This window comes from Perca flavescens, chromosome 4 (assembly GCF_004354835.1).
Source record: "Perca flavescens isolate YP-PL-M2 chromosome 4, PFLA_1.0, whole genome shotgun sequence".
Classification (NCBI taxonomy): Eukaryota; Metazoa; Chordata; class Actinopteri; order Perciformes; family Percidae; genus Perca; species Perca flavescens.
Window position 1 is genome coordinate 1,033,987 of NC_041334.1, and position 72,089 is coordinate 1,106,075.

Here is a 72,089-nt window from a genome sequence, read left to right on the forward strand (position 1 = left end):
AGACACAAAAACTGCTTTGTTAAGTTAAGGAAAAGATCGTGCTTTGAGTTAAAATCAGACATTGCTTCACTTCCTGTTACAAATGTGACCTATAACGGGACGCAGCACTGTTTGTTCTGTATCTGATGAAAGGGGAGTAAGAACGGGTTAGGTAGTTTGGCCGGGTCGATATCGGATTACATCCCCCCAAAAAACCAAACCAAAGCCTACCAGGGGGCACCAGGGTTCGATTCAACTGAAACGAAAAAGGCATGTGTGAAAAGGCCATGACTGGTTTGTGACCAGCACACCTCCAACATGTCAACTATGTGTATGTGTCAACCGTAAACTACGGAACTGTATGGCTCAGTGGAAAAGCACTCGTTTCCAAGCCCCTAAACTGGAGACATTTGGAAACACTTCTGACCCGTTCTGGTTCTGAATCTGCGGGGTTGTGTTTCAAACGGAGACCTTTGGCAACAGCGACACTGACGCCAACGTTCTCCTCCTGATTGGGTCTTATCAGTCACGACGTCTCGTTCTCTGAGACCATGGTAACTACCAGCACTGGGAGTCAGCCCAGAATACCAGGATGTTGATGAGATATGAGGTTTAAACAGAGATTAGTTCTTCTACTGGAGATAAAAACACTTGGAGCACAGAGATCACTTAAAAACAAAATGTAGCGCTGGAGATGGAGCCTTAGAGCCCCATTTTAATATCACTCTTTCGCGCTTTCATTTTCTCATTCTCCTCCTTTTTGTCTCATTTCCTTATTGCTAGCTTTTACCTTGCACCTTCTTCACTCATTTTTAAATCTTTATCTCTTCTCTTTGGTCTCCTGCTGTCTCTATTTCCTCTTCTGTTTTTGCTCCAGTATCTTCTTTCTTGCCTCTGTATTTCTCAGCAGCAGCTTAAATAAAAGATGAGGGCCTTTGGAGAGGCAATTGGTCCCATCTCAGTCTCCATCTCACCATTTTCCTTCTACTCTCTTTAGTGGACCCTCTGTCTCTCTCCCAGTCTGCCACTTGATTACTTTCTGTCATTATTTCTGCTCATCCCACTCTATGTAAACTAATCCCTGATTAATGTTGATAGCTCGTGGGTCTGTGGCTCGTCTGCAGCATTAGCAGCAGCTAGTTTGTGTTCCCATGTTTCAGTTACCTAACCATAGACTGTAAAAATAATGAAGGTAGCATCAGTGATGTCACCCATTGGTTTGTGGACTGCTGGTTTGAAGCCTCGAGTTAGCATTTAGTTTTTTTGTAGCCAGAAGTGACCATATTTAGTAGGGGTGGGAATCTCCAGAGGCCTCACGATACGATATCATCACGATACGATACAATATTATTGCAATTTTAAAGATATTGCAATATTCTGCAATATATTGCAATTTATAAGCATTTTTCCAACTTCAAATGTCTCCCAATTTCAAATTATGTCCCCAAATCGAAACTTTGTCAACATCTGTTTTATTTCTCTGTTTGTTCATCTCACTTCAATTGTATTGCTGCAACATCTTTGCAGCAATAAGCAGACAAACACATATATAATAAAAGATCGATACTTGGCGTCTGTGTCTCGAAACAGTATTGCCACGGAAAATATTGCGATACTATGCTATATCAATTTTTGGAAAATATTTCGACAAAAGGGTGGAGCTGGGGAGGATGACTCATCTAAGCCAGTGTCTCTATGGTTTTAATGGCGCTAAGCTAATCGCTAAAGAGGGAAAGTTGCAACCCTCAACCCTTCTGAAGTGAGTCATCCAGCAGAGATTTACCGCCGGGTTAGTCAATCTTTGCCAGACCTTCCTCCACAGCGCTGCGGAGGAGGGTCTGGCTAGTCCACACAGCACTCCTGGATGGGAGAAAAATGTGCTCTGGTTTATTGGCATTTCTTTAAACCAATCACAATCATCTTGGGCGGTGCTAAGCTCCGGACGGAGCCACGGTGCCTCTGCTAAATAGTCTCAGGAAGGAACTTGTTTTGGTGGAACATGTGTATGTTCAAAAGTAGTTTTGGTCTTGCAACAGAAAACTCTGATTGGACAGTCTAGCTAGCTGTCTGGATTTACCCTGCAGAGATCTGAGGAGCAGTTAACCATAGTCCTCACAAATCCACCGGAGGTTAGAACCCCAAGACAGAGACAGAGGAAGGGGACGCACATACATGCATCTGGTGGAATTTTCGGCGGCACCGGAGCAATCCTGGAAGTTGTGGACGTAGACTATGAAAATGTTTATTCAGGTAATAAATGAAGTGAGAAGTAGGCTCATTTTCTCAACTTTTTTTGGAGTCAGTGCAGTCGCCCCTGCTGGAAGTTACAGAGGAGGCAGCTTGAAAGAGCTTCAGCTTTGGCTTCACTTTTCAGACTCGGAAGTAGCTGCTTGTACCCGATGTATATTTGGGAGCTGCCCTCCACATAAGAGGATCCTGTTTACTGTTCAAGGGCTCCATCATTTTGTAAATACTCGTTGCAAACTTTCCCATTAAAATTCCCTCTAACACTTGAGCCTGCTGCTCCCCTGCCGCGGACAGAACAATCTGAGATCCATTACTGTGTGTACACATCAACACGTCCAAAATCCCCCGATGGATACACCGCAGGCACGACCCTCTGAAGCTATTCAAATCATTACCCAGGCAACAATGAGATTCACCTTAACCCACGTTGCTATGGCTACAGTCGAGAATGGCTCCGGTGAGCTCTGCTTCTGTTCAGAGTTTTATTCCTGCAGTCGGTCTGTAAGCTTATTCCCACACAAACACAGAGGAATGTAAAGCTTTAATGCATTACAAACACTCATGAAATATAGATACACACAACCACACACTTTTACAAGCACACATCCATGCTTACAGTATTGTATAGTATAGGAGGCCTAGTATTAGTGAGTCCGGAAGGTTTAAAGACACTCCAGAGGAGGACAGGCTTTGTTATTATGTGAGCTGGCTGAAATTGAGAATGAGGTTGAAACTGTTTTTGCATTGGTGGGAAAGACTGTAAACTTGAGCCTGACACATTTCTGATTAATTTCTGTAGCAAACACTGCACGGCAGTTGCAGTGAAGATGTGATGAATTCTGGGGTTTATGCGGAATAAAATAAAAAAACTATAAAAGCTACTTTGAAGATAACGGTGATACATATTGTAATGCTCCCGGTTGTTAGTGTTTTTTTAGGTCACTGCGTTCTGAGAGACAAAGTTTTCTTGTTGGGAGACAAATGTTCAAGTGTGGTACAAGAGCTGAGAGATGATTCATACACACTCTCCGAAAGTAAATGTTACATATTCAAGGTCTGAAAGGTGCTTAACAAAAATAAATGCACAACACAACTAACTAATTAACTGACTAACTTCCTAACCTTAAACAACAGTAACAAATTGATTTCCAAAGACTCCCACTAATACAAACACAACCATTCTATTTACTGCTGCACAGTGGCAGGTTTATTTGGGGGATATTTTAGGCCTTTATTTTACAGGACAATGGAAGTCCTGGAAGGGGAGATGGATGGGGAATGACATGCAGCAAAGGGCCACAGGTCGGGCTCGAACCTGGAGCTGCTGCATCAAAGACTAAACCTCTAGAGATGGGCACGCGCTCTACCAGGTGTGCTACCCAGGAGCCCTCAGTGGCATTTTTATGCAAAGTAAATACTTAGGGTTAGCAAAACATTGTGGATTAGCTTAAAATGAGTCACATAAAACTACTCAAATTAAAAGTATGACAATTACCATAAATATAATTGAAATTAACTGATGTTTTACGGACCTTAATTTGTACGCAGCTACGTCATGTTACAGCCTTAAAGCTTTAAAACTTTTTTATAGTAGTGAACGTCCGTTAAATTCAAGCAATACTTAATGTGTTGATACAAAGATTATTAAGACTATCAGCTCCACAAAACTCGTGTTTAGAAAATGTTGTTGTCCAGCGACATCTACGCGCAGAAGCTCGAGCGAAGAAAATTTTAGTTTGCGCACGATATTTACTACGGCCACTAGAGCTTGGCGCCTAACAACAAACGTAAATAGGCGTTGCACAATCTATCTGTACGGTTGTTTTTTGGGTGAGGACGGGCTAGTTTTGGGAGCAATTTTTTAAGGCTAAACATTGCACTTTTAAAGTGTGTTTAAGTGTTTAAAGGTCCCATGACATGTTGCTCTTTGGATGCTTTAATATAGGCCTTAATGGTCCCCTAATATTGTATCTGAAGTCTCTTTTATATAGACCTTAGTGGTCCCCTAATACTGTATCTGAAGTCTCTTTTATATAGTCCTTAGTGGTCCCCTAATACTGTATCTGAAGTCTCTTTTATATAGACCTTAGTGGTCCCCTAATACTGTATCTGAAGTCTCTTTTATATAGACCTTAGTGGTCCCCTAATACTGTATCTGAAGTCTCTTTTATATAGACCTTAGTGGTCCCCTAATACTGTATCTGAAGTTTCTTTTATATAGACCTTAGTGGTCCCCTAATACTGTATCTGAAGTCTCTTTTATATAGTCCTTAGTGGTCCCCTAATACTGTATCTGAAGTCTCTTTTATATAGACCTTAGTGGTCCCCTAATACTGTATCTGAAGTCTCTTTTATATAGACCTTAGTGGTCCCCTAATACTGTATCTGAAGTCTCTTTTATATAGACCTTAGTGGTCCCCTAATACTGTATCTGAAGTCTCTTTTATATAGACCTTAGTGGTCCCCTAATACTGTATCTGAAGTCTCTTTTATATAGACTTTAGTGGTCCCCTAATACTGTATCTGAAGTCTCTTTCCCGAAATTCAGCCTTGGTGCAGAATTACAGCCACTAGAGCCAGTCCCACAATGAGCTTTCCATAGGATGTGCCATTTCTGTCTGTAGCTATTGAGGAGGAGAGAGAGGGGGGTGGCAAGGTGGAGGGTGGGGGTGTGGCCTTGACCAACTGCCACTTTGCTCGTTTGAAAGCCATGATGTCTCTCTCTCATGGGAGGGCCAAATTCTCTGGGCGGGCAAAGCAGAGAAAGGGGAGGTAACCTTGCTCCTTATAGTTATATGATCCTTATAATAAACAGTAGATTTAGATTTTATACAGCACATGAACCCCGGTCTCCTGGTCTCTTATGCTTAGTCATCTCACTTCTTTGTTTGTTCTCGCAATAATTACTATGATCACGAGAGGTCGCCGCCTAACAAGAACCGTAAAGATGAGTTGTTAAAAGCTGCTGCACAATCAACCTATATGGTCATTTTCTGTGTGAGGACGGGTTGTGAATGCAGTGGGATTCAGACAAACACACACACTCACACTCACACACCACTATCTCCAATGTGTACACAGTGGGAGCAAGATCGATCTCAACACACTTTTGACACCGTAGTTTGCAGTCATGGATTTCCCAGCAGGAGCCATTTGGAGATGCAATTCAATCTAATATTCTGGAAAAACGTTACCTTGCTATTCAAAAGTCTTCAGGGTTTTATAATCAACCCACTGAAAATCCACCTGGGAGCAATTTGGATCAACTGAGCCCCCAAACAGACAGGAGTATTAAACCTCCTGCAACACTCATCTTTCACTGTCTCTCTGTCTCCTCTCTCCCATCTTTCGGACTCTGTAGGGTTGTTTCTTCGCCTCTTCCTCTTCTCTTTTACTTCTCATCTGAGTACCATTGTTTCTTCCCCTCTCTCACTTCCCCCCACACTGTCTCTGACTCTCATTTCCAAACAGCAAGTTACAAAATTCTTATTACAGTGCTTCTTAACAACCCACCCAGGACTGCGATCAGGATTCGGTCTTTAAGATTGTCCTTAATGATGAACGTGACCCTCTTAAGGTGGAGTATGTCCATCATCTCCATAACTTCAGGCTATATTTACACCGCTATGTTTTGGTTTTTAAGCATTTGAGTTTTGGTCCAAAAGTGATCTCTGTGCTCCAAGTGTTTTTTATCTCCAGTAGAAGAACTAATCTCTGTTTAAACTAACACACCCAAACCTCATATCTCATCATCATTCTGGTATACTGGAAATAAACAGGAGGCGCGTGGAGACTCCGCCCACTGCTGGTAGTTACCATGGTAACGTTAGTAGCTTTAGTCTCAGTGAATGAGACGTCGTGACCGATAAGACCCAATCAGGAGGAGAAACGTCAGTGTCGGTGTTGTCAAAGGTCTCCGTTTGAAACACAACCCCCCAGATTCAGAACCAGAATGGGTCAGAAGTCTTTCCTAATGTCTCTGGTTTAGGGGCTCAGAAACACCAGAGCAGGGGGAATGAGAGGGGGAAACACCAGAGCAGGGGGAATGAGAGGGGGAAACACCAGAGCGAGGGGAATGAGAGGGGGAAACACCAGAGCAGGGGGAATGAGAGGGGGAAACACCAGAGCAGTGGGAATGAGAGGGGGAAACACCAGAGCAGGTGGAATGAGAGGGGGAAACACCAGAGCAGGTGGAATGAGAGGAGGAAACGTAGCAGAAGATATTCCTTTTTACATCCAAACGTAGCAGTGTTAAAGTAGCCTCAGTGTTGGGACTTTATTCTTTTTTCAGATAAAGAAGATTGACTTTTTTGCAGTGAGATTTCCATACGCCAAGAAGCACCGTTGAGCCAGTGTCAGTTTCTTTGCTTCTTTGGATATCCCTGAAATTACTAAAACTGGATCTGGGACAATTCAAATATTTAATACCTTAGACATAAAACTAAAGATTTCCCTCCAGTAACCTTGTATCTTGCAACAAAGAACATAACTATGAAGTAAATTACCATCATGTGTGTTACATCTTTCACACAGAGAAGAGATCCCCGGAAAGATTTTATGTAGTTTTTCTTTGGAATAATCCCCCCTCTAATACGACCCACAGGAGTTTTCCATCCAAACCAGAGAAGGTAACGGTGGCACTTTGGTTAGGTTTAGGTACCAAAACTACATTAGACATTTTCGGAGCTAAAAGGAATATTAAGCATTAGAGAAAAATTAGTTTTGTTACGCCGTTCAGGAACATTAGCTGACATTAGCTTCTCACTGTTGCCAGATCTCACAAGAGTTTGTTTCTGAGACAGAAACCGGTATGGAACAAAGTTCATTTTCTCCTGATGTTTCCATCTGAAAAATGCCATTTTAGTGTCTGAATGTTCTGGAGATATGTGGCTTGTGAAAAATGGGTCCAGTATTTCCTTTGGTGACTATGGGGTGACCTATTTCTCCTTCTCTTTTGCACTCATCCCTGTGATTTGTAGCAGAGGAAATAAGCAATAAACATTGACTTCTCACGCAGCTCTCTAACTATGTCTTGTCTTGTGGGATTCCCTATCTCACTGATAAAACAAATAGATGCCACTTACATCTTTATCTCCACCCTAAATCTAATTTTTACCAGCAGATGCCAATATGCATGCTCACATTGCAAATGTATTTGTAATTATGCATGTATGAAATGCTGCGAAATGAGCCATGATTGAAAACACCAGCATGCATACACCCCCTGCAGTGCACACCGACAGCAGCAAACGTGACAAAACAACTCTATCGTGTTCCAGATCTAAAGAATCTGTGGATCCGAGAGCTCAACAAGAAGAAAATGAAGAGGAGCACATCTGCTCGACTCATTCTGCCACACACAACTTCAGCCAGGTTCCCTGCATTAATAAACACATGAATATGGAATATTAAACGTGGGATGGGAGCTTCAGGATTCTCATGCAGCTGTTGTCTTATTACTTCATTAACTTTTATGTTTCATAAAAAACACAAGCAGAGACAAGCTACACACACACACATGAAGAGTGCGAGTTTAAGCAAAATAACAGGGGAGGGTGTGATTTAACGTCGTGATTGTCACGACAGTGATGTGGCCAGGACCGAGTCAAGTCCTAAGTCCCCATGTGGTGTCATCATTTCCACCTGGCCCTCAGCGATACAACTTCACTTCTTCGTGTTTCTCTCCGGTCTGTCTTAGACTTAGACTTGGAAAACTTTAATTTGTTGTACAGTACAGGCATATTGACACATAATCCACAACACAAACACTGAACCAGAAATCTACAGCATTATTTATCTAACACATAAGATACACACATCAATAAATAGAATGCAGTAAAAAGGAGTATGTTGCACGTCCCTAAAATGCCTAATGTCATAAATAAATGAAACTACTGCACAGTACTTCACATATATTCTTCCCCCAGTCATACCCCTCCCCACATCTTATTTAATTTGGTTATTGCTAACCTGTCTGTCAGATTGGGCTAAAGTGGATCTGGGAAATGATGTGTGTTTATGGGTTAGGGTTCCACTTGCTTGGAATTAATAGCGTTAGTTTATTCAGGAAATTAAGGGAAATTAATTCATTTTTAAAGACCTATTCGCATGGGATTAGTATCATGTGGGGGATCTCGTGTGATTTAGAATTACCCCCCCCCATCTGAGTTTTGTTTGGCGCATTCGTACCAGACAAGTGAAGTCCATTTTTTCTCAGATTTACTGAAATATCTGTACCCCAAGAGTTGGATACCCAGGGGCACGCGGAGGACGGCCAGGGCGAGGCCGCCGCAACTCACTCAGGTTGGGGTTGTGTATCTTTTTGGGCCAGGCCCAGTAGAGGTTACCAGAGGTGCACACCCTATCCCCGCCGCGGCAGCAGCCACACAGCATCACCGTCAGCCCTCAGACAAAGCCGCGGGGAGCGCGTCGACTCGGGGACGGAGGTCTCCGGTCGGGCAGCGGTCCAGACTAGGTTGGCCATGAAAGGCGCCGTCCGCATATCCCATATCATTTGTCATCTGGTGAAATGAGTCACATGCCTATTTTCACAAATAAGAGGAAAGTTTTATTCTGAGTTGCAGCTTTACAGCTTTTTCAACGTAACATAAAGCCAGACTAGAGCGCTGCTTACTGGGCTCCAAGGCTGCACCACAACAAGTGCCTGGCCGCTACGGAAACCTAAACTTGTGCATATTAAATTGGGAAGCGATGATCGGATTTGAAACCAAATCCTCTAAACGATTCTAATAAAGAAACGTTTCTTCTGGAATCATAATTCCAAGTAGGAATTGGTTCACGATGCCCAGTCCTACCCATATCCATCTTCTCGAGAGGGATAAAATTAGCACAGGACCTCGTTTTTGGTGAAATATGGTAGGTCATTTGCGTGGGAATTTTTACTTCACAAATTACAGACTGACCCAGGTAATACTAATCCCATGCAAATAGGGCTTAAAACACATTTTAAATAACAACACTTTTTAATCCTTGAGTTTGGGGAAAGGTATCAAGTCCTTTCAAGTCAAAAGGCTCACGTCCAAGTCAAGTCAAGTCACAAGTGATTGGTGTTAAAGTCCAAGTTGTTGCATTTGCATTCTTTTCTGATTTTCTCAAGTAGAATCTAAAGTCATCAAAGTCCAAGTCATGTGACTCGAGGCCACACCTTTAGTAAATGCCCTAATTATTCTTTGTAAATCCTTAAAATCATTCCACGAAATAACCAAGCAGGCCTCCCTTGTTGCACCATCCAAATTTTCGAGTTTGAAAAATGCAACACACAGGTAGCGGACGGTGAGGCATTTATTCTGAAAAAAAAAAAACGTTCCATGTACACCTTCAGCATGTGTCAGACCTAGTTACATTTGCTAAGCTGATGATTGGACAACTAATGTTTGGGGGGAGGGGTTTACCAAAACGTTTAATCAGATAGACAACAAAAACAACAGGGGATTCATGTACAATCCAAAAACAGACACTGACTCATCCTTCACTCCTCTACAGCTTTCAGATTTACTTTATTTAAGAGAAGCAGGCACACACACACACACACACACACACACACACTGACTCATCCTTGTCCTCTTGAAGTACAGAAATAAAAAAATTCAATTAAAATGCCAGGAGTGCCGAGTGTCGTGGAATCGCATCCATTCATTACTGCCACAGTCTGTCAGCCAAGGACGTGGCGGAGGGGAAGGGGGGGTTCTCTCTTTCTCTCTCCCTCTCCGTCCATCTTTCCCACCACCGCTCTGAGCTGATAATAGCTGAAAGAGAGAGGGAAGGAGGGAAGGCGGCTGGGAGAGAGATGTAGAGAGAGGGGGAGAAATTAAGAGGCCAAAGTCATAACGGTGATAATGGAGCCTTTGATTGTGATGATAATTCAGATGTAATTATAGGAGACAATTTGCTGTGAAGTGAGCGATGGGATAACGATAAAGGAGTGAAACATAAAAAGGCAGTGACAGAGTGAGAGAAGACAAAACAAAGATTAAGAGCAGAGTGCAGAGAGAAAGGGTTGATTGTTCATTAAAGGAAAAGTTCACTTTTTTTCAACTCTGTCTTTAAGTTACATGGCAGCTAATACAGAATCAGAAGATTTATTGTCATTGTGCAAAATGAACGACATTTTTAGCAGCAGTTCACCCAGTATTATAAATCTAAATGACAAGAAATAAAAAGAACAAATTAGAAAGAAATATACAAAATGTATATATGCACAGAATTTGGAAGGAATATCCACGCTAAAAGTACTGGTTATTGGTTATTGCACATGGTCCATATGTAAAGGTGTGAGTGTGTGTGCGTGCATGCAGGGGGGATGCTAGTGAGTGTGTGTTCAGTGTGGTGATGGCTTGTGGAGAAAAACTGTTCCTGAGTCTGTGTGTCCTGGTCTTGATTGACCTGTAGCACCTGCCAGAGGGCAGCAGGTCAAACAGGGGGTAAGCCGGAGCAGTCTGTAATAATTGCCTTAGCTCTGCTGAGGCAGCGGGATGAATGGATGTCCTTCAGGGAGGGGAGGGGGCAGCCGATGATCCTCTCTGCGGTGTTGACCACTCTCTGGAGCTTCTTCCGTTCTGCCTCGGTGCAGTGGGAGAACCATAGCGTGATGTGGGGCGGTAGAAGGTCACTAGCAGCTCCTTGTTCTTCCTGAGCACTCTGCAGGCGTTGCTGTGCCTTTTTAATGACAGCTGTGGTGTTTGCCGTTCCAGGAGAGGTCGGCAGAGATCATGGTGCCCAGGAAGGTGAAGGCGAGGACCCTCTCTACGACCTCGTCTCTGTAGGCCGACTCGTCTCCCTCAGAGATCATGTTGGGGTGGGGTCTCAAAGTGTGCAAAGGAGGTGTTCAGCTCTTCCACCAGTGCGATGCTTGAGTCCACAGCTGCGATGGCGTGTCCAGTTGGTGATCTGCTGGATGCCCTGCCATACCTGCCGAGGGTTGTTATTGGAGAGGTGGCTTTTTTATTTTTCTTCTGTAGTCGGCCTCGGCTTTCCTGATTCCTCTCTTCAAGTCAGCTCTGGCAGCGCTGTATAGTACTTTGTTTCCTGAACTGAAGGCGGTATTGCGATTTTTGAGTAGTGACTTAAATTTGTTGGTCATCCAGGGCTTCTGATTGGGGAATACCCAGATGCGTTTGTCCACTGTGACATTCCCTGTGCAGTACTTGATGTACGATGATACAGCCTCTGTGTATACCGCCAGGTCCTGATGTTCAAAAACACTCCAATCGGTGTGTACGAAGGTGTGAGGAAGTATATCCTCTGGTCAGGTGGTGATCGTCTTTGTCAGTGGGGTTGTGCTTCTTATGAGAGGTTTGTATGCGGGGTGAGGAGCAGAGAGAGGTGGTCTGAGGGTGGAAGCTGTTTGGATTTGTATGCATGTTTAATGTTTGTGTACACATGGTCTAAAGTGTTTTCCCCTCTGGTCAGACACTTTACAAGCTGGTAAAAGTTACGCAGGATAGACTTGCCTGATTAAAATCACCCGCAATAATGTGTACGCCTTCGGGGAGAGACTTCTGCAGTTTGTTAATACTGTTTTACAACAGCGAGAGAGCTGTGCTAACATTAGCATCGGGCGTTATGTACACAGTCGTGATTAGCACAACTGTTAGCTCTCTGGGCCAGAAAAATGGGCGGCATTTAACAGAAATGGACTCGAGGTCCGGTGAACAGTGTTCATGCGGAGCTCCGTCACGTTCTGGGTCACGTGGTAACCTTCAGGAAGTGAAGTCACGTCTGATTTGAACCCAAACCTCCATCTTTTTATCAAGTTAACTCAGGAGTTTTGGTGTCTAAACCTAACCAAACTGGGACCGTTCCACAACATTAACCACGTGTTTAAAACGGCCACCGTTACCTTCTCTGGTTTAGATATTTAGATACTGCTAGGGGGGTGTTGATTTATGAAACACTCCTGTGGGTTGTATTAGAGGGGAGGAATACAAGATCTATATTGTTGTTGTTTGGAGGAATTGTTGGGTCATTGAAATAGTTACTGCAAGAACTGTTCCTGTGACAGCTTTGTGCAAAAATGCATTCATAAAGTTCAGAGAAGCTTACATGAGGCAAAGAAGTCACATTTACACTGATTAAGTTAAGTTTTATTCCATACTTTTGGCTATTTGCTGCTTAAAAGTCTAGAAACTAAGCTGATAAAACTTGTACCTCTAGTGTTTGTCTCGGAAAATTGTCCAAAATGTCCCATTTCTTTCTGCCTTTGGCCTGGTTATCTAACCAACAGTGACACACTGAGCAGACGTGGGTTCCTTCTCCACCATTAAGTCAGCTCGGCTGGTCCTCCCCCGTCTCCGTGACTTCGTGACATTACCTTGGTTCAGATGTTTCTGCTGACTCACACACCTGCTCTCCCCACATTGCCAGTCTGTTCCCCCCCCCACACAGACAAAGGACGGAAGAAAGGATTTATAAAATACTCTGCTGTGTTTGCGTCACAGAGACTTGTCACCGACGTGGAAGCAGTCGCCTAAAGGACTAATGCTACGTATACACTCATACAGTTCTTGAAGCACTAAAATGTACATTTGAGTCACTTGTTACTCATGACATCTGGCACTTTATCATTTCTTCACACTTTACAATATGTTATTGTGGGAAAAAAAGGTTTATTCTGTAGCTGACATACTGACACTGCATGTGGCTGCATATAGACTACATCTACAAATATTAACCTAATTTTAAAGCTGCACTTCCATCCACACACACACACACACACACACAGACAGACAGACAGACAGAAACACACACACACACACACACACACACACACACACACACACACAGACAGACAGACACACACACACACACACACACACACACACACACACACACACACACACACACAGACAGACAGACAGACAGACAGACAGAAACACACACACATATATATATTTCCCTCTGGTGGAGACCAAAATAAGCAGAATGCACAAATGAAATCAACAAGACAGAAAGCAGTAAAACCAATGAGAAAAATATAAAATGTGCAGCATATAAAACACAAGATGCTAAACATAAAATACCTAAAAATTATTTTTAAGCTAATCCAATAAAAAATAATTTTCAGAAGTGATTTAAAAGAAGATAGAAGGGTAGGACCTGAAAAGCATTTTGCTTCCTCCTACTCCCTTTTGGAGTATTTATTTTTTCCTTTTTCTTTTACTTTTCAAAATAAAAGCTTGTGTCTGGTCCGCTATGTCTTCATACTTTGGTGTTTTGGGTGTTTCAGTATGTAATAATATGTTTTAAATATGCAAGCATTTCCATTTATTTTCTAGGGGCTACTGCACACTAGTTGTATGGCGTGGCGTGAGCGTGGCGTTTCTGTTGCGTGTCAGCTGCGTGATGTTTTCTATGTCTTTACACCCCAGAAAGGTGTCTGACGCGTTGCTGCTGCTGCTAGCCTTGTCTCTACACATTTATGTTTCCCATAAACATAAACATAAATATATACTGATTTGATTACAGCAAAGACAACGTCGGAAGTATTGACGGCAAACTAGGCTCCAGAATATTTGGTTCTGTAGTGACAGTTGCTATATTTGAAAATCAAGAATTATTTATTATAATTTTTTTTTAAATTATATTTATATCAGCATTTATGTCAAAACCTCGAAAATATAAACGGACATGCCACGCAGGCAGTGTGCAGGAGGCCTAAGATGGTGCCATGGTAGTTTATTTGAAGGTTTTATGAATTTCTCCAGTGTTTGTATTATTTAACTATGAAAGTCTGTAAGTGCACGTCATGCTGCTGCTGCCATAATCTCAAAGAGTCTGGTTTTTGCAATTATAAAATTGGGCCGGTAAGGGACGGAATTGCCAGTCCGCCCCTGAGAGCACCCACTGGTTGTTGACATTGTTCACATGATTTAACTTCACTACCAAGACTTCAAACTTAGGATCATATCAAACACCAGTCCATCAATAATATCAAAGTGTTTCAGAAAGTAGTTGGGGGTTTTATAAGTGAAAAAACCTGCAGACTGAAATGAAGACTGATTGGTTGGTTTGGTAAATATACATCTGGTTAATCGCCTCACCTCCATAGAAGAGCAAAACAGTTCCTCAAATAATCCCGCAAAGCATAATGTTTATCTCTGATTACCTGATAAATGATGATAAATTTAAACCCATGCTTTTTTTTTTACCCTATTTCTATTTCAGACGAAGGTGTCCAGTATTTTTCACACACACACACACACACACACACACACACACACACACACACACACACACACACACACACAGTATTTCAGACGAAGGTGTCCAGACACAAAATATGTCCTGAAACCTTTTGGGATGCAGCAGCATTGTTTTATAAGAAAGCCAATGATTGGATGTCCTCCTGAATGTCCCCTGAGTGTTAACTGACATTGATTCTGGTGCTTCAGAAAAAGATTGCAGAGATGATTTGTTTCTACTGTTTGATGCTTATTTCTGAAGCTTTCACAGACCACTTCCTTCAACACAGAAATATTTCAAAAAATAAGAAAGGTCCAAAGCACTCTCTGGCAAAAAGTTAAAGATCCTTAAGACCCTTTATTTAGATTGCTATTTCATGTTGAAATTGTAAGTACATGTTAAAATAGAGATGCATAGTCTATATTTTGTATTTATTCATTTTATTTGTTAGGGACCATGTAACATTTTTTACATAAATGTTGCCATTTGATGCATTGTACCAGAGTTAGCATTAGGCTAATTTACATCTGCAGTCCCCAGGCAGGGCACAGTTTAAATCCAACAGTAAAAACATGACAACATCTAACAAACACAAGACAGATCACAAATCCTACATCAATATAATGCAAATTGTGACACACACACACACACACACACACACACACACACACACACACACACACACACACACACACACACACACACACACACACACACACACACACACACACACACACACACACACACACACCTGTTCAGCAACATGTTGAAAAGAAAAAATAGTAAAAGTAAAAAAATTTTAACTTATGTTTTAATTGAAATTTGAAGCTTCTGATTGAACTACAGGTCTTTATGTTGTCTGGAATAGCATTCCATTGAGTGATGGCAATCATCATTTACCGGCTAGTTCCGGTGCGCACGATCTGATATCACCAAGTAATTAACAGTCCAGAATCAATGACAAAGTTGTTTGCCCTGGATTAACATTACAACCAACCGGTGCCACCCAAAGTTTCACTTCTCGCATTCTTTGAGTTAACTTTTAAGTCTGTTTGCATCGAGCAACGTTACACTCTGAAAAAGGTTTTAAGGAAGATTTGGACGGTGCAACAAGTCAGACATGCTTGGTCCTTTCAGGGAATGATTGTAAAGATTTACTAAGAATATGTTGAGGTCATTTCCTCTCTAACTGGGACATTTTGGGACTGATTGGTGGGATTGCTGTGGATGAAGTACACACAGAGATACACTGGTAAGAGCCAATGAGGTTTAACCATGTATCAGCTCATTTAAATAGCTCACGGTACTGGATTGTGTCAACAGTTAACTTCATTTAATATTGGAGCTTAGCGCCGCCCAAGACCATTGGGATTGGTTTAGAGAAATGTAAACAACCCCTGACCGTTTATTCCCCTATCCCAGAACAATATGTAAACTAGCCAGACCTTCCTCCACAGCACTAAACCTTCTTTAGAGTGTAGTCCTCAGCACACAGTTTCACCTTTTGTAGACATAAGATGATTGCAAACACCTGAGCAAGGAGCCAATAAACTCACAGATAACAAATACAAAGTATGTCCACTAGATGGCTCTACAGAATATATAGACCGAATCACCGCTAACACAACAATCACTTCCACGTAGACAACGGCAGTTGATGTGAATTGACCGTTCGCAAAAGCCACGCCCCCTAGTTATTGTTACTACGCCTGTCAAACAATTGAGAACCAGACACATAGCCATGGCTGGGCTGAGCTCCATACCTGTTGGTATAAGTGATTGGTTTTGGAGTAATGCAGCAGACATATCCTCCAGGGCACGACAGAAAGGGCTGCAATATGCAGTGGAGGGATGTGTTCAATGACTAAATTATCTGTGAAGATAGCAACATGTGCTTGACAGGCCTGAATTTCCTACGGAATAATAAAGTATCTAATGTTCTAACTTTACTACTTTTGATAATAATGCTATATAGAACCACAACTGTTAACTTAAGTCTAGTTTTAAAGATTGTAACTGTTATGTACTTAGCTACTTAAGCTACTTATTGATAATTGATATAAGTTAGCTCGCTAGCTTTATTTACCTTGGAGCAGACATATGTAGCTATGCTTATTAATCTTCGAGGCATTTAGCTGTGAGTGAGGTCTCCCACGCTGCTTAATCCATTGTTTTCACCGTAACTATTAACGTGTAAAGACATGAAGCTAAACACGGCGGTCCGACCTTTCTGTGGTCTCTGCTGTGTTTATTTTCTGTCCTGTTGCTTTGCTAGCGTCTTTGATAAACCAAATCTAGCATTAGTCTGAGGCCTCCTGCACTCTGGCTGTGTGGCGTGCCCGTTTTTATTTCGGCTCCCATGTTAACAGGTTAGAGCTTACACACTGCCTGTTTAACACGCACGTACATGCTAGAAATACCAACGCCTATTTTTCACGAGACAAGCAAGCGTGTTGGAAGCGTTTCCAGGCAAAATAGAATAGGAAAAGATGTTCATATGTCATTTAGACACAAATACATTCAATAAATGACATTTTGATGTTTGAAAGTCTCGAGGTTTTGACATAAATGCAGATATAAATGTAATTTAAAATAAATAAATAATTATTGATTTTCTAATATTGCACCTGTCAATACTGCTGACATCTTTGCTGTAATCAAATCAGTATATATTTATGTTTATGGGAAACATCCATACGTCCAGACAAGGCTAGCAGCAGCAGCGCCGCATCAGACACCTTTCTGGGGTATAAAGAGATAGAAAACATCACGCAGCTGAACACAGAAACGCCACGCTCACGCCACGCTCACGCCACGCTCACGCCACGCTCACGCCACGCTCACGCCACGCAGCCAGTGTGCAGGAGGCCTAATGAACAGCAACATGTCACCGCCGGTCAGGTCTCGCACTGCCAGACCTTCCTCCACAGCGCTGCGGAGGAGGTGTCTGGTGAGTTTAGCACGCCAACACAAAGAAAGACGAAGGAAACCTAAATGAGTGAAATCCAACGGAATTTCCATTGGCAACGGAGCAATCCTGGAAGTGGACTACCACCGGTCGGACTGACTGCTATTTTGTGTGGTGTCATTTTCGTTAGTCTGCGGCGCAACAGGTACATTAGCTCTCCAAGGTAACGTTAGTCAAAGTGTTGACACGTGAAAATATCAAACATGCATTTTAGATGAAGGAGATGACAGTATATCCAGTTGTTACCTGTTTGCTCAGAGACATTAAAATGTAAGTACTGGATGCAGGAGGTTTCTACCTGGAAGATATTGGATACAAACATGAAATGAATCAAGATCATAAAAAATAAAATACATGGTAATACATGGCTGTGCACACAGAAAAAAGTAAAGTAATTTATAATAATTTTTCAGCATTTTGGCATCACTTCAGGTTGAATGAATTACCACAGTTCACCTTGCCCTTTAAGAATAATGAATCTCAGGTCTCATATCATGGAAAACTACTTTCATTGAACTTTACTTCCCCGATGTGTGGGTGCTTCCTCCGTCAGTTGTAGGTGATTATATCTCCAACTGTCAGAAATTCACTTCATTATTCTGTCAAGGAGAGAAAAAGGGAGGAACATTAAAGAAGATTGCACACTGATTTGCACATATCTACACTCCTATCAAGACTACATCTGTGCTTCAATTTGGAAGCACTCCAGTGGTTTCTGGTGACAAGCTTTTACAAAACTGTGACAAGTCCCAGAAAACCCCGTCCAGTTTCTAAATCATCAGAGGCTGATGATCATCATCAAGCAGCCGCCAGATGGACGCAGCGTTTGAAATTGACTGAATCAGTCTAAAAATACGGTGAATCTCTGGGGCCCTCGCAGCATCGCTTAGCATTTGTGTAGAGAAATGTGAAAAGGGAGTGCGAGTGCAGTTTGTATTTCCTGTGTTTGCCACCATCTTTGAATCCTGCTCCGTAGGGAGATAGATCAGATAAGAAATCACCCAGATGGTATGGCAACAAAAGAAGGAAACACAGGGAGGAACAGCAGCTCTGACATATTGAACATTTCACAGATGTTTTCAGTCTCTTCTAGACTGGGTAACCCCAGCCCAGTCTGCCGGGGGTTTGATTCCTCCCTGCAGCTCAGGCTGGAAACCTGTACATTTATCTATCCTGCTTCCGTTACAATTTTGCTGGGACCAATCACAAACTGGCTTATCCACCTGGCGCGCTATTGGCGGGTTTAACACAATGATGATAGAGAAGCACCAAGCAGCTTCTTGTTTAAATCATCATTGTTAAAAGTCATCTCAGCACCCCTGAAAAATAAAGTCCATATCGCTGTGATTTTGTGAAATGGATGGAAAAGGATGAATAACGACAGGCTCAGTTCAGTTGTAGCCTAAAGTCTCTCTCTCTCTCTCTCTCTCTCTCTCTCTTTTCTCTCTCTCTCTCTCTCTCTCTCTCTCTCTCTCTATATATATATATATATATATATATATATATATATATATATATATATATATATATTTATTGAGTAGGACTACTGTGTTTTGTTTCCCTTTTATTTGAAGATTATTTTCTAGTTGATTACAAAATGTTTTGTATGTGATTGTTTTGTGGCTCATCATTAAAGTTGGTTTTCTCAGATTTATTGATGTCTTACTTATCATATAATGTTGTATTAGAGTAAATGCTTTTATTATCAGGCCCAGGTTCTTAAGAAAATTAGATGTTGGATTTTCCCCAGTTCAAGGTATGTGCAGGGGCGTAGCTCAAAATTCTGGGCCCTGTAGAAAGGCATTTTCCATGGGCCCCTCCCTGCATCCACAGCTATTCATTCTAGCATCTTTTTGGGCCCTCCTCACATGAGGGCCCTGGGTACTCAGTCCCCTTTCCCCCCCCAGTCCGACGCCCCTGGTTATGTGTGCTGCAATAATCATGCTTTGTAGTTGCCATCTTTTTTTCACAGCAGATGCCTTGAATCTGTTGATAGTTTGTCATAATTGCATGTCTCAATCTGCATATTCCTTTCCCCAAAACTCACCAGAAATCATGATTTAAGGGTTTTAAAAAAAAAAAGTCCTACGGGGGACCCCTCTACCTTAACTGCTATCAACTTTTCATTAGGGGCTGAGCCCCCCCAATGGTCAGATCCTAGAATCGCCCCTGGCAGCCACTGAAGCGCAGCAACCCGTTGATGCCGAAGGACTATCCAGTTGCGTACAGACTCATTTGAACTATGTCCGTTGATCACACCTCTTTTGTGCAGAGAAAATCCAGAGCAGACTCCCCAGACTAATGTTCAATCTTAAAAGATTGAGCTCGGTCTGGTGATAACCAGACTAAGTCTGTTCAGCTCTGGTGTGAGCCCGAGCGAGAACAATCTTTGCTGAGCTGTGTTGGTGGCCATGATGTCGTGGCCCTCCTCCCCACAGGGTTCGGGAACAGTTTGATTTTCCAGCTCGCTCCGTTAGTGATGAAGGAGTTGGCTAAGGCTAATGCTAGCAATGCTAAGCCGACGTCATGACCAAACGTTAGCGATTGGTTATGGCAGATCCAGAGTGGCTCTGGGCAGATCCAATAGTTTTAGACTTCAACAGAGTACCCGCCTTCAAGGAAGTTAACACTTGTCAATGGAGAGAGGTCAGACTCTCTGGACAAATGAAATGGACCAGAGTCTGGGAGGACCAGGCGAGTGTACCAGAGTCTGGTAGGACCAGCCTAATGTACCAGAGTCTGGTAGGACCAGCCTAATGTACCAGAGTCTGGTAGGACCAGGCTAGTGGACCAGAGTCTGGTAGGACCAGGCTAGTGGACCAGAGTCTGGTAGGACCAGGCTAATGTACCAGAGTCTGGTAGGACCAGGCTAGTGTACCAGAGTCTGGTAGGACCAGGCTAATGTACCAGAGTCTGGTAGGACCAGCCTAATGTACCAGAGTCTGGTAGGACCAGGCTAGGAACACAGGACATGAGGATACATAACCAGGGTTTTTCCTTTTTTGGGGTGGGGGGTGACTACGCACAACAGTTAGCAGATCAGTCCGCGTACAGTAAAGGCAAAGAGTCCGTGTTACCTTATTTGACAGAAGTCTATGCGTTTTCCTGGAATATCTGACAATTTTATAAACAAACATGTATATTATGCTTGAGTAAATAAAACCCAATTAACAAAACTGGTTAAAAAGATAATATTAATATTTAAGTAAATCCCCGGGAGAGTCCGGTACTCTGGAGAAAAAAACTTGGATTGGCTCTTATATTCAAGTTTATGTTCTGCTAGTTTAACATTTTTTTGGTAAATTGCTCTTAAACACATTTAGAGAGGATTTGAATTGCTATTTTTATTCTCAAATTCTATCATTTTAGTGCTGGTGATTTTCCTTTGAGGCTGGCTAAAACCCTGAAGACTGGCAGTAAACAAAGAGCAAAGGAGTGTAAATGTATATATATATATATATATATACAGTATATATATATATATAGACATACACACACATGAGGGAGAGGGGACACAATTAGACACAGTTGCAGGACATTAGGGCAGGCAGGTGATAAAACAAGAGCTGTGTCTGAAACCTTTCCCTCACTATTTCCTACCTATATTTCACTATTTAATAAACACTATGTAGGGAATAGTGAGGGAGGGAATGAGTGAATGGTTTACATCACAGCACCTAGTATGTTTTTTAATTGTTCTGCCCAAAGATGTTTAGATGTTTGTAGTAAAAGAGACACTAAATTGACCGCTTAAATATGCCTTTATTGTTAAGTATACAAAGTAGTGTTGAGCTTTTATTCTGAAACGGAAATCTAGAGAGGAAACAGGAAACAGGAAGTAGAATTAAGAGACCTGTCAACAATGGGAGTGGCATGGCTGTATTTGCTTAATGATTGAAGTAGAATCCTGAGCAATCCTCCACGTTTATCCTTCAGAAAGCAATGGCTGTAAGCATTTATTTCCCTTTACATGTTTAACAGACTATATTGATGTTTCTTTTATAGAAATGTATCAGAGTTTGTACGATTTAAATGCTATGATGTTCTGAAGCCTGCAAAGTTAATGTTCGTGTAATACACAGTATAGTGCTTACCTTACTATATGCTGAACATACTTACCTGTTATTTGGCTGGACATGTGTTTAGTTATCCTTTTTTATCTTCCTTTTTTCTAGTTTTACACCGATTCAACTGTGCCATCTTGTTGTACAGAAGTCAATAAAGGAGCAAGAATGCTCACTTCCTGGCTCTTTTGAAAAGGAGTTTGGCTGGCTGTTTATTTATGTTAACGCTTGGAAGCAAACACATAAAGAGAACAGTACAGTAAAAAGCCATACTATCAGAAGGATTCATTCACACAACTATGGAGGCCAATGCAGAAGAAAAAGAGGAAAACATGTCGTCAGTGTCCGGTTCAAACAACACTTCTTCCTCCAAATCTTCAGTAGCCAGCGCTGCTGCAAAAGCCCGGGCTAAGGCTGAAGCTGCCCGCACCAGGGCTACTTTCATTCAAAAACAGCTTGGATTAAAGAAACATAAGGCCAAATTGGACCTGGAAAAGGCAACTGTAGAAGCGGACCTAGAAGCATTAGAACTTGAAAAGGCAGCTGCTGCTGCTAACGCTGAGGCTGAAGTTTTAGAAGCTGCTGCCGGAGCAGAAATTGAGGGTGTGTCCAGCATCAGGAGCAGTGTCTCACCACAGACTATCAAACAGCGAACAGAGGCATACCTGGAAAATCAGGCTCAGGTCAGTTCCACACCTATCCAATCACTCTTAGCCAAACCATCCGCTCTCTCTGTTGTAAAGACAAAACAGGAAGACTCAAGCTTAGCCTTCCATCATGATGTCTCACCCACAATGCCAAGTAATACACAGCAGGGTGAGCATGTACCTGTCTCAAAGCAGCTGCCACACCTGCCTGAGCACCCTACCTCACACCATCACCCCACACATAAGGCCAAGCAGGAGCAGGGCAACATTCCATTCAGACGTGCCAGCGACCTAGATTGTTTTCCTAGGAATACCAATCAGGATGCCACAATTACTCCAGCCGCCCACATGATAGACTTTGCTAAGTATCTGGCGCGAAGAGAATTGGTGAACACAGGGCTTTGTAAATTTGATGATCAGCCCGAAAGCTACAGAGCATGGCAGTCCTCCTTCTCAAATGCCGTTAAAGGCATAGAGCTGACAGCCAGTGAAGAGTTAGATTTATTAGTAAAATGGTTAGGGAACCCGTGAACCATCACCTTATCGTGGTGGAGAGGTTTGTGTGTCTCTGTGAACCTGAGGGCTGTGTTGTCTGGAGCTTTGTGCTCCTGGTAGGGTCTCCCAAGGCAAAGTGGTCTCAGGTGAGGGGCCAGACAAAGAATGGTTCAAAAACCCCAATGAAAAAGCTAAGCAGAGATGGAGTGACCCTGCCCGGAGGAAGCCGGGGCCCCGTCTGGAGCCAGGCCCAGACGGGGGCTCGTCGGCGAAGCGCCTGGTGGCCGGGTTTGCCACGGAGCCCGGCCGGGCACAGCCCGAACAAGCTACGTGGCAACTCCCTCTCCATCCCATGGGCCCACCACCTGTGGGAGGAACCGTTGGGGTCGGGTGCGATGCCACATGGGTGGCAGTGAAGGTCAGGGGCCTCGACGGACCAGACCCGGGTGGCAGACGCTGGCTCTGGGGACGTGGAACGTCACCTCTCTGTGGGGAAGGAGCCGGAACTGGTGCGGGAGGTGGGCGCTACCGGTTAGATCTGGTGGGGCTTACCTCTACGCACAGTCTTGGTTCTGGAACCATACTCCTGGATAGGGGTTGGACTCTTTTCTTCTCCGGAGTTGCCCAGGGTGTGAGGCGCCGGGCGGGTGAGGGATACTCACAAGCCCCGGCTGAGCGCCGCTGTGTTGAGGTTTACCCCGTGGACGAGAGGGTCGCCTCCCGCCTGCAGGTTGTGGGGGGAAAACTCTGACTGTTGTTTGTGCATATGCACCAAACAGGAGTTCGGAGTATTCGGCCTTCTTGGAGACCTTGACTGAGTCCTGCATGGGGCTCCAGTGGGGGACTCCATTGTTCTGCTGGGGGACTTCAACGCACACGTGGGCAATGATGGAGACACCTGGAGAGGCGTGATTGGGAGGAACGACCTCCCTGATCTAAACCAGAGTGGTTGTTTGTTGTTGGACTTCTGTGCTAGTCATGGATTGTCTATAACGAACACCATGTTCGAACATAGGGATGCTCATAAGTGTACCTGGTACCAGAGCACCCTAGGCCAAGGTCAATGATCGATTTCATAATCGTTTCATCTGATCTGAGGCCGTATGTTTTGGACACTCGGGTGAAGAGAGGGGCAGAGCTGTCAACCGATCACCATCTGGTGGTGAGTTGGGTCAGAGGGTGGGGGAAGACTCTGGACAGACCTGGTAAGCCCAAACGTGTAGTGCGGGTAAATTGGGAACGTCTGGAGGAGGCCCCTGTCCAACAGACTTTCAACTCACACCTCCGGGCGGAGCTTTTCGTGCATCCCTGTGGAGGCTGGGGGCATTGAACCCGAGTGGACAATGTTCAAAGTTTCCATTGCTGAAGCTGCGGCGAGGAGCTGTGGTCTTAGGGTCTTAGGTGCCTCAAGGGGCGGTAACCCACGAACACCGTGGTGGACACCGGTGGTCAGGGAAGCCGTCCTTCCGGGATATGTTATCCCGGAGGACTCCGGAGGCAGTTGCAGGGTACCGAAGGGGCCCGGCGGGGCTGCAGCCTCTGCCGTGAAAGAGGCAAAGCAGCGGGTGTGGGAGAAGTTTGGAGAAGACATGGAGAAGGACTTTCGGTCGGCACCAAAGTGCTTCTGGAAAACTGTTCGCCACCTCAGGAGGGGGAAGCGGGGAACCATCCAAGCTGTGTACAGTAAGGATGGGACACTGTTGACCTCAACTGAGGAGGTAATAGGGCGGTGGAAGGAGCACTTTGAGGAACTCCTGAATCCGACTAATACGCCCTCTATGTTAGAGGCAGAGCTGGAGGATAATGGGGGATTGTCGTCGATTTCCCAGGCGGAAGTCACTGATGTAGTCAAACAACTACACAGTGGCAAAGCCCCGGGATTGATGAGATCCGTCCAGAAATGCTCAAGGCTCTGGGTGTGGAGGGGCTGTCCTGGTTGACACGCCTTTTCAACATTGCGTGGAAGTCTGGGACGGTGCCAAAGGAGTGGCAGACTGGGGTGGTGGTTCCCCTTTTTAAAAGGGGGACCAGAGGGTGTGTGCCAATTATAGGGGTATCACACTTCTCAGCCTCCTGGTAAAGTCTACTCCAAGGTGCTGGAAAGGAGGGTTCGGCCGATAGTCGAACCTCGGGTTGAGGAGGAACAATGCGGATTCCGTCCTGGTCGTGGAACAACGGACCAGCTCTTCACTCTCGCAAGGATCCTGGAGGGAGCCTGGGAGTATGCCCAACCGGTCTACATGTGTTTTGTGGATTTGGAGAAGGCGTATGACCGGGTCCCCGGGAGATACTGTGGGAGGTGCTGCGGGAGTATGGGGTGAGGGGTCTCTTCTCAGGGCCATCCAATCTCTGTACAACCAAAGCGAGAGCTGTGTCCGGGTTCTCGGTAGTAAGTCGGACTCGTTTCAGGTGAGGGTTGGCCTCCGCCAGGGCTGCGCTTTGTCACCAATCCTGTTTGTAGTATTTATGGACAGGATATCGAGGCGTAGTCGGGGTGGGGAGGGGTTGCAGTTTGGTGGGCTGGGGATCTCATCGCTGCTCTTTGCAGATGATGTGGTCCTGATGGCATCATCGGCCTGCGACCTTCAGCACTCACTGGATCGGTTCGCGACCGAGTGTGAAGCGGTTGGGATGAGGATCAGCACCTCTAAATCTGAGGCCATGGTTCTCAGCAGGAAACCGATGGAATGCCTTCTCCAGGTAGGGAATGAGTCCTTACATCTAGTGAAGGAGTTCAAGTACCTTGGGGTTGTGTTCGCGAGTGAGGGGACAATGGAGCGGGAGATTGGTCGGAGAATCGGCGCAGCGGGTGCGGTATTGCATTCAATCTATTGCACCGTTGTGACGAAAAGAGAGCTTAGCCAGAAGGCAAAGCTCTCGATCTACCGGTCAGTTTTCGTTCCTACCCTCACCTATGGTCATGAAGGCTGGCTCATGACCGAAAGAACGAGATCCAGGGTACAAGCGGCTGAAATGGGTTTCCTCAGGAGGGTCGCTGGTGTCTCCCTTAGAGATAGGGTGAGAAGCTCAGTCATCCGTGAGGAGCTCGGAGTAGAGCCGCTGCTCCTTTGCGTCGAAAGGAGCCAGTTGAGGTGGTTCGGGCATCTGGTAAGGATGCCCCTGGGCGCCCCCCCTAGGAGGTGTTCCAGGCACGCCCAGCTGGGAGGAGGCCTCGGGGAAGACCCAGGACTAGGTGGAGGGATTATATCTCCAACCTGGCCTGGGAACGCCGATCCCCAGTCGGAGCTGGTTAATGTTGCTCGGGAAAGGGAAGTTTGGGGTCCCCTGCTGGAGCTGCTCCCCCCGCGACCCGACACCGGATAAGCGGACGAAGATAGATGGATGGATGGATGGATGGTTAGGGAAGGAATCAGCTGAACATGTTAGAAGAATTAGAGCTGTCCATGTCACTGACCCTCAAGCCGCACTTCAGTTATCCTGGAGAAGACTCCAAGAGTGCTACGCCAACCCTGAAGTTATAGAGAGTGCTCTCTTCAAGCGACTGGACAACTTTCCTTATCTCACTATCAAGGAAAACGTCAAACTAAGAAAGCTTGGGGATCTACTCATGGAATTACTTGCAGCTAAGGAGGATGGGTACTTACCTGGGCTTACATACCTTGATACACCACGGGGCATTAATCCCATTGTTGAGAAGTTGCCACCAAACCTGCAAGAGAAGTGGCTCACCTTTGGTTCGAACTATAAAGAACACTACCAGGTTAGTTTTCCCCCATTCTCTTACTTTGTTGATTTTGTCTGCTGTCAGGCAAAGGCAAGAAACGATCCTAGTTTTGCCTTGACACACAGCAACCGCACTCATCACCGCAATGAAAGGCCCACGGCAAGGCATGACGGTGTCAAAACCGCTATATCTGTCCACAAGACGGACGTGTCAGCAACAGTAGATTCAAGTGGAACACACAGAGAAGGGATGGTCAAGAGAAATAGCAATGATCTAGCCAAACGTTGTCCACTTCATAACAAACCTCATCCTTTGGAGAAATGTAGAGGCTTCAGGATGAAGCCATTGACAGAACGCAAGAACCTGCTGAAAGAATACAAACGTTGTTTCAGGTGTTGCTCTGCTACTCACATGGCTAGAAATTGTCCAGTGGAGCTTAAGTGCAACAAGTGTGAGAGTGATCGGCACTGCACAGTCATGCATCCAGAGGCAGCCATCTCACCAGCAATGTCTCCCACACCCGATTCATTCATGGAGCAGCAAAACAGCTCTCCTCCAGAGGTAACTTCAAGGTGCACCGAGGTCTGCGGAGAAGGTTTCCCGGCACGATCTTGTGCAAAAATATGCTTGGTGAAAGTTTACCCACAAGGACAAAGAGAACGCTCTGTCAAGATGTACGCAATCCTTGACGATCAGAGCAATCGCTCACTAGTCAAATCTGAGTTCTTCCATCTTTTTGGCATCCAAGGTACCCTTTCACCTTACCTTATGAAGACCTGTTCTGGTACCACTGAAATGACTGGAAGGAAGGCTACGGGTTTCCAAATAGAAGCGCTGAATGGTAAAGTGTATTTGGACTTACCCCCACTTATTGAATGTAACGAGATCACAAGCAACAGAGAAGAGATCCCATCACCAGAAGTTGCTCTTTCCCATGCTCATTTGAAACCTATTGCACCGTACATCCCAGCGATTGATCCTGAAGCGCAGATTCTCATCTTGCTTGGAAGAGACCTAATTCGCGTTCACAAGGTGAGACAGCAAATCAATGGGCCCCACAACGCACCTTTCGCCCAGCATTTAGATTTAGGATGGGTGATAGTGGGGGAGGTCTGCATTGAGAGTGCCCACAAGCCTAATGTCCTGCAGAACGGACGTCCTTCTTTTCTAACACCATGTCACAATCACATCTCCGTTAAAGACAAAGCAAGCTACGGCGGGGAGAACAGGCATGATATCTCCACTTATTTACTTAGCAATCTTGATGTCAGCGTACCTGCAGAGGAGAAAATTGGACAAGGTGTGTTTATTACAAGAGACAATGACAACACACCTGCTTTGTCTTTTGAGGATGAGACATTTCTGGACATCATGCAGAAGGAGTTCAAGCAAGATGAGCACAACAGCTGGATTGCTCCACTACCATTCAGGTCCCCTAGACCAGTGCTTCCAAACAACCGTGCTCAGGCCCTCTCCCGCCAATTCTGAAATGAAGGAACAGTTTGTTGAGTTCATGGAGAAGCTCTTTGAGAACAGGCATGCAGAGGAAGCTCCTCCCCTGCAGGACAATGAAGAATGTTGGTACTTACCCATCTTTGGGGTGTACCATCCCCAGAAGCCGGGTCAAATACGTGTTGTGTTCGACTCAAGTGCAAAAGAAGGTGGTCTCTCGCTTAACAGTGTCTTGCTCTCTGGCCCTGACTTGAATAGTTCACTGCTTGGAGTTCTGCTAAGGTTCAGAAAAGAACTTGTGGCAGTAACAGCGGACATCCAACAAATGTTCTATGGGTTTTTTGTGAGAGAAGACCACAGAAACTATTTAAGATTCCTCTAGTACAAAGATAATGACCTGACAAAAGAGATAACAGAGTACCGAATGCGAGTGCATGTGTTTGGGAACAGCCCTTCACCTGCAGTGGCCATATATGGCCTTCGAAGAGCAGCCCAAGAAGGCGAACGGAAGTACGGATCTGACTCGCGTCGCTTTGTTGATCGGCACTTTTATGTGGATGACGGTCTCCTCTCTCTCCCGACTGAAGCCGAGGCCATTGATCTGCTCAAGCGCACTCAAGCATCACTGGCAGAATCAAATCTCAAACTGCACAAGATTGCCTCAAATAGTGTCAAAGTGATGCAAGCTTTCAAACCTGGAGATCTGGCTGCAGGGCTAAAAGACCTGAGCCTTGGTGATGAAGCTCTACCTGTGCAGAGAAGTCTTGGGTTGTGCTGGGACATTGACTCTGATACTTTTACATTCAGAGTGGCAGTCAGCAACAAGCCGTTTACCAGACGTGGAGTGCTTTCTACCATCAATAGCCTCTTTGACCCGTTAGGCTTAGTTGCACCAGTGACCATTCAGGGGCGAGCACTGCTGAGAGAACTTTCTGTCGATGTTCCAGAATGGGATACAGAACTCCCTGCAGACAAGTTCAAAAGGTGGGAAACATGGGAAAAATCCCTACAGGATCTGAGTCACCTTCATCTTCACCGCTCATACATCCAGCAGTCCCTTTCCAGTGCCACATACACAGAGCCTGTTTTCTGATGCCTCGAACTGGGCCATAGGAGCAGTGGCTTACCTGAGGGTCATCTTAACAGATGGACAGTGTAGAGTCGGCTTTGTGCTTGGAAAGGCAAAGCTAGCTCCTCAACCAGAGCCTACTATCCCTCGACTTGAACTTTGCGGTGCTGTGCTGGCAGTTGAGATGGCGGAACTAATCCTTGCTGAACTTGACCACAAGCCGTGAAGTTTTACTTTGACAGTAGAGTGGTCCTTGGATATATACACAATGACAATAAGCGTTTCTTTGTATACGTTCATAATCGTGTTCATCGTATACGCCGGACAACTTCTCCTCAACAGTGGCACTACGTGCCTACAGATCAAAATCCAGCTGATTTAGCTACCAGGTCTGTCTCTGCATCTAAGCTCACGGACACCATGTGGTTTACAGTTCCAGAGTTCCTTTACAAAATCCATCAATCCGAAGCAGACAAGTCATTTGAGCTGGTGGATCCTGAAACAGATGTAGATGTGAGACCTCAGCTGACCACCTTTGCCACTCACATAAGTGAAGTTCAGCTTACCCCAGAATGGTTCCAGCGCTTTTCCACCTGGGAATCTTTGCTGAGAGCAATTTCTTATTTGGTCCACCAAAGTCGTTCATACAGGGCAGATTCATCGGGCATCTGTAAAGGATGGCATCGGTGTAATAAACTTCGTACCCCAGAAGAGCTGTCTGTAGCGAAGTTGGCCATATTAAAATCTGTCCAAAGGGATGCCTTTCCTGAAGAGTATTCTGCACTAAAAGGAAACAGACCAATTTCAAAATCAAGTGCAATCTCGGATCTTGACCCTTTCATGTGTGATGGTCTCCTGCGGATTGGGGGCCGTCTAAGACATGCATCAATCAACTCTGAGGAAAAAAACCCAATCATTCTACCAAAACAAAGCCATGTTACAAAACTACTGGTGAGCCATTACCACACAAAGGTGGAACACCAAGGGCGACAATTCACAGAGGGCGCAATCAGGGCTGCTGGGCTGTGGATAGTTGCTGGCAAAAGATTGATAAGTTCAGTCTTACATCATTGTGTTACCTGCCGCAGGCTTAGAGGGAAGCTTGAGACCCAGAAAATGTCCGACCTCCCTCCAGAACGCCTCAGCTCTTCCCCACCATTCACATATGTGGGATTAGATGTTTTTGGTCCCTGGAATGTGATCACCCGACGCACCCGGGGCGGTGTGGCTCAAAGTAAGCAGTGGGCTATTCTTTTTACATGCATGAGCACTCGAGCTGTGCATATAGAAGTTATAGAATCCCTGGACACAGCAAGTTGCATCAATGCCCTGCAGAGGTTTTTTGCTGTTAGAGGACCAGCGAAGCAGCTAAGAACGGAACAAGGTACAAACTTTGTCGGAGCAAGTTCGGAACTGGGTATGGGACGAGACAATCCAAGCCAAGTGAACATCGGAAAGTACCTTCATGACAAAGGTTGTACATGGAAGTTCATGTTAAGTATACAAAGTAGTGTTGAGCTTTTATTCTGAAACGGAAATCTAGAGAGGAAACAGGAAACAGGAAGTAGAATTAAGAGACCTGTCAACAATGGGAGTGGCATGGCTGCATTTGCTTAATGCTTGAAGTAGAATCCTGAGCAATCCTCCACGTTTATCCTTCAGAAAGCAATGGCTGTAAGCATTTATTTCCCTTTACATGTTTAATAGACTATATTGATGTTTCTTTTATAGAAATGTATCAGAGTTTGTACGATTTAAATGCTATGATGTTCTGAAGCCTGCAAAGTTAATGTTCGTGTAATACACAGTATAGTGCTTACCTTACTTTATGCTGAACATACTTACCTGTTATTTGGCTGGACATGTGTTTAGTTATCCTTTTTTATCTTCCTTTTTTCTAGTTTTACACCGATTCGACTGTGCCATCTTGTTGTACAGAAGTCAATAAAGGAGCAAGAACGCTCACTTCCTGGCTCTTTTGAAAAGGAGTTTGGCTGGCTGTTTATTTATGTTAACGCTTGGAAGCAAACACATAAAGAGAACAGTACATTAATAAAAAGGACAGATTTGTGTATCAAACATGACATTTTATAATTCTTGTCTGTTGTTTTATTCCTTTCTGTTCTAAATGTGTTCCAGCCAAAGGAACGAATATTATTCCTGAGGTCCACACTTTTTCATTTGTCACTGTCATGTCATGTTCGTCTCCGTCTTCCTCTCTGCAGTGTTGCCTTTACATCTCTCTCTCTTCCTCTCTTTCTCTCTCTCTCCGTTTCTCTCTCTCTTTCTGAGTGAATGGCGGATTGAGTGTGGAGAGTGTGGACTGTGCTGATTTGTTTCAGCGTGTTTCAGTTTATCTGACTCTGTTTTAGTGTGTATGTGTTTATTTCTTTTTATTAGTTAGTGGTGTGTTTAGAGTTTTGGTGTGTTGGGGGAGACTGGCGGCGTGCTTTGTTTGGCACAATGCCGGCGGCCGTGGCGCGGTACCGGTGGTTGCTGAAGATGTGCTGGCGGGTCTGCAGGCCCCAATGGCAGCGGTTTCGCCGGTGCACTTCCAAGGCCTGTCCGAGACAAAGGGATCCAGCTCCACCTGGCTCGGCTCCTGAGGGGGGCTGCAGCGGCGGGGTTCTTAGCAGCCCAGACTGCGGCACCTAGCGGCCGGGACCCAGTGCTGTCCCCGACCCGGAACATGGAGTGAGTATGAATGAAGTGCACGGTGTGGGTGATATTGGTCAGGGAAGTGAGGGAGAAATGGTGGGAATTGAGGTGGGAAAAGAAAAGGTAAAAGAAAAAAAAACAATGGTGTGTGTGAAAAACATATATACAAAACCAGTGAGGACATTGAAAAACAGGAGGGTAAGTCAGGTGAGGTGAAAGGCGCAGGTAAGGGAGGTGAAACACAAGCAGAAGAAACCGATGGGGAAAATAGTACATGGGGGGAGCAGGTGGAAGAGGCTTAGATGGAGGAGGAGGTAGTTAAGCCAAAATCAACAAAACGCAGACGAAAAACGCTAAACAGTGAGGCAAAAAATAGTAAAGTTGAAGAGGACGGCCAGACAGTGAAGATGCAGGGACAGACTGATGTGAGTGAAAGTGAAGACTGCGTGTCTGACAGCAGTGATATTTTCAGTTTTTAAAATAAGTAGCAGCCAACAGAAAAAGCTGAAAAGATAAAAAAAAAATTTAATACAAACAAGGAATGCAAAAGGTGTGAAAATTGAACATTTTGTCTCTGATATGACTTTGTTTTACGGCCACGTGACTCCACGTGAGCCGGAAAACTTGTGCTTAAAGCCAAAAGACAAATTAACAATGACGAAAAAACCTTCAATGTGTGTTTTAATATAATTTATTTTTGTTTTGAATTTCTCACTCATCATGGATACTTTTAGAGTGGGAAGTTTAAATGTGAATGGAGCCAGAGAAGCAAAAGAAAAGTGTTTTGGAATTAACAAAATGTAAACACATCGATGTTATGTTTTTACAAGAAACGCAGGCAGACTGGAGGAGAGAGTGGGAAGGGGAAGTCATTTTTAAGCCACAGCACATCCCTCAGGGGAGGAGTGGGCTTCCTCTTCTCCAAGTCTTTCACTCCAGTCTCACTGGAGGTCCAGCATATAATCGAGGGGAGGCTGCTTTCAATTAAAGCACAGTGAAGACTCCTTCCATTCCATTTCCTTTCCATTCCATTTTCGCTCTTTCAATTCGCTTCGGGAATGAATGTGTTGAATCTGCCACTCGGAAACAGAAGGATACTTTTACCACCTGCCACCTGACCACGCCCACCTCACCTTTTGACTATGAATTGTTTTGCATCCAGCTTCCCAGCATGCTCTGGGGCAACTGGTCTCCACCCACGGCCTGGTGGATGTATGGAGGAGGATGCATGCAGACTGCCGACAGTACACATGGTCCCACCTCAGAGAGAGTAGGATCTCCTCAGCCAGAGTAGACCGTATTTATTGTTTTAAACATCACTTTAATATTTTTTTTAAGTGTGTAAAATCATTTTTATGTCATGTTTTTATAAGAAATGTAATGTGTCTTAACATTTGATAAACATTTTAGAGAGGTCCTTATTTATTTCTGGGATGGTTTTAGACAGGGGAAGGGAGATTTTAGCAGTCTTAGGCAGTGGTGGGACCATGGTAAGACAGAAATTAAACTTCTTTGTCAGCACCACACCCTCGACGTTACAAGGGACATCACCAGATCTATACAGGACCTGGAGACTGATATAGTGGAACGAGAGAGATTAAGCGAGTCCACAGGAGATCGAGGACATATTGAAATTGTCAAAATCAAAAAGCTAGCTTTATTTATTTATTTATTTGATCAGGGACAATGCACAAAAAACATTAGTCTAAAAAAGAAGAGAAGTCATGTGTCAGGTTATAGCAAAAAATGCTAATTTCCACGCGCAGTCCCTGGACAGGTTGATGTTATACTTACAAAAGTTCATAAAATATATACATAATACATGAAAGCATTACTTCACTCAAATCATAAAAACACTCTCCACTTCAGGAATATATCACTCACAGTTTACATAATTCATATCACATATTCAGTGCGTACAGGTTTGCTTTAGCCGACCTGCTGGACGTTAAAGTACAGGGTGCATTGGTCAGGTCCTGATTCCAGACCATCTCAGAGATGGATGCTCCCTCTATAGCTTCTTCTTCGGCCTGGAGAAGAAGAGTGGACAGAGGTGGGTAATCCACTCAAGAACCAAGCCAGATGAGAAGATGAGCTGTGGAGTTTTAGAAGCTTCTGTCCAAAGTCTTTGCCTCCAGGCTGGGGAGAGCTACGGAGCAGGTCATCCATCGGGACCAGACCTACTGTGTGCCCGGCAAGTCCACGGTGGACAATGTCCACCTCATTCGTGATGTTTTGGACATCTCCAGCTCATTGGGTTTTACCACTGGTCTGATTTCTCTAGACCAGGGAAAGGCTTTTGACCGTGTTGAACACAGCTTCCTCTGGAAAGTAATGGGGAAGTTTGGATTCAGCACTGGTTTCATAGCCAAGATCAAGTGTGCTGAAGTTTAACGGTGGGCTGTGTGCTCCTTTTAGAGTGTGTAGAGGTGTCCGGCAGGGCTCTGCTCTGCCCAGGATGCTCTACACACTCTCCCTGGAACCCCTCTTCAACAAATTACGTGCCAACATTGAAGGTCTGATTTTACCTGGTTTTAATGAGAACATGGTTTTATCTGCTTATGCTGATGATGTCATTGTTTTTATTAAGAGCCAGCATGAGTTAGACATTTTAGAAAACATTGTTTCTAGTTTTAATATTTTATCTGCAGTGAGGGTGAACTGGGGGAGAAGCGAAGCCCTCGCTGTTGGTGGATGGCATGACGGTCTCCCAGTTCTCCCCCAGAGCCTGGCCTGGAAAAAAAGACGGCAAAAAAATGGGTAAATGGAAGTGGTTGCTCCCTCAAAATGTCTTATCGAGGCAGAGTTTTAGTTTTAAACAATCTTGTTGCATCCCTTTTGTGGCACCGTTTGTCTTGTGTGGACCCCCCGTCAGGTCTACTGGCCCTGAAAAATTATTGATATCTTTTGGGGGGAGGTCTGCACTGGGTGCCACATGGGGTGCTGTTTTTATCAAGAGAGAAGGGGGGACAGGGCCTTCTCCACTTGGCCAGCAGAATGGCCACCTTCAGAATTCAGTTCATACAGACGTTTGTGACTTGGTGTGGAGGAACGTGACCAGCTGTATCCTCAGACATGGGAGTAAACTGGGGCTGGATGCTGCTCTGTTTTTAACTGATCCTAATTTTTTAAAGTTAAGTGGGTTTCCTTTTTATCAGGGCATTTTTAAGTCTTGGGCCCTTTTCAACTGTAAATTGTGTGATAGGTCTGACTCTCTGCACTGGTTGTTGAAGGAGCCGCTGATCAACAGGAGCAGACTGGATATCTGCAGCGGGGCGCTCGGACTGCTGGCAGCCCTAAACCAATCCGGGACTCTAAGCCTGCAGCAGCTGGTAGAGGCAGCAGGGCCTGGACAACCTTTTTTGCAAGATGGCGCCTGTATTCGGCTTTGCTTCTGCCACCTCTTCAATAACTCGGACACTAGTGCTTTGCCTAGTGGTATATTATGCCATATTAAGCCAGTCAACTAAATGCTGTGTCTCTGCTGTTATTCAAGCTGCTATTTCATATCAAGGAGCAAATGAAAGACGTGTGTTACCTGGGACAGGTATAAGGATTATGTCCCTCCACTTTTTGAATGCGCCACATCATCACCGGAGTACCTGCTGCTGAGAGGATCGAGGGCTGGTGTGCAGTCCAGGCAGAGAAAGCAGGGAGGTCAAGCGGAGCCGAGCGGTGCCTTCGTCTGGTTCCAGTCAGTGACTGGACATGGGAGTCGAGCTGTGCGCCTCCGGCCTCAGCCTCTCTACGTCCCTCCGATCGGATCTTTCCAACCCGGCTGACTCGGATCTTCGCTCTGCGTGAGCATGTCCTGCGAGCCATCACGATAGATAGTGCTCTGGCTATGCCAAGGAGCTCCGCTGATCAGCGCGCACCTCCCGGCCATTGCGCACGGCAAATGCGGTTTGCTTTACTGAATTCCCGCTACATATCAAACAAGGCACTTGATCTTGGAAACTTGTTCATAAACGGAAATCTTGATTTCATGGCCCTCACTGAGACGTGGCAGCGGGAACAGGAATACTGTCATTTAAATGAACTGTGTCCTCCGGACTGCTCCGTGTTTGGAACTCCACGGGTTGCGCGGAGAGGAGGCGACCTCGCACTCATCCGCAGAAATTGTTTTTGCTGTAGGCTTACAAATCCGGAGCCTTTCAACTCATTTGAGCTTCAAATGACAAAGGTTGGAAATACTGACTTCTTTTATTGTATTTTAATTTACAGACCTCCTGGTTCTGCACGAAAGTTCCTAGACGAGTTTTCAGATTTTTTATCTACTATTATTAAATTAGATAAAGTTTTAATTCTTGGTGATTTTAATTACCACATTGACGATCCCTCTTGTAATGTAGCGTCTGAGTTTTTAACACTTACAGACTTTCAATTTAAAGCAGCATGTTTCTGGTCCTACACACAAAAAAGGCCACACTTTAGATCTTGTTTTCTCCTTTGGCCTAGACATAAATTGCCTGAATGTTATGGATGTTCATGTGACTGACCATTGCTATGTATACTTTAATGTGTCTTGTAATGTGGTCAGTGATGCTCTTACAGTGGTGCCCAAAAGGCGTATTATAAATCAAAATGTTATTGAAAAATGTTATTATTTCAACCAAAATTTATTGAGGATTGTACTGATGCAGAAGTCCTTGCTAATCACTTTAATGACCATTGCCAGTCTGTTCAGGACATAGTGGCCCCTGGAAAGCACAAAACGACCTCTCCTAAAAATCCTTGTCCTTTGTTAAATGAGGAGATTGCTTCCTTTAAGAGAATATGCCGCAAGGTAGAGTGCTTGTGGAAATCCACTAATTTGGAAGTGCACAGACTGCATTTAAAGGAGCTTATTGTCTTGCTAAACGAAATGATGAAGCAGGCCAGATCTAAGTATTTTTTTGATCTTGTAAATCAGAATAAGAGAAATCCAAAAGCTGTATCAGATATTATTCAGAATATTGTTTCACCCTCTACTCCTTTGGTGCCTGTTTTCACCACTGAGGACTGCAACAACTTCTTAAAATATTTTGTTAATAAGGTGAAGGAAATCAAAATTAGTGTAAAAACATCTGATTAGAGCCCAATTGTGGTAGCTACCCCAAATTGCTCCCGGGCTAACTTTTCTCATTAGATGATGTCATGGTCTTACTTAAAACGATGAAACCATCCTCATGCCCATTGGATATATTACCAACATCCTTGTTTTTTAAAGTGATAGATCTTGTTGCTCCTTTTGTTGTTAAAATTATTAACATTTCACTTTCCACTGGGATCGTCCCAAACTATTATAAACAGGCAGTGATAAGCCCCATTTTAAAAAAGCCCAATTTGGATCCAGCGGAGCTTTTTAATTATAGGCCAATATCAAAACTGCCTTTTCTTTCAAAAGTCTTGGAGAAAGTAGTATTTGTGCATCTAACAGCTTTTCTAACTAACAATGAACTCCTCGATAAGTATCAATCAGGTTTCAGAAAGATGCACTCGACGGAGACTGCTCTCCTCAGAGTGTCAAATGATGTTCAGATGGCTACAGACTCGGAAAGATACTCAGTATTGGTTTTATTGGATTTATCAGCAGCTTTCGATACAGTGGACCACAAAATACTGTTACATAGATTGGAAAAAGAGTTTGGTGTGGTTGGGCCCGTTTTAAAATGGTTTTCCTCCTACTTGAGTGATAGAACCTTTTCTGTATATGTAAATGATATACTGTCTGAAACCACTCCATTCTTAAATGGTGTTCCTCAGGGCTCTGTCCTAGGTCCACTTTTATTCTTACTGTACATTACCCCTCTTGGAAAAATTTTGAACAACGTTAACAATGTGTCATACCATTTTTATGCGGATGACATACAGTTGTATTGCTCGTTCAATGACTCTGAGTTACACAAACTAACGGATTTATTGGACTGTATTTCCTGTGTAAAATCGTGGCTTGCTAGTAACTGCCTCCAATTAAACGCGAAAAAGACTGAAACCCTGATTGTAGCCCCAGACAACAAAATTCCATCCATCATCCAACATCTTGGTTCTCTGAGCTCCACTGTCCAGTCGAGCATCAGAAATCTTGGTGTCTGGTTTGACCACTCAATGTCTTTGGACTGCCATTCGAGACTTCTGGTCAGAAATTGTTTTTATCATCCAAGAAATATTGCAAAATTGAGGACAATTTTAACAGACTCTGACCTTGCTATTCATGCTTTTATCTCTTCACGTTTAGATTATTGTACCTCTCTTTTTATGTTTCGTAACAAATCTGCTGTAAATCGTCTTCAAATGGTTCAAAATGCTGCGGCAAGGCTTTTAACAGGATCTGGCAGAAGGACACACATCAATCCCATTTTGTCCTCCCTACATTGGTTACCTATTACATTTCGTATTGAATTTAAAATATTGGTTTTTTTTAAATGGTCAGGCCCCAGAATACATTGCTGACTTGTTAAGTTTATACTCCGCAGGCCGTGCCCTTCGATCAGCAGGCCAAAGTCTCTTAATGGTCCCAGATACTCGCTATAAAACCCGGGGAGACCTGTCCTTCGAGGCTGTAGCCCCCAGACTCTGGAACGCCTTGCCCTTGCTCCTCCGTGTGGCTGATTCTGTTGATTCTTTTAAAAGGCAACTCAAGACACTGTTATTTAAACAAGCTTTTAGTTGACTGAGTTTAATTTATCTTTGACCTTTTTAAATGTTTAATTTTCATCCAATGTATTTCAATGTGGTTGTAGCTTGTGAAGCACTTTGTTAAAAGTGCTTTATAAATAAACTTTACTTACTTACTTACTATTGGGGGCCGGGGCTCTGGGCTCTCTCCTGGGCATGAGAGGAGGCCAGGGCAGTCTGGTTACTCTGGTTAGAGTTCAGGTTTTACAAACATATAGGAGACATTGATGCTTTTAAACAGCGTTGGTGTTTTAATGATATTGTTTCGTCTGTTATTGATGATGAGTTGGTTTTTACTGAATTAAGTAGTTTTGAACAAAAACAGATTTTAATGCATTAGCAGATTATTTCACTGTTAAACTGTACAAATTATAAATGTGTAAATAAAGTGTTTCGTCTCTCTCTCTCTCTGTCTCTTTCTCTCTGTGTGTCTCTCTCTCTCTCCTGTCGTACCCAGAGGTTGACGTAGGTGTGCATCATCTCGACCACCTGTCACTTCACTGTTTGTTTGCACAGCACCGGTTTGCTTCAGATGTCACCAATCAATGGGACAATTACAGTAGTCTGACCTGAAGCACTCTCTGAGGACCGAAAGGAGAGATGGGAAGGCAAGGTAACTGGTGGACGGCTTACAAGGTCACAGAGGAAACGTCGCTCAGAAGCACTGGATGGGACAGAAAACAGATGAATTGAATACTGTATGTAGATTAAACATACTCACAACAGATGCATCCACAAATCACATTAAATAAATTGGTTTTAGCAGGTAAAGATCCACGGCAAAGTATATGGTTGAAAGACCAAGATGGGAGAAAAACGTGCTCTGTTTTTTGGCATTTCTTTAAACCAATCACAATCGTCTTGGGCGCAGCCACGGTGCCTCTGCTAAATAGTCTCTGGAAGGAACTTGTTTTGGTGGAATGTGTACGTTCAAAAGTAGTTTTAGTAGTGCAACAGAAAACTCAGATTGGACAGATAATCTAGCTAGCTGTCTGGATTTACCCTGCAGAGATCTGAGGAGCAGTTAACCATAGTCCTCACAAATCCACCGGAGGTTAGAACGCCAACACAGAGACATAGGAAGGGGACGGACATCCAGCAAAAAGAATTGCAGTATTTTTCTGTCACTTTGCCAGCAGACAGACACATCTTTGTTACCAAAAGGATGCCCGACAGGATCTCTGCTGCTGGCCACTACTGTCGCTGCCTGATTATTTAAAGCTGTTTTGAAGTGACTAAGAGCTGAAATATGTTTCTCTTTAAGTCCTGGGTATATTTATCACTAATGCTGTGAAATATGACGTTAAACTTTCCGGGCATTGCGAAACCTTTTCATTGAAAATAACAAAAAGAAGAGGCGACGTGCAGGCTTTGATCTCCGGCTTTCAGACCCATCAGTCTTCCTTTCATATCATCTGCCATCGTCTGTGTGTCGTGTGCTTAATCTGCATGGCATGTGTGAAATGTTTGTCCATGTCCATCTTTGTATATCGCTTGTCAGTTACATTTTATTTCCTCATTCCTTTCATGTTCCCTTCCTCCTCTTCTCTTCGCGTCTCTCCCCTCCGTCTCCCTGTGGCTCTGCTACTTTAAATAGCCTCCCTAGTTCTACCTTTTTTGCGTTCCTCGCTCATTCAAACTTGTTTTTCTGTGAATAAACGCTGCTTTCATTCTCAGCATGTTCTGCTGAATGTGCATAATGTTGGCCACAGAGGGCAGTGCTCCCTGCAGCTCTCTCTCTCTCTCTCTCTCTCCCCCCCTCCTTTTTCTCTTTCTTTCCTGCCGACCTGATCTTTTCTTTTCTCCCTTCGGATCCTTTGTAAATATGTTTGTCTTCTTTAACTGTCAAATGTCAGGGTTTGTGCAATAGCCGGCTTGGAACCAAAATGCAGATGGAGAGAGGAGGCAGAGGACAGATTTTAAAGGTTTAATAAAGAAAAGCAGCTATAAACCAAAAGGGTCCTACAGCAGGCATGTTAGAAAAAGGCAACCAAGATCCAAACAAAAAAATAATACAAAAAACCACAGAGAATGACCAACGTGACGACGATCGGACAACTGACAAAGACACTCGAGGTAACGAGGGCCAGGTGACAACAGGGCTGATGAACAGGTGAGACGCATCAGAGGCGGGAAGTAAAGCCAGACATGACAGGAGAAACAGACTCTACAATGTAAAACAGGAAACGGAAACATGAAAACACCCAATGACTGAACTAGGAGAACAAAACGGAGAAACAGTTAACAAATAACAGGGAAACATTAACACACAGGGAATGAACTGACAACATAAAAATACACAACCATGACAGTCAATGCTTATTCCATCTTCCATTGTCCGTTGTTCCTGCCTTGATTGATTCCACACTTTCACTTTCATATTCCGGCTTCACAGTGTCTCTCACGTTCCCTCTAACGTGGTGGAAAAATAGTAAGACAGATGGCTGCACCTGATTGGACGAACACACGTGGATTTCAAACCAGACCATAACGGCAGTTTTTCAGGGGCTGCTGCTCCACCAAAACATTGACCTATGAGCTCTCGTTGACCTATGAACTCACGCGTAATCTTCACCACAGCAGATAATCGGTCGGTGTCAGACTTGTAGTGTTGCCTCTCTTCTGTCCAAGACACAGCAAGAATTTTTGGTGGTGTGCGAATATGGACACAGTTACATTAGCTTGCTAGCTTGAAGGTTGTTGGAGGGCTTCATCCTGGATGTGCACTTCTGTTGAACCAGACTTTCGTATCAAGTAATCCAGTAATAGTTTGTACGGTGCTGCTGACAACAGGGCTCCAGAGAAGCCCACAGCTAACTGCTCTACAACCCCCCAAAAGCCCCAGAATGATCAGCTCGGCAGCTGAGTTGAATGCATATTTCATTTTTACACTGCAGTGTGACTACTGTCTTACAGCAGTGGAGTGTGTGTTGTCATAAAATCACATACAATGATTTATCTATGTGCTATAAATGTTTAATAATGTTTAATTTTCTGCGGCAGTCAACACAACCACAACCCACATTAATAATGTAAGTGTTTATGTTTGTAGAGCGCTTTCTCTGAACACAGGGCTGGAGAAAGTAGAAAATACACACACGTGTGTGTGTGTGTATATACTGTGTGTTTATGTGACACCCAAGTGCTCATTTCTCCTCTGATTTTCCAGATCTTCCAAGCAGAGTTAACCGCGTCATGATTGGCTCTGTCACCGCAACTGTGTCGTTTTAATTTGAGTGATTCCATCAGGAGTCTCTTCCCTTTTTTGTCCTTCAGTGGATCCCTCAACGGTGATGTGGGTCAGAGGGAAATAGGACAAAAATGCCTCCAGACACACCAGCCAGGCTCCAAAATTAACATTTTTATCCACCAGCCAAGGGCTAGTTAATGTTCACATTTGACCTGCCACTCAATAGAAAACCATTGCTTTTTGGCTGCAAATCTACCAGCCACTTGCATATTTGATGTTGTTAATTGTGGACCCTTGACGCAGCCCTACAATGAATTGGGTTAACCCACATGATCCATCAACATTTTAGGCTACAATCGTATAAATGCAAATAAACTGTGGACATCTTTGTGTCAACTTCTAAAACCCTGATTCCTCTTTAACAGAGCATCATATTTACTCAAAACCTTCTTCTGCAAGGCAACTAACAGCTGGAGCTGTCAGGTATATGCAGTGGTGTAAAAAAGAACGACATTCCCCTCTGAAATGTAGTAACGTAGAAATATTAGGTAGTATAAAATGGAAGTACTTGAGTAAATGTAATTTGTGACATCCCACCACTGTCCTCTTCACACAAACTGTGCATTCATGTTTTCTGTGTGAAAAACCTTCCTGCCCCCACAGCTACACTCCTGTTCTTCATCATCTGCCCAACCTGCTGTATATAATGCTTTGTGTGTGTGTGTGTGTGTGTGTGTGTGTGTCTTGGGCTGGCACACCCCTCCCGAGCACAGCAACTGTTGCTAAGCTACCAGAGCAGTGAAAAGATGGTGCAGTGTGTGTGTTGAAGTCTGTACACGCTGCTGTAAAAACCCTATCAACAAAAACAAACTGATGGAAAGGAGATTTCTATAAACTGAAATATGTTGCAGTGCTCTTATTAAATGATAAAAGATGTCCAACATTTGACAGATTTTGTGCTAGAAGACTTTTGTTAATATCATGAATTAAACTTCACAACATGCACATTTAGTGTCTGTTATGTTTAGCCATGCTTGTGGCTTCCCTTTGTTACAGACTGAAATATTTTAACAACCTTCAGATGGATTTCTATTCAAGTTTGTCCACACATCCGTGATCACCCAGCCATCGTTTTGCATTTGGTTTTGTCTCTCCTGTTGGGTATTTAAAGTGTTACATTCAAAACACGTGTACCAAACGCTAACCTGACTCCACCAGATGGATTGCTTCGCATTTGCCCGGCATATCCATCTGGGAACTTTCCGTTGGAGAACTTTTGGGAAGGGGCGAAAATACTGGTTAGCTGATTGGATAAACCATCTGTCTATCACCACCTAAACTCGCCTCAAAACCAACGCTGATTGGCCCGGTCGTTTGGCTCCAAATTTTCTCTATCTCAAGATGCCAGACTGATCTGCGAGGAGAAAACTGGAGCTCGCGAGATCAGGGCGATCTCACGAGGTTACCAAAACGCTGCATTTGATGATTTCTGATAACAATAATAATGGGGCCTAATCATTAATATTCAGGGAAATTAGCCTACATCTTATTTGATGTGGGGGTGGTTAGGGTCCTGCATAGTGGATAGGGGGGCACTTGCCCCTGTTATTACTCCTGTTATGGGAGCCTGCCTATGTTCCCACAGCCCTATGTTCCCACATTTCCTTTTTCATAAATTTGTATCAGATATTATCCCCCTAACCCTAAAAAAGGTTGTGGGAGGATAGGGCTTAAATTGAAGGGAAATGTAGGAACACAAGACCTAATTTTGAAAATGTCCTAGAAATGTGGGAACATAGGGCTGTGGGAACATCGGGCCTAATTTTAAGAAAAATCTTAGAAATGTGGGAACATAGAGCTTTGGATGAACCCCCTGTTATGATTTGACACTATGAATAAAATTGAATTGGTAAACTCATCCACTGATGCTCGGGAAAGGGAAGTTTGGGGTCCCCTGCTGGAGCTGCTCCCCCCGCGACCCGACACCGGATAAGCGGACGAAGATGGATGGATGGATGGATCCACTGATTCGGACAAACTACAGCTTGAAAATCCTCATTGGCAGGATATGAGACTTATATGTGACATATGAAATGAGACTGAGTTGTTCTTTCCAAAGAATCCAACCTGCTATGAAGACATTTCTAATGCTGCTTCTCTGAGCAACAAGATGACAAAAGATTTCCAGTTATTTGGTTTTGGGAGAAAGTGCGTCACAGAACTGATGTCTGGGCCCACCAGCAGAGTCCAGCCTATTGGTGCATACCAATCCAATCAGCACAAGCTCGGTCCCATTCATCAAACTCGGCACTATCAGTCCCGTCATTAGTGGTGCTACTGAACCATATTACAGTTTCAGGTAACCCAAATGAGATGTCTGCAGTGCTGCCACGCTGTACTATTCCCCCAGCAGCTTTGTGATCTATGCCTTCATTTCCTGCTGGGGTACGACTTGTTTTTGTCAGTAAGTGGGGATATGGTGAATGTACTGGGTACTGGTAGTACTGATAGTACTGATAGTACTGGGCAAGAAAGCAGGGAGGGAGACACACTCCCAGCCAGTATTCAGATCCATTACTTAACCTTTGTGTTGTCTTCCCCGTCGACCTGCAACTTTTTGTTTTTCTGGGTCAAAATGTAAATTATCCTGACATATTTGTCACTTTTCCTGGCGTTTTTGTCACTTTTTTCCAATGTTTTTGTCACTTTTTTTCTGTGCTTTATTTATTTTGACACGTTCTATTATCAGTTTGTCTTTACATGCTATAAAATTGAATAAAACACCCACATTCAATGAAAGTAGTGAACTGATCATTTATATGACTTGTGAAGAGCGTTGTATGGAACGAGACGATTACACACAGGTGAAACACATTTGGGTTGGGCAGTTGATCACATAGACGGGAAGGTAGACAAAGACCTGAAGTGATCTGACCTGGAATGAGAGACAGACTTAGGCCTAGTCCACACGGACACGGGTATTTTTATAACTGTGACTTTTTTTACGCGGTTCGGCCTTCCGTCCACACGAAAACGCAGTTTCAGGGCACTGTAACCGAACATTTTTGAAAACTCCGGCCAGGGTGAGCATTTTCAGAAACGCCGGTTACAGTGTTGACGTGTGGACAGTATAACCAGGTTTTTTTGCCTTGCGACGTCATATTGTGCGCCGCTAACTGCTTTGTTGATGTTTGTTGACGATTCTTTGCAATGGCTTGACAGCTTGTTTTTGCGTTTTCATGTGGACGGAGATTTATTTTAAACCGAGCATGTGTGGACGGGTTTTTTTTTAAAACGGAGGAGAAAAAACTCCGGTTATAAAAATACCCTTGTCCGTGTGGACTAGGCCTTAGTGAATTCCAAAATAAAACAGGAACAGATAATAGATGTGTGTAAGACGTGACAATACTCTCACCCCACCACGCACTAATACAACCTCTGACCCTGTTGTCTCTCCTCGGCTTCTGCCAAGGACCCAGCCAGCTCTGCTGACCAGCTCCACTCCACACCAGCCTGAGCCATGGCGTGTAAGCAAGCACCAGAGCAGGCGGTCAGGACAACGCTCAGCCCTAGCCCAACCCCTACAACTAGAAAACCGCTACAGCATTCTGATGAACGACGAGGAGTTCCCTTCTCTGCCACGTCCCCACGCAGCTCATCCTGGTCCATCCACACAGTCGACGCGCCCATTGAGGGCGGACTCTCCCCCCTCGGACTCATCAACCTCCACGCTGGTCATCGGGAGCTCCATGGTCAGGGACCTCCACCTTCCCGCTTTACCTAGCGGTCCCTCCAAGGTCTACTGCTTCCCCGGTGCCAAGGTCCGTGACATCCAGCACAAACTTCCCGGCATCCTCGCCCGCCACGCCAAGGTCGACAACATCATCGTGCATGTGGGCACAAACAACATCAGAGAGAGACGGTCGATAGCACTCCAGGAAGACTTCACCACTCTCATCACCATCCTGATGGGCACAGGTAAGCGGATTGTCATCTCTGGGCCTCTACCCACCTACAGGAAGGGTGCGGAGAGATGGTCCAGACTGTTCTGGCTCCACACCTGGCTGGAACCACTCTGCACTTCCCTGGGCATTCCCTATGTCGACAACTTCAACTTGTTCTGGGAGATGCCCAACCTGCTGAAGCGTGATGGTCTCCACCCAAACCGACACGGAGCCAGGCTGCTATCTGACAACATAACGACCACACTGAAAGGCAAGCATTGACATTATGTTGAAAATATCACAGATTCATGCCCCCCAGGTATTTATCCTGATAGCACTATACAAGTGGATGATTCTGAAAATGTTTTCCGCAGGATAACAAGTAGTACTATTATTATTCCAGTAACGTGTAGTACTAGTGCTATTCCAGTAACATGTAGTACTAGTGGTATTCTATTATAATCAACAATAGACCACACAAAGTAGTGAATTGAGGGGCAATACTTAACAACCTAATTGGAATTAAAACTACCACTGCAATGATAGAAAAGGATAGGAAAATTAGATGTGGATTAGTAAATGTCAGATCTCTGTCTTCTAAAGCAGTACTAGTAAATTAATTGATATCTGATAATCAACTTGATCTATTCTGTCTTACTGAAACCTGGCTGGGCCATGAAGAATATGTTAGTCTAAATGAAGCCACCCCTCCCAGTCATATTAATACTCAAATTCCTAGAGGCTCAGGCCGAGGAGGGGGAGTTGCAGCCATATTTGATTCAAGCCTGTTAATTAACCCTAAACCTAAACTAAATTATAACTCTTTTGAAAGTCTTGTTCTTAATCTTCAACATCCAACACGGAAATCAGTACAGCCAATTATATTTGTTGTTGTCTACCGAGCTCCAGGTCCGTATTCTGAATTTTTATCTGAATTCTCAGAGTTTTTATCATGTGTAGTACTTAAATCAGACAAAGTACTTATTGTTGGTGATTTTAATATCCATGTGGACGTTGACAGCAATAGCTTTACTACTGCTTTCAACTCACTTCTAGATTCTATTGGCTTCAGTCAGAGTGTGCATGAGGCCATGCACTGTTTTAACCACACCCTCGACCTCGTGCTGGCATATGGTATCAAAATTGAAGATGTATTAGTATTCCCGCAAAATCCTTTATTATCAGACCACTTCTTAATTACTTTCGAATTCTTCATACCCGATTATACGACATTAGATAAAAGCTTCTATACTAGATGCCTATCTGACAGTGCTATAGCTAAATTTAAGGAAGACATTCCAACAGCACTAAACTCATTACCTTGTTTTAATACAACAGAGGACCTTTATGTAAACTTTAGTCCCTCTCAAATCGACAATTGTGTAGATGGTGTTACGGCCTGCCTATGGACTACTTTAGACTCTGTTGCTCCACTCAAAAAAAAGAAGATGAAGCAAAGGAAACCAGCTTATTTGAAGACTTTCAATCAGGATTTAGAAAGAATCATAGCACAGAGACGGCACTGGTGAATATTACTAACGACGTTCTAACTGCTGCAGACAAAGGACTTGTCTCCATACTTGTTTTATTAGATCTTAGTGCTGCATTTGACACTATTGACCATACAATCCTGTTACAGAGATTGGACCACTTAGTCGGAATTAAAGGAATTGCACTAAGCTGGTTTAAGTCTTATTTTTCTGATCGATCTCAATTTGTTAATGTTAATGATAAATCCTCTAACTACGCGAGGGTTATGCATGGTGTTCCACAGGGCTCGGTGCTTGGACCAGTTTGGTTCTCCTTGTATATGCTTCCTCTTGGTAATATTATTAGGAAACACTCAATTAACTATCACTGCTATGTGGACGACACCCAATTATACTTGTCAATCAAACCAGACAAAACAAGTCAGTTAGCTACACTTCAAGCATGTATTAAAGATATAAAATCCTGGATGACCTATAATTTTCTGATGTTAAACTGTAACAAAACTGAAGTTATTGTGCTGGGCCCTAAACACCTCCGAACTTCATTATCTACAGATATAGCTACTCTGGATGGTGTTGTCCTGGCCTCCAGCACTACTGTCAGAAATCTAGGAGTTATTTTTGATCAGGATATATCCTTTAACGGCCATCTAAAACAATCATCGAGAACAGCCTTTTTTCATCTTCGTAACATTGCCAAAATTAGGAATATCCTGTCTCAAAACGATGCGAAAAAACTGGTCCATGCATTCGTTACTTCCAGGCTGGACTATTGTAATTCCCTACTGTCAGGTTGCTCAAATAAGTCCCTTAAGACTCTCCAGCTGATCCAGAATGCTGCAGCACGTGTTCTGACGAGAACTAAGAAAAGAGATCATATTTCTCCTGTTTTAGCTTCTCTGCATTGGCTTCCTGTAAAATACAGGATTGACTTTAAAGTCCTTCTCCTGACCTACAAAGCCCTAAATGATCAAGCACCATCCTATCTAGAACAGCTCTTAGTACCTTATTGTCCCACTAGAGCACTGCGCTCCCAGAATGCAGAGGTACTTGTGGTTCCTAGAGTCTCCAAGAGTAGAATGGGAGCCAGAGCCTTCAGCTACCAGGCTCCCTTCCTGTGGAACCAGCTCCCAGTCTGGGTTAGGGGGGCAGACACCATCACCTCATTTAAGAGTAAACTGAAAACTCTCCTCTTTGATAAAGCTTATAGTTAGGTTAGATATGGGTCTATGGTGGAGTGAGGAGTTGCAGCGTCCACCTAACCCGGCCCACCTGCTTCTCTTCGTAGTCATCAGATTTATTGATCATATAATCAATAATATAGTGAGAGTTGAGGGGGGCAGGCCAGTACAGCCTCTCATCAATGTTGTCATTTGTTTCCTTTTGTATGCATCCTGTCCCAGAACTGCTTGTTACTAACCTAGCTCTGGTAAGTCCCTTCAACGACCGGCCGCATCCTGCTGCGTCTGCTACACCCACCCGTGCTCTGCAGCGCCACGTTTCATCCCGCAACGTCCTGCTGTGACATGAACTACAACGACTACCTTCAAAGTCACTGTTCCTTTATTTTCAATGCGACTATTATCGCCTTCACACCCCCAACCGGCCCCGTCAGACACCGCCTACCAAGAGTCTGGGTCTGCCGAGGTTTCTTCCCAAGAGGGAGTTTTTCCTCGCCACTGTCGCAATAGCCATTTATAATGCTTGCTCTTGAGGGAATTATGTTGAGGGAAATATATTATGTTGGGGCTTTGTAAATTGTAAATTATAGAGTGTGGTCTAGACCTACTCTATCTGTAAAGTATCTCGAGATAACTGTTATGATTTGATACTATAAATAAAATTGAATTGAAATTCTTACGTCACGGTGTATGTCAATGAACAGGGCCTCATACATCCTCATCCTTCAGCTGAACAATAACCTTGTTATGCCAGAGAGGGTTTCATTAGCATTTCCTTCTATGCACACAGATGTAAGTGGATTCTCCAGGGGCCTCTGCCTTTTACAGTTCATACATTAGTTTCCTTTTTTCTCTGTTTTTGCAAACAAAATCACAATGACACTGAAATGCCATGTGAATTATTCCGTTCCGCTCTCCTGGGTGCAATTTCAATCCTCATAAAATCCAAATGTTCTTCTTTCCAATCCCCCCCGGATCATAAACCTTTGTCTTTTTTCCTTCCTTTCTAATTCACCTGATTATGACTCCCCCTCATCATCAGCCAGACTGGAAGCTGCTCGTCTTGTGATTCCCCGTCAACTGTTAAAAAGGTGGACCCTGCGGTTCTTATCCAAAACACTTTTTGTCAAATTCACCTAACATCTCTTCGCTGTCCGTTCTGTAATAATGAATAAATAATAAGCTCTGGTGTTCATACTCAGCCTGGTTTTGAAAATGGGAAACAACCACCAGCGCTGCAAAACATGGGATTGCTCTTAAGAGGGGAATTGTTGTGTGGTCTAGACCTACTCTATCTGTAAAGCCGACTACACATGTGAAGGAATAATCTGACCAATAATCATGTTAATCTTATATATTTACTGTTGCATTAAGAGTTGCGTATTTGACTCATTATTTAAGAATGTTTCAGCTTGACCTTTAATTAAATGTGATCAAACAGGAACAGTTAGATAAGTTTTGCAGAAAACAGCTCTTCTTCAAGGTCAGCTTGTAAGAAGTATGGTGTAACTGTCAGCCACGGTGAAAAAAGGGGAAATATCTGGAGAGTGACATCACTCCACCCTGGATACGGGAGGTGAGGTGGTTGTTGGGGAAGTGCGGATCTGCCCGGAGAGTGAAGGAGCGGCCCGCGTGATAAAAGCATAAGAGAGTGAGATAACAGGGTTCACTTTCTGGGAGAGACTGGACAAACCTGAGACCTGTACAGCATTGTCTGTTTGCTAGGGCCAGTCTAGTCTTAAGATTGTGAAACCGTATGCATCATACCTGCCAACACTCCCGTTTTTCCCGGGTTTCTCCCGTTTTTTTTTTTAGCCCTATCTCCCGGATCCCTCCCGGTTTGTTATTTCTCCCAGGAAACTCCCGTAATTAGCACGGCCCAAACTCCTTTTAAAAGATTCGGACCAATATGTTTGTCTAATGTTGATCAGTTGCCAGATCTTGTATGAAATGCATCCTATTCACACAATCCACACACCATATACAGTTTTCAACCTGTTTGTCACCTCAACCTGGCAACCTAAAACCCTCAACCTATAACCCTCAACCTGGCAACCTATAACCCTCAACCTGGCATATGACACTGTCATAACTATGACATGACACTGTCATGAATGTGTCATAAACGTTATAAACAAGTCATAAACGTTTGACTTCTGTCATTAAGGGTCATTCGGTTTTTGTCATGAGAAGTTGACATTGTTTGGGTTGTCTTGATTATGACAACTTGACATTAACCAGAATGACATTACCAGAGGATGTATTTGTCATGATAACTTGACATAAAGTCATCCTGTTTAATGTCTCGTTGTCTTAACAAGGACACTCCAAAGAAATTTAATGTCAAGTTGCCATGACAAATACATCTTCTGGTAATGTCATACTGGTTAATGTCAAGTTGTCATTACAAAGACATCCCAAACAAATGTTATGTCAACTTGTCATGACAAAGACAACTTCTGGTAATGTCACTTTGATTAATGTCAAGTTGTCATTACATGACACTTAATGACAGAAGTGATAAATGTTTATGACTTGTTTGTTTATAAAGTTTATGACAGTGTCATGTCATAGTTATGACAGTGTCATGTCACGATTATGTCGATACCTCCAAATAAAGTGTTAACCTACTTTGACCTAGTTTCCGCTGACCTTTCAAAAGCGTAACCAATGAGATAACGGCATGTTATTACCTAGCAACGGGGATAAGGGAGGCTCACTGCACGTTTAAATGACACCAACTACTATACCCCTTTGACAAAAACCCATCTATGAAGATACATCAACCCAATTATCACAAAACTACCTTATTGGACAGCAGAGATATTTCTACCTCTTTCCCAAAAGTCCACAAATCCCCCGGCAGTTGTCCAGTTCCTTTCCAGATGCCCCCAGGAAGACCCAACGTGAGCTAAAGGATTACTGATTGCTGAATTTCTTGACTACCACCTAAAACCCCTTATCCATCCATCACCACAGTTACCGTTAACAGAGAAATAGCTGGAAGTTCATATTTGGGCATGGCTGATAATAATGACTACATCTGACTTACAGTAGATAGCACAACCAAGCTATAACCACACACACACACACACACACACACACACACACACACACACACACACACAGGCAGCAGTCCAAACATGCACAGATAACAGAAATTCTTCTTTGTTCTCCTCAGATAAGATCACTCGCTGTACTAAAACATATTGGGAGGGTGGAGGGAATCATGCTGTCTAAGTTGAATCTGTAAGTGAGCCAAATTTTAAAGACCCAAATAAGTGATTTTAAAAATGGAAAGAACAGAACACCTGGACACAGCTCAGGGCTGTCAGCCATGAGGATAAATCTGCTTGTACACCACATGAGGGAATTTGTGTGTGTGTGTGTGTGTGTGTGTGTGTGTGTGTGTGTGTGTGTGTGTGTGTGTGTGTGAGAGAGAGAGAGAGAGAGAGAGATAGAAAGGTGCACAGATGAACAGGTGCAGGTATCACAAAACATTAAATAAGCTGCCTGTCTGTGACTACAAACAGCATGTTTTATGGGTTTCTGGTCTCCGCGTGGGGCTTTTATTTATTTTAATTTACTGAGGCTGATGTTAAAACCTTTCTACCCTTCGACCTTTCTACTTGATCATCATCATCATCAGGCCCTCATTGCTTTTTTGTCTGTGGGGGGGGGGGGGCAACATGAACATGTACACGGAAAGTAAAAGAGCTGATATTGAAACCCAGAAACTTTGTGTTGTAAGCTGAATGTGGTGATGTGTATATATATATATATATATATATATATATATATATATATATATATATATATATATATATATATATATATATATATTTCAGCGGATATTTTCCATTCCTAACACTTAAATGGTCCTTGTTCAAACCATCATGTTTAAAAAACTGTAACATGCACTAATAGCCGAATCCAGAGATATTTAACAAGCATGATGAATGCCCATAATAAAGGTGAGCCGGCACACAGGACTGTGGCCGCTGAGTCGCCCTGCACTGAAGGCTCATAAGACGGTTCTCTGGAGTTCCGGTAGCTGTAATAATAGATATAATGGCTGTAATTCATCATGTGTATTATCTTACACTACATCTCAGGGTTGTATGCTGTAAAGCCGTTACGTGAATGTGGATCAAGTAGAATCCTATAGATATCTAGGGACAATTATTGACAATTATTGACTCTAAATTAAATTTCCAGGAGAATTGTGAAGCTGCCTGTAAAAAAAGGACAACGCGTCTATACTGCTTGAGAAAATTGTACCATTATCATATAGACAAGACCATGATGACATTATTTTATCATGCCTTTATCGAATCCATCATATCAACCTGTCATGGTTGGGGTGTGTTTCAGTTAAGCACAAGAATCGCCTAAATCAAATAAGATGGTTAAGTAAGCTGACTGGTGAGTCCCAGCTGCACCCCACATCCCTGTATGCTAAACAACTACAGCAGATAGCTACGGCCATCTTAGGAGATAGCCTACACCCTCTGAATAAGGAACTCCAGGATCTCCCCTCTGGACGGAGGCTAAGAGTCCCTGGTTGTAGAAATATAAGATTTAAAAACAGTTTTGTCCCAGCGGCGGTTAGACAAACTGTAGAATTACTGCACACAACGCACAAGTTCTACTGTCTGTTTGATATGTTTTAATGTTTTGTGTGTTGCATGTTATGTGTTGGTCTATAAAGTTTTAATGATGTCCTGCCTCTTAGACTGTAAATCCAGTTTACCTACAGCTACCAATAAAGTAACCTGAACCTGAATGTAACGTTATTAATGTCTCTGTTCCCAAACTCCCAGGCTATCGGCTAACGTTAGTAGCACTTAAACGATGAGAAACAACGGAAACACAATGGTTAACGTTAGTGAATATTTTAGACAATGAACGAGTTCTCCACGTATACTTGTTTCTATATCCACAAGAGAGAAGCTCATGGACGAGCAGTGTTGCTACGTCAACGCAAACAAACAGTTGCTAGTGCGCATGTCCATCGTGATGTCATGGGCCAGTCAACGCCAAAGATCCTGGTATTTTTTTTTAGCTCCATGACTGCTTCATGTCCTACTGAGCAACACTCATTGGAATGAACGGGGCTTCACACCAAATGTATCCAGTTGTATCCAGTATCCAGTTCTCTTAATACATCCATGAGCGCAACCTGTGGATGTTTACGGAAAGCTAAAGTCTGGATGTCACTCCCTGTCTCGCCTCTGTTCCACTACATAAATAAACACATGGGAAATATGGATATTGATATTGCACGAGTGAGTTGTCAATCTGTGGTCTACTGGAAGGATCTGTCTTTAAACTCGAAGGGAAACTGCTTATTAGAAAGTTTTTTCACTTTTGAAAATAATATATAGTTAAAGATTATGTTTTGGGCATTTTAAGCCTTCATTTATAGGATAGCTGAAGTCATTAAGGGGGAGAGAGAGGGGGAATGACATGCAGCAAAGGGCTGCAGGTCGGAGTCGAACCTGCGGCCAATGCGTCGAGGAGTAAACCTCTATACATGGGCGCATGCTCTACCATGTGAGCTATTAATATATCTATATATTAAAGTTGTACTATTTAGTGGTTAATAGTTTACCATATTTGAATGCACAAATACCATTTGCCATCTCCTGTCTCCTTTATATCCTTTTAAAGAAAATAAGAACCAAGCAGACACGGTTTTATGTCAAATATGGTCTTAATTTGAAGAAACAGCACACAGTCCCAGCGGTGTGAGACAGAAGCTATCAATCACTCAACTTTGGTTTCATTTGTTTATGGTAATTACGCCGGGGTATCAGTTGGTTTGACAATGACAAATTGCTGATTAAAAATGCAAAATATAGCATATTAAGATTACTATCAGATCAATTAAGTTTTTAAGTTTTGTTTTTGGGGGGTTAACAGGAAGGTGTAGTAGCCCATCACTTTTGGGGGACATTACTTAGACTTACATGTATTTCCTGGAGGCTTGTCCAAACCCTAACCTTAAAGGGACAGTGGAGATGTTTGTTCAGTGTGGTTGGTACTTCTTCATATTCCTTTATTAGCTACAATACATAGCATCGGCACGCCCCCAGTGTCTCTAATTCTGGGATAGGAGACAACAAAAGCTCTGGGTTGTTTGTATTTCTTTAAACCAATCCCAATGGTCTAAACTCCGGGCGCAGCAACAGTGGCTCTGCTAAATAGTCTCAGGAAGGAACTAGTTCTGATGGAACATTTGCACCATGAAGTTAACGGTAAACCCAGCCCGATCTGCCCGTGATTTGATTTCTCCCTGCAGCTCAGGCTGGAAACCTGTAAATGTTTCTATCCTGCTTCTATTACAAATCTGCGGCAACCAATCACAAACTGGCTTATCCACCTGGCGCGCTATTGGCGGGTTTAACACGATGACGATGGAGAAGCGACGGCAAGCAGCTTTTTGTTTACATTCAACACGGGGGGCTACCGAAGCGCAGCTACCTGTTGATGCCAGTGTTGCTGCTATTTTAAAAGATTTCAAATGCAAGTTTTCTCTGAAAACGGAACACAAACTTTCCCTGGAATAATTTTTACAAAAGAAGGATGTGTTTGCCTTACTACCAACCGGCTTAGGTAAAAGCCTAATGTACGTCACCTGGATCGTTTGTCTGATTGGTTGAAGGACTATCCAATTGCGTACAGAGTCATTTGAACCATGCCTGTTGATAACACCTCTTGTGCAGAGAAAATACAGAGCAGACTCCCCAGACTAATGTTCAATCTTAAAAGATTGAGCTTGGTCTGCTGATAGCCAGACTAACACAATCCAGTAACGTGAGCTATTTAAATGAGCTGATACATGTTTAAACCTCATTGGCTCTTACCAGTGTATCTCCGTGTGGACTTCGTCCACAGCAATCCCACCAATCAGTCCCAAAACGAGAGGAAATGCCATAAACATTGGAAATCTTTACAATCATTCCCTGAAAGAACCAAGCAGGCCTGACTTGTTGCACCATCCATATCTTCTTCATAACTTGACATTTTCAGTGTGTAGCTCACTAGCTCCAAGTTAAAAAGAGAGGAACTCGCCAGGTGTCTGGCAATAATCGTGGAAATGTGCTTATGTTGATCCAGACTAGAAATGAACAAAACTAACATGCTAACCTATTGTGGCAGTGACAGCCTCTTAGAGCTGCTAGCATGGCTGTAGACCTGACATGTTGTTGTCAGCTACAGGAATGTGTTGCATCTGCACTCTCCAGTTTTATAATGCTCAGTGGATCATTTCACACAAAGCAGGTACCTGCATTATTTAAATCCTCCGACACAATAGGATGTACAGTAAATGACTTTACGTGCTTTTGCATGAGCTGAATCTTTTAACCACGTTCCCTCTGGAATAACTCTATCGTGTCAGCAGGAGTATTACAGGGAGTTCTTTCCGTTTATGTAAGTGGCTGGATCATTTTGTCATTGAGTCTATACAGGGGAGAACTGTTGGGACTTGTAAATGTAGCTTGACATGACAAACTGAATGCTAAATACGTTGGACACATCATGTAGGCTACACAGGGAGTTTCCGTCTCTCCTGAAATGTAAATTCAACATCATCTGCCTTAGAAAAACATGTTTTGGATATTCATATTTGAAGTTTGGTAAAATAAATGTAATAGAAAGATAATGAGACCAGAAACCATGCACCATGGCTGCCTCAAAGACGTGAGTGTACATGGTGTTGACGTGACGAATGTCTGTTTTATAGGAAGCATTACTGCAGTGTGTCTCAGCAGCACCATTACAATCATGAACCGCAATAAGAGTGACGAGGAAACCTAAACACATTTTTACGACGCTCGTGCATCTTCATAAAAAACTCAGCAACAGCTTAAACAGCCATAAAAGCACAGAGGCAGGAAAGTAAATGATAATTGAGAAGCTTTCAAAGGTTTATGAAAATGAAAATGGACTGCCCACTGTGTGTGTGTGCAATATCTCTGATTAAATCGTGAGTGTGTTTGCAGGCGATCATTGAACGGCTTCTGTGATTCACACACGGAGCATATGGATCTGTGCTATAGAGTGACGGCTTGTGCCTGTTAGTGTGGATCCCATTATGCTTTAGGAAGCCTGACACACCCACCCACAAACTCAACATGTGGACGTTAATGTGTGTGTTTTTATAATAAAAGCAAATGGGTTTATGAACAGGTATGACAAGTGTAGCGTTTGCTTCTCGTATGTGTGCGTGTGGGAGGAAATAATCTGTTTATTCAACCTCTGTGTGATAAGTGACATAATGTTGATGTGTTTGTGCATGTGGGCGTACATTTTACAGACAGAACAGAGAATGCATCAGGAGTGGTGGGCAGGGGGGTTGTTATGGAAGTGTGTGCATGCATGGGGGTGGAGCAGGAACACTGCATGTCTTCAAACATTCGTGGGAGGAAGTCACACAGAGTATTTATAGAGATCATTATTTTCTGTTACAGTATCAAGCTTTATGATGCCACATGTATTATCTGTACAGGTTAACGTTGGATATCGGTTGGATATTTTGTGATACCGGTGCAAAAACAATATTTTCAAAAACGGTGCCTGAACCAATACTTAAAAAAGAATGAACGCAAAACTACAGTTGTTGACATAAAATAAATGCTTGTGTGTTGCCAAGGCCATATGGTCAAATTTAAATGATTTATTTGAAATGTAATGACAATAACTTACTTAACAGTCAATTGCTGTACAATAGAAACTGCTTGTGTCTCCGGCAGCGTCCATGTGTCTCAGGCTTCATCTACACTGCTATGTCTTGGTTTAAAACCGAATATCTTTTGCTAGGCTTACGCATCGCGTTACACTGCTCTCCCCTTTTGGTTTGAAAACTTGGGGGTTGCTTTGTAGTGAACAGACACAAACGGAGACATTTGGGTACGACGACAAGGTCAATCAGATAATAAATCCCTGCTCTTACTTTTCACCATTGTTGGTCTTTCTCCAAAGCCGCAGAGCAACGTCAGACAATCTGCTTCCTGTTTATACAGGCACGTGACCAGTGTATGTGAATGGTCATGCAATATGTGTTGTCAGACCTGTTAATCTAGATGGAGATTAGTTTTGCTCCTGAAGCTAAAACTCTGTGTGGACGGAAATACAGTACAGGCCAAAAGTTTGGACACACCTTCTCATTCAATGTGTTTCCTTTATTTTCATGACTATTTACATTGTAGATTCTCACTGAAGGCATCAAAACTATGAATGAACACAATTAATTATTATTACACATATGGAATTATCTACTTAACAAAAAAGTGTGAAATAACTGAAAACATGTCTTATATTTTAGATTCTTCAAAGTTTTTTTATTAATAAGGGAAATAATTCCACTAATTAACCCTGACAAAGCACACCTGTGAAGTGAAAACCATTTCAGGTGACTACCTCATGAAGCTCATTGAGAGAACACCAAGGGTTTTCAGAGTTATCAAAAAAAGCAAAGGGTGGCTACTTTGAAGAATCTAAAATATAAGACGTGTTTTCAGTTATTTCACACTTTTTTGTTAAGTACATAATTCCACGTGTTCATTCATAGTTTTGATGCCTTCAGTGAGAATCTACAATGTAAATAGTCATGAAAATAAAAAGGAAACACATTGAATGAGAAGGTGTGTCCAAACTTTTGGCCTGTACTGTAGTTTTTGTCTCAAAATGCCACTAAATAATTTAAACGTAGTAGTGTAGATGTAGCCTCAAAGGTCAGCTAGTCTCCTCTGTGTCTTTAGCTGCAGACTGTTGGATGTCCTGCTGTCGGAATCCTTTCCAGTGAAATACAGCAGCACGTTTTAGCCAAATTTGCAATAAGCCATCACTTTTCATAAAACTGCCCATATTTGAGGTCTACACAGTTGATTTCTCGGATAAGAAAGTCTCAGAAGTTAATTTAGCTATGAAATAGCAAATGAAAATTAAAAAAAGCTCACAGTTGCTGCATTGTGGGATACATTAGGCGAGAGAGCATACAGGAGATTTTCTACAAATCAGTACGACATCCGGCTGTTTTTGGCATACTGCAGATTTAGCTTTTGTTAGCATACTGCATACTACATGCTACATTTTGGCCAAATCAGTACGCGCTGCTAGTATAGTAGGCAGTTTCTAAAACGGCCTTACTGTATACTTTGTCGCATTACTTCCTGCTTTGCTCTTGTCATAACTACTAATGACTTATGGGTGGAGGGGAGGACTCTTTCATGGTGTTAGCTGTCAGTATTTTAACCATGTATAAGCCAGCTACTAGCTAACGGTAGGCTAACGTTACCTGCTGCCAAGTGTAGTGTTAAATAACATCACGTGCAGGGCAGCGCAGGCATTTAAGTGGCACCAACATCTGCGATGTCATTCATAGATGCCGGTCGTTTGGGTTTCGGTTAGTCTATATCTTTGACGTTCCACTTCCGTTGCCAACAGAAATTCTGCGGATTTCACTCATGTAGGCCGGATATCCGTTGCATTGGGCTTCCTTCCATTGGGAATGTTCATTTCAGCCAGATGTCCGTCCCCTTCCTCTCTTTGTTTTGGCGTTCTAACCTCCGGTGGATTTGTGAGGACTATGGTTAACTGCTCCTCAGATCTCTGCAGGGTAAATCCAGACAGCTAGCTAGACTATCTGTCCAATCTGAGCTTTCTGTTGCACAACTAAAACAACATTTGAACGTACACGTTCCACCAAAACAAGTTCCTTCTCGAGGCTTTGTTGCAGAGGCACCGCGGCTTTTCCTGGTGCTTAGCACCGCCCAAGACAATTGTGATTGGTTTAAAGAAATGGCAATAAACCACAGGACACTTTTCTTCCATCCAGGAATCCTGACTAGCCAGACCCTCCTTCGCAGCGCCGTGGTGGAGGAAGGTCTGGCAATGCGAGACTAGGTTTCGGTACCCAACCCTAGTGTAGTTTATATCGTAAGCAGGAATTTCTCGTCCAATTCCTTGTGATAGTTTAATTTACCTTTGCATTTTAGACCTTCAGCTGGAACTATTATGCTTTTAACTTCACTTACAGACGTTTAGCTCAAGCTGTTATATGGCACAGCCGAACATGACTAAAAAGCTCATTTCTGGATCGCCCGATTTGCAACAAACCAACAGATGGTAAGGGAACACATACATCACAGCAGCACTTTTTCTGTGGTTATATACTGTGGGTTTCGCAAGGAAGACGTGCACAGTAAAGAAATAAGAGTTAAAGAGTCTGTAAAGACATTTTGTTTTGCTGTTGGAGAGCTATTTAAGTGGAGAGAGGGAATTGGTGAAGAGGTGATGTAAAAATCATGAGAGCTGTTTAGAGTAATTACAATGTGGAGGTTGAGTTTCTCCCTTAAGGGCAGTCTGTCTCTGTCTCAGCTCTCCAACTGGCTCAGCAATAAAATATTTGTAGGGGGATGCTTACTTCCACAATTTTAGATGGGTCATCTGGTAGTGCCAAGTCCACCAACAAATTTAAAGATGAGAACTGTTCTTAGAGGGCTTTTTCTGCCTGGGAAATGCTTCCCTTAAGCATCAGACACACAAAAGGCAGACTTTTAAAAAGTTACTTAAATACAAATTCATGAATAGATCCACAGTAAATGTCTGGGGCTTTCACACCTACTTCGTTTAATCCCACTGCCGCTGGGTCTAACGTTAGCGCCTGCTGACCCACTGCCGCTGGGTCTAACGGTCCCTCCTCACTCCCTGCAACTCCGAGAACATCTCCCGAGCTGCGTGGGCGGCTCTATTCCCAGCGAGCTGCGACAGTTTGGCCCCACTGACATGTGTCACTATGACAACTAACAATCGCCATTTTGTTGTGTACCAATCAAATGACAACGGGAAACAGTCCAATAGCCTTTCTATCCATTTTATTTCTATGGACACCAGCCTCAACAAATAAAGAATTCTTCATCATGTGTCACGACTGTTGTGTCTCAGCCACAGTCATATCTTCTTAAAATACAACTACATTACAACTACTACATACAAGTGCATTTCTCCTTTCACATTTGCTGTTGTTTTGGGTGATCCCTGTTCTCTCCACTCTCTTCTCTCATTTTCATCCCTGTGTTTTCTTATAAAAAAGTAAAGAATAAAGAAGGCCTAGATGGAGCTGCTGATTAACCAGGGAGCAGGTGTCAGGATATCCAGCTAATGAAATCCTGCAGTGGTACTTTGTGTGTCCTACATGTGTGCGGTTGCTGAAAGGTAGCCAGGCCTTCTCATTAGCAGTCGCCAACTTTCAGTGTGACATGAATTCATTCCCTCTGGACTGAAGAAAGAAGGGTAAGAAATAAACAAAGAGGGACAAAGAAAGGGAGATAAAAGTATACAAAATTGGAACAGCTGAGCAGGATTTAAAATGTGGCAGAACATTGTCTTTAAATCTTAAAAAAACTCAGAGGTATTCAGTTTCCTGCCAGATAACACCAAAAACCCAGCAAATATTCACATTTAAGACATTTAAAACTATGACTTTTTGGGGGGATTTGTGCCTAAAAATGGACTTAAAGCATTAATTGGTTATCAAAATGAATCGACAAATCATTTCAGCTGCAACAGCCGTTATCCCAAACCATGAACTCAACTGAAATCCTGTCATTTGTTGAAACAGAAGTCATAATTAGCCATAAATTCATGTTTTGTCTCCACCTCTGAAGACAAATCACAGTCCAATATAACAATAACTAGCACTTAAAACTCAGGTAAGCCTATTCCGTTTCCTGCCAGAGAACACTTATGCCGACCTTACAGCCCCTGACAAAAGTCTTGTCGCTTATCTAAGTTGTAGGAACAACAAATAATAACTTGACTTGTAGTTGATCAATCGGAATCAGAACTGGCATATATGAAAGGCAAAGGCTTCTGGATTATGCTTATTATACCAAAATAAAGTCTTGTATCATTCATTGAGTTTTATCATTGAATTAGGACAGAAAGGTCAGATTTGGCTTGGACAAAAGTCTTGTCGTGTCTTTAAATGATTCAACCAATCACAGATTAGAGCTTCACCTGTGACAAATACTGTAATTAACACATTCCCGGGTGTGTATAAAAAGAACTCCAGCACACCACACCTTCATGTGAAGTGCAACCTGACCAAAGTGCTCATCAAGAGCCTGAAGACCAAGCCTGCTGCTGAGGTGGCAGACATCTTCAATGTATCCAAACGTCAAGTGGAAAGAAAAAGATTTAAAGAAACTGGTGAAGTTCATGACAAGCCCAGGTCAGGCAGACCCTGTAAGACAACTGTTTGAGAGGACAGTTTGTGGCTCCGACAGTCCAGGGCCAGCCCTTTTTCTGGGCTGGCCACCAGAAACCGCTGTATCTATAAGAACAGTTTGTCGAATTATCTCACGCAGTGATCTCCATTGCCAAATTAGTGCTCATAAACTAGCATTAAACAGAAGACAACTAAAAAAATGTTGTTGCATTTGCAAAGGCCCATAGCTTGGTGAAAGGATGGACAGTGGAAAAGTGGCAGAAGGTTGATTTTTCTGATGAATCATCCGTTGAACTGCATCCCAGTTGCCACAAATACTGCAGAAGACCTGTCAGAACCCGCATGGACCCAAGATTCACCCAGAAAACAGTCAAGTTTGGTGGAGGAGAAATCATGGTTTGGGGTTACATCCAGTATGGGGGTGTGCGAGAGATCTGCAGAGTGGATGGCAACATCAACAGCCTGAAGTATCAACAAATTCTTGCTGCCCGTTACATTCCAAACCACAAGAGAGGGCAAATTCTTCAGCAGGATGGCGCTCCTTGTCATACTTCAGCCTCCACATCAAAGTTCCTGAAAGCGAAGAAGGTCAAGGTGCTTCAGGATTGGCCAACCCAGTAACCAGACATGAACATTATGGAGCATGTCTGGGGTAAGGTATGAAGCAGGAGGCTTGGAAGATTAAACCAAAGAATCTTGATGAACTCTGGGAGTCCTGCAAGACTGCTTTCTTTGCTATTCCAGATGACTTCATCAATAAGTTATTTGAGTCATTGCCGAGACGTATGGATGTAGTCCTCCAAGCTCATTTCTTTTTTCCCAAGGCACCATGACTTTACATATGCTCTGATGTTATTGTAGCATGTTTGTGTATTCAAAATAAAATATAATTTCTTCCGTACATTACTGTATTTTTGTATGCGATAAGACTTTTGTCCAAGCCAAATCTGACATTTCTGTCCTAATTCAATTATAAAACTCAATGAATGATACAATACTTTATTTTGGTATAATAAGCATAATCCAGAAGCCTTTGCCTTTCATATAAGCCATTTCTGATTCCAATTGATCAACTACAAGCCAAGTTATTATTTGTTGTTCCTACAACTTAGATAAGCAACAAGACTTTTGTCAGGCACTGTACACCAAATGACTTTTCAAGCGATTCCTCTGTCTTAGACTATTGTCCAATATCAGAATGAACCCCTGACAGTCTTGCTAGAGTCGGGGAGGGGGGGGTGTCTCCCGTGGTCTCCATCATTTGGTGTAAGGTGTCATAAAACTCAGTCCCAGTCAGTCTTTCTCCCGTCTGGATGTTGAGTTTAAAGTCTTGGTAGTGAAGTTAAATCTTGTGAACATTGTCAACAACCAACAGCTAGATACGGTGTTGTTTATGGTTGCTATGGCGCTGCGCTAAGCTAAACGCTAAAGAGGGAAAGTTGCTGATTTTTCAACCCTTCTGAAGCACCCTAGCGGCAGCAAATGTAATTTGCAACCAGGGGGTGTAGCAGCTCTCTGTTGGCTTCCGTGCTGGAAAAACTAATCTCTGGCCGGGCCAATCACATCGTGTATAGAGTCGGTGGGCGGGTTATGGCTGCTGCTGCTGGGAACAGCGGTCTTTGGAATCGGCTTTGGCCGCGACTCTGGAAGACTTGGTGTTCAGCTTTTATTTGAGAAAAGAACAATGAACGGCACTGAAGTCATTCTTAAAAAAAGGAAGATGTGTTTTGCCAACCAGATACGGCAAAAATTTAATCTATGAACTAGCTCCGCTACCTTCTTCGTTGATCTGGTTGGTTGTAGCGCTATCCTATTACGTGCAGAGGGAATTTGAAAGACAACCGTTTATCCCGCCCCTTGGATTGAACCCTGCCAATGGTGAGTTCCCAGACCCAAGATCTTGATGTGGGTCTGGCTTGTCAGGCTACCAACAGGAGTTTTACTGGAAGATAAACACAGACCTCCAGGTTCTGGAGACATTCATCTGCATGTACGGCAGAACAGAAAATCTGCTGACTTTCTCTTAAAGTTACCAGCTTAAAAAAATCTAGTTGTAGTCTTGCAATGTGTAACCCTGCAAGATCCCCAGTCTTTACATATTATGACGGACAGTCTTCTAGTGGATGGTAGGCATAAGAAAACCAGCAAATATTCACATTTGAGAAATTTTCACCTAAAAATGGACTTAAGGCATTAATTGATTATTAAACTTTTTGCAGATTTTATTTGTCAATCAACAAATCATTTCAGCTGCAACTACCATAATCTCAAACCCAGTCTTTTGTTGAAACAGAAGTTTGAATTAGCCAAAAATGTATGTTTTGTCTCCACTTCTGAAGACAAATCCTATCGGCCAGGTCCTTCAACTGGGCGGCAATCCTTACACAAGGCCAATCATCAGGGACCCCTGTTTCCATCCAGGGGTCCCTGTGGACACTGTTGAGGAGTACAAGTACCTGGGGGTGTACTTAAACAATAAACTGGACTGGACTAGACACGCCGAGGCTGTCTACAAAAAGGGCCAAAGTCAACTCTTTTTCCATCGGACGATGCTGAGGATGTTCTACCAGTCTGTTGTGGCCAGTGCTCTCTTCTTCTTCGCTGTCCCGTGCTGGGGCAGTGGGATGAAGGTCGCAGACACCAACAGACTGAACAAACTGATCAGGAGGGCTGGTGATGTCGTGGGGGAGGGCTGGTGATGTCGTGGGGGAGGGCTGGTGATGTCGTGGGGGAGGGCTGGTGATGTCGTGGGGAGGGCTGGTGATGTCGTGGGGGAGGGCTGGTGATGTCGTGGGGGAGGGCTGGTGATGCCGTTGGGGAGGAGCTGGACACACTGACGACCGGGTCTGAGAGGAGGATGCTGTCCAGGCTTCAGTCCATCTTGGATAATGTCTCCCCCCCCTCTCTACGACACGCTGGCCCAGCAGAGGAGCACCTTCAGCAGAAGACTCCTCTCACCCAGATGCACCACAGAGCACCACAGGAAATCCTTCCTGCCTGTGGACATTAAACTCTACAACCCCTCCCTCAGAGAGTCACACACCCCCTCTCTGTAATCATCTCATCTCAAACATAGACAGTCACTTCTTTTTTATTGCACTAAAATCATCTCAACATAGACAATCACTTCTCTTTTTTATTGCACATTAACACTGTACATTTCATATTTTATATATTATTACTGTATATTTGTTTTTATTATATATGTTAAAAGTCTTGATAATATATGTTGTTTTTATTTGTTGTTTGTATACCTGGAGTGGTAACAAAAATAATTTCCCCCTGGGATTATTGAAGTATTTCTGATTCTGATGTGATTCATGTGGGGCTTTGGTTGGAGTTGAAACCTTCTTGTGCGCAGAGAGTGTGAGTACGACAACTAATTCCCCACAGCTGAACTGAGTGAGCAGGAACAAGTGCATGAGGGACAGGAGTAGTGTGGGAACAGAGAGAGATAGATTGAGAGAGAGAAAGAGAGAGGCTGTGGTAGATATCTCAGTGGGGTTTGGGGCCATTAAAATTCCTCAGCAGTTATTACACGCTCCTGTGGCTGAAGCCTCCCCCCTTTAACTGAGCCCTGAGAGACACTCCATCAATCAGACTCTTCCTCCCACTCCCTCTCTTTCTAATGTGTCTCAATTCCTCTCCCTGGATGCTCTGCTCCCCCTCAAACACACACACACACACACACACACACACACACACACACACACACACACACACACGCTTCCTCATGGACACCCATTCTTTATCCGCCTATTTCCTGTTATTTCCCCATTGTCTGTTCTTCTGTTGCTCCCACATTCATCCCTCAGTGATGTTGCAGATATAACAGGACAAAGTGAGGGTGATTCCGTGTCACAGGTTTGGAAAAAAAAAATACCCAAGGAATATGACAAAATGTTTTATTTGACAACAAAGAAACACACTTCAATGAATTTGATGTCTGTATTTATCTAACAGAGTTAATTATGAGACAAATCGAAAGGCTCTTCTTCTGAAGATGCGGTTTGTTTGTCGGCTTTTTGCAGCTATTTTATGAAGAAGCAAACACTCCGTAGGAATGGAGGACACTGCCGCAAACAATGACAAGTACCAAACCCAGCTCCTAAATACCCCAGGCCCTGATTAGAGATAGAAAACACCTGCAGACATCCACTCACTGCAGCTGTGAGGCACAAACACAAGACACCAAATGAACAAATGTTAATACATTGACTGTATATACACTTCCGGGGGGACCTTATTTTCGGAAAGAAATATGTAGTAGTAAACAGGGGCCATGAATTACACATATGATGTTTGTCGGTTTAAAAGCTAATTATGCAAGGGAAGAAAGTCTCAGTTTGCTGCAAGGGAGAGCAGAAACAAGACACCACTGCAAGTAACAAATGTAATTAGATTTCCCCTTCCGGGGGGCCTTATTTCAGAAAGTATCGGTACGGTAGTGAACGGGGAGAGACAAAGAATGTTTTGATCCAGTTTGAATTGAGCCATGAATTACACAAATGATGTTGGTCAGTTTGAAAGATAGTTTAGCAAGTGAAGAAAGTCTGCATAGAGTTGCATATTCCAAACATTTCACCCTGGAAGCTTTCATTTGCAGCCCTCCCAGAACGCTGTTGTCGTGGTAAGGAATGTCCTGGATGCATGCTGGGGCCGATCCGTTCCTGGCCCTGTATGCAAGTACTAGTGTCTTGAAGCAGATGCGGGCAGTGGGTGTGGTGTGGTGTGGTGTGGTGTGAGAGAACTTGGGGAGGTTGAAGACAAGTCAAGCTGCTGCATCGGAAGGCACATGCAGGCAGGCCAGCATGCCATACGTCTGCACAATATTGGGATTTCTGTTGGTTTTTACATAAATTTACAGACAAAGTTAGAGGATGGGTGTCACGATAGACGAATGGTGAAGATGGGAATGTAAATCACGAGCAGAAGAAGGTAAAAAAAAAAACGGTTTGGAATGCTGACAGGACGGGCTCAGTGGCAGAAAGATTGACTACAGTTGAGTTCACAATAACAATGTGGAGCTGCTGATAAAAAGCAGAACATCAGTCGCTTTCCAAAAACCTCAAGGCGATCCAGAAAAACACCCAGTCCCTAAGTTAATTAATTCAGCAGAAAAAAAAGCCCCAGTAAATTTGAAATCTTTTGAATTTATTCATTATCCCCCTCAGCTTTTTTTAAGACTAAAGATTTTTTGTTGTTGTTTTTTCGCCCCGGAAATAAAACTCACTAACACAAACCCATTTTTTTTTTTTTTTTTTTTTGTGCTACTTTTTGAAGTTTCCTGTCTTGGGGAAATGAATTTACATATCAAGCCAGGATTGAAAAGCTAACGGTCATATGGGAGCGTGCAGGCACGAAGAAGAGTGTGCGCCTGTTAGATGTGTGGGTAACTCTTTCTTTAGTGTATTTAAAAAGTTTGGTACAAAGGTCAACGAGAACAATCAGAGAAGATAGCAATCTGTGCCTTTATGCCGGCGTAATTGTTCCTAATTTGAATAAATGATCTGTAGCTGAGACACGCATGAATCAGCATTAAAGGACAATTCCGGTGCAAAATGAACCTAGGGGGTTAATAACATATGTGTACCGAGTCAAACGTTCTCCAGGATCGGTTTTCCATCCATCCATCCATCCATCCATCTTCGTCCGCTTATCCGGTGTCGGGTCGCGGGGGGAGCAGCTCCAGCAGGGGACCCCAAACTTCCCTTTCCCGAGCAACATTAACCAGCTCCGACTGGGGGATCCCGAGGCGTTCCCAGGCCAGGTTGGAGATATAATCCCTCCACCTAGTCCTGGGTCTTCCCCGAGGCCTCCTCCCAGCTGGACGTGCCTGGAACACCTCCCTAGGGAAGGCGCCCAGGGGCATCCTTACCAGATGCCCGAACCACCTCAACTGGCTCCTTTCGACGCAAAGGAGCAGCGGCTCTCTCCGAGCTCCTCACGGATGACTGAGCCTCTCACCCTATCTCTAAGGGAGACGCCAGCCACCCTCCTGAGGAAACCCATTTCGCCGCTTGTACCCTGGATCTCGTTCTTTCGGTCATGACCCAGCCTTCATGACCATAGGTGAGGGTAGGAACGAAAACTGACCGGTAGATCGAGAGCTTTGCCTTCTGGCTCAGCTCTCTTTTCGTCAACGGTGCGATAGATTGAATGCAATACCGCACCCGCTGCGCCCGATTCTCCGACCAATCTCCCGCTCCATTGTCCCCTCACTCGCGAACAAAACCCCAAGGTACTTGAACTCCTTCACTTGGGGTAAGGACTCATTCCCTACCTGGAGAAGGCATTCCATCGGTTTCCTGCTGAGAACCATGGCCTCCGATTTAGAGGTGCTGATCCTCATCCCAACCGCTTGACACTCGGTTGCGAACCGATCCAGTGAGTGCTGAAGGTCGCAGGCCGATGATGCCATCAGGACCACATCATCTGCAAAGAGCAGCGATGAGATCCCCAGCCCACCAAACTGCAACCCCTCCCCACCCCGACTACGCCTCGATATCCTGTCCATAAATATTACAAACAGGATTGGTGACAAAGCGCAGCCCTGGCGGAGGCCAACCCTCACCTGAAACGAGTCCGACTTACTACCGAGAACCCGGACACAGCTCTCACTTTGGTCATACAGAGATTGGATGGCCCTGAGTAGAGACCCCCTCACCCCATACTCCCGCAGCACCTCCCACAGTATCTCCCGGGGACCCGGTCATACGCCTTCTCCAAATCCACAAAACACATGTAGACCGGTTGGGCATACTCCCAGGCTCCCTCCAGGATCCCCGCGAGAGTGAAGAGCTGGTCCGTTGTTCCACGACCAGGACGGAATCCGCATTGTTCCTCCTCAACCCGAGGTTCGACTATCGGCCGAACCCTCCTTTCCAGCACCTTGGAGTAGACTTTACCAGGGAGGCTGAGAAGTGTGATACCCCCCTATAATTGGCACACACCCTCTGGTCCCCCTTTTTTAAAAGAGGAACCACCACCCCAGTCTGCCACTCCTTTGGCACCGTCCCAGACTTCCACGCAATGTTGAAGAGGCGTGTCAACCAGGACAACCCCTCCACACCCAGAGCCTTGAGCATTTCTGGACGGATCTCATCAATCCCGGGCTTTGCCACTGTGTAGTTGTTTGACTACATCAGTGACTTCCGCCTGGGAAATCGACGACAATCCCCGTTATCCTCCAGCTCTGCCTCTAACATAGAGGGCGTATTAGTCGGATTCAGGAGTTCCTCAAAGTGCTCCCTCCACCGCCCTATTACCTCCTCAGTGGAGGTCAACAGTGTCCCATCCTTACTGTACACAGCTTGATGGTTCCCCGCCCCTCCTGAGGTGGCGAACAGTTTTCCAGAAACACTTTGGTGCCGACCGAAAGTCCTTCTCCATGTCTTCTCCAAACTTCTCCCACACCCGCTGCTTTGCCTCTTTCACGGCAGAGGCTGCAGCCCTTCGGGCCCTTCGGTACCCTGCAACTGCCTCCGAGTCCTCCGAGATAACATATCCCGGAAGGACTCCTTCTTCAGTCGGACGGCTTCCCTGACCACTGGTGTCCACCACGGTGTTCGTGGGTTACCGCCCCTTGAGGCACCTAAGATCCTAAGACCACAGCTCCTCGCCGCAGCTTCAGCAATGGAAACTTTGAACATTGTCCACTCGGGTTCAATGCCCCCAGCCTCCACAGGGATGCACGAAAAGCTCCGCCGGAGGTGTGAGTTGAAAGTCTGTCGGACAGGGGCCTCCTCCAGACGTTCCCAATTTACCCGCACTACACGTTTGGGCTTACCAGGTCTGTCCAGAGTCTTCCCCACCCCCTGACCCAACTCACCACCAGATGGTGATCGGTTGACAGCTCTGCCCCTCTTTCACCCGAAAGTGTCCAAAACATACGGCCTCAGATCAGATGAAACGATTATGAAATCGATCATTGACCTTGACCCTAGGGTGCTCTGGTACCAGGTACACTTATGAGCATCCCTATGTTCGAACATGGTGTTCGTTATAGACAATCCATGACTAGCACAGAAGTCCAACAACAAACAACCACTCTGGTTTAGATCAGGGAGGCCGTTCCTCCCAATCACGCCTCTCAGGTGTCTCCATCATTGCCCACGTGTGCGTTGAAGTCCCCCAGCATAACAATGGAGTCCCCCACTGGAGCCCCATGCAGGACTCCAGTCAAGGTCTCCAAGAAGGCCGAATACTCCGAACTCCTGTTTGGTGCATATGCACAAACAACAGTCAGAGTTTTCCCCCACAACCCGCAGGCGTAGGGAGGCGACCCTCTCGTCCACCGGGTAAACTCCAACACAGCGGCGCTCAGCCGGGGCTTGTGAGTATCCCCACACCCGCCCGCGCCTCACACCCTGGGCAACTCCGGAGAAGAAAAGAGTCCAACCCCTATCCAGGAGTATGGTTCCAGAACCGAGACTGTGCGTAGAGGTAAGCCCCACCAGATCTAACCGGTAGCGCTCCACCTCCCGCACCAGTTCCGGCTCCTTCCCCCACAGAGAGGTGACGTTCCACGTCCCCAGAGCCAGCGTCTGCCGCCCGGGTCTGGTCCGTCGAGGCCCCTGACCTTCACTGCCACCCATGTGGCATCGCACCCGACCCCAACGGTTCCTCCCACAGGTGGTGGGCCCATGGGCTGGAGAGATGGGAGCCACGTAGCTTGTTCGGGCTGTGCCCGGCCGGGCTCCGTGGCAAACCCGGCCACCAGGCGCTCGCCGACGGTTTTCATGCTAATCTAATGTGTCTCTAGCTTGAAACAAGCTACCGCTAACCGGTGGTTAGCTGCTAACACTAGCTTTCGGGGCAGAGGGTAAATCTCTATTTCTACACCACTAACAAGGCTCAAAATATCACCACACTTCCACGGTAGCATAATGGGGGTCCCTACATGCAAACCGAAGCATTGAGAACTTTGTAAGTGGACAGACAGTTTATTACAAAGATAGATTATAAAGACAGTAGCGTTAATGTTTACATGCGGCCGCCATCTTAGATAACAGCCATAACCAGTCGAATCACGAACGCCGTGTTTGAGCTATGTTACTGGTTGCACGGCGTTCATTGTTCGACTATCTTGAGCCTTGTTAGTGGTGTAGAAATAGAGATTTACCATCTGCCCCGAAAACTAGTGTTAGCAGCTAACCACCGGTTTGCGGTAGCTAGATTCAAACTACAGACACATTAGATTAGCATGAAAACAGATCCCAGAGAACGGTCGACTCTGTTATTAACCCCTAGGTTCAGTTTGCGCCAGAATTGTCCTTTAACCCTCGGATGGATGGTTCCACGCAACGCTCTTCGCAAGTACACTTAAAAAGTTTTCTAAAAAAAAACATCAAAAAAATGTTGAACAAAAAGTGACAAAAGGCATTGAAAGCCTCAAAAACAGCAGAAAAAAAGCGTCAAGAACGTCAAAAAACCCGTCAGGTTTTTCAACCACGTCATTAACAAAAGGAGTTCAAGGCCTTCTGTGTATGAGAAACATAAACGCAGATGTTTTCAGTGTGACAGAAAATTATTATGCATTAGGGCTGTTTTTTTTTGTAACATCCGGAGCTTTCTGTACACAGTTGTATTGCTTCAAAGTTCCCGAGTGAAGTTAAAAAGCGGGGAATCAGGATTTTAATTGCGTTAGGCATTTGTGATTTGACTACACTTTAAACTCTAAAACTGTTCTTCTCTTCTCTAAAAGTCATCGTTAAGTCAACTTTAATAACACAGCGAGTCTTCAGAGAGCCTTTCATTTTCCAGCTGACAGATGGAGAGAGAGAGAGAGAGAGAGGGAAAGAGAGAGAGAGAGAAAGAGAGATCCTTTGTCTTCTTTATTTCCAGCCTGTTGCATCACAGTTTTCCCATGTGGTTCTTCTTTATCTCTGCCTCCACTTGAGAAGTCAGTCACTAATCGGCGAGCACCGACCGACCGACGTCCTTTCCAGGGTTCTTTCTTTTCACACAACTCTGTCCAGTTGCATAACAATAGATTTTCAACCTTATTATTATGATGTACAACGGGCAGTGTGCAATTTTGTTGTATTGTTGGCTATGCATGCAACATGAGCATGTCCATGCAGAGTGATGCAACAGTCTGTACTTTATGCATGTGTATATTAGGGTGACCAAACGTCCTCTTTTGCCCGGACATGTCCACTTTTTACCTACTGTCCGGGGCGTCCGGATTCTTTTTATAAATTCATTAAAATGTCCGGTTTTCACTGTTTTTCATGGGACCATTAAGCGTGTACTTAAATTGACTGGCACTTTGCTCAACACAATACTACGGTAGGCTACTTTGTTGTGTGACGTAATTCCCGAGAGGCTGCCTTGTGAGCGGCTCTGCGACGCGCACATACACAGGGACCAGGGCAGACAGACAGGGACCAGGGCAGACAGACAGGGACCAGGGCAGACAGTGGAGCAGCATTACACACAAAATGCCGAAGCGTTTCCTGCTAAAGATTTCCCACAGTGGTCAGAAAACACAGGGGAGACACTTTGTTTCTCTCACTATGACTCTAGAGTCGGTAGGACTCGCTTGCTGTCACTCTCACTTCTCCCCCGCTCTATATCACCCACTCCGCACACACACACACACACACACACACGCGCCGTCTCGACGCACACACTAGCACACAAGTATAAACATCAGGCCACTTACAACCATAAAACAAGCACAACTAGTGCAGCTTCACAGTTGAACTGCAAAAAAAAATGTCCCACATACTGTCCCGGTCGGGACTGGACAAGTGGGAGGCGGAGTGCACCGTGTGCAAAGCTGGCACATATGTTTCAGTGTCTTTATTATTTATCTTATTACATTGAAAAGGTATTAAGAGATATTTTGTTGAAGCTGGATTTTCTAACACAGAAGAGGTCATATTTAGAACATTATTTCATATTATTTATTTATTTTA